The following is a 72,089-nucleotide window of genomic DNA, read 5'->3' on the forward strand; positions in this document are numbered from 1 at the left end:
CCTGTCTGTCTTTGTATAGTTAAATAACACCTGACAGAATCTTTGTACAGTTAAATAACACCTGTCTGTCTTTGTACAGTTAAATAACACCTGTCTGTCTTTGTACAGTTAAATAACACCTGACAGAATCTTTGTACAGATAAATAAATAATCACATAAGTACAACAATAAATAACAGTTTATTTGTATAAGAACACAACATAACAAAATATTGTACAAAATACTTGTGAGTTATTAATCTTAGTATTTGTTACTCTCCCCATCAAAAACTGGGTTTAAATATCCATCACTATTTCTAAATCCATTTGGAAACTTTTTCTGAAAGGCATATAGGACGATAGCACCTATCATGGACCCTACGATCAGACAGGCAAACGCAATACCCACAGCGCCACCTGTACGGAAAAAATAACGAATTAATGTAAAATAATCAGTTCTAAATACCATCTTTATCTAAATATTTTGTATTGTCAACCTCATCAAGGGATAAATTGCAAAATTAGACAAATATATATTCTTAATATATCGTCAAAAAATAATTTTTCTACCTGAAGAAACACCATTGCTCGACTTTTGCGCCTGCGCACCCACATTATTCAGTGCGGTAACCCCTGTGGGACTCATAGGAGTACAAGGTGACGTCACTGGTTTTGATGTCACAGGACAGGTGACTTTTGGACATTTTGGTGGTTTTCGTGGTGTAGGTTTTGGGCACGTGACTTTTGGACAGCTGCACGCTGAGGTAGTGCACGGCTTTGGTGCTGGTGGTTTGGGAGTTGTTACCAATGGACAGATGACGGTCGGGCATGCCTTTGGTGTATGGCATGTTGCACATTTACATGGACCTGTTGAATATGTCTTTCAATCAAATAATCTGATGATGATACATTCGTATATCCTTTATCTTTGATTATAATATCCATTAATTTATTTATTTTGATAAATATTTAACAATTGATCACTGAAAATAAAAGTATTAAAAATGCCCAGATAGGTAAGACAAGTAAACAGTTTTGCAATGAAAATATTTCATATAATTTTTCGACGTTGACCTTTTTTTTCTTTGGACTCTTTATTATAGAAATATTTTTAAAATGCTAAATATATTTTTGCGGCCGATTTGATGCTTTTATTTCTTAGAATTAACCTTATAACTATTTTTCTTTCCGCTTCTCTTGTACTATCACTCGTAATAAATTAAGGTTGTCTGAGTTTTTAATTTTGGTTGACAGAGCCAATACGGATAGCAGCGGTAGAGGGAACTGATTACCTGGGTTTTGTTTGGTTGTTGCTTTAGTAGTTAGTTTTGTTGTCACCGGCGGCTTTGTGGTGACCTTAGTTGTGTGAGTTGACCCCGTTGGTGGGGCTGGGGGTGTGGGTATAGAGGTTGTCCCTGTAGTCTGGACAGGTAAGGTCGGTACAAGGTAAGTTCCTGTTGTTGTCGGCTGTGTGGTGGTTGTCGTGAATTCATCCGGGTAGTACAGCGGAAGGATCCCCATGGCAACCAATTGGAAGCTCTGTTATAATTTTCAAAGATAGAAGTATATCTGCCAGACGTGAAACTTTATTTTCCAAATAATGATAAAAACAACCTGGACATAACAATGTAAGCTTGCTTTAATAAATCAATGTATTTCACATGCTACAAGTAAAACTAACAGGTTTTCCATTAATTTCTTGTTCTACACAGAATTTGCAGAGATCGATAGAGGTATTACAAGATATGATAAATACCGCTAATAGAGTCCATAATTGTACAGTATCTGACTTTTTTGGGGGGGAAGGGGCAGGGTAGGAAAAGAGTTATCATGATTATAACATTTGAATGTCATCAGTGTTCAGTGAGGATTGTCTTAAAAAGTCGATGTAGGTGTCAATTGCTTTAGACACTCTATAATGATCAATTGTACTTTGAATCAAAATTTACTTTAAAAAAAAATATTATAACCTAAGTAATTTTACTATTAGACAAAAGGATCTAGCTTAGCCAAAAATTTTCGTATCAATACAGTGTCTTTGTCGTACGTGTATTCGCCGTACTCCACAGAAGACAGAAAGTTCATTTGACGATCGCCACGAGCCCCTGACAAGATACCTAGGGGTATACAACTTTTTCTACGGTTAAGAGATTAGGCTCTTTGTTGTTTGCCTACACCTCAAAATCCATAATTGTCGGTCAGTATCATGTCTTATTTTTGCAATATACATACAAACAGACTTTTAAGAAAAGAAATGAATATAGTTCAATATACCAATCCTGGCTCGGTCGTGTTGTAGACCCACGGCGTATCCACAAACCCCCTGAGGAAGTCAAAGGCGCTATTTAGTGGTTCCTTCGTCAGAGGAGGCGGGTAGATATTTGGGTTATCAATGGGTGACTTATCAAGCAGCACGCCACTAAAGTACCACTGATTAAATCCCAAATTGTCAAACTGTTGGAGGAAAAACATATTAAGTTAGCCATTGCATTTTGAGGTCATTTTCAATTCCCCTCGAGACAAAAAGGAAACAAGAATCGCCCTAGCCCCTTTAAATCCCGGTTATGTGCATTACCGCTACATTGCTGAATCTAAGATTATCGAGTTGTGCCTGGCTTGTCAGGATTTCTTGTATCTGGTCTGTGATGTAGTTCAGACTGATCTGGGTCAAGTCCAGACCACTCGCTGTAACATTTTAAAAAATAAAATAAAATAACGGGGGATTAGGTATCAAAACTAATTTTTTTGTGGTTGATATTTTCTGTCAGTTTAGAAGAACAAGAGGCCCAGGGGCCACATCGCTCACCTGAGCACTATGGCTAGGTAAAGCAGAAATCAGTTCAGTCTTGAAAGGTTGAAAAGTTTAAATATAAAAGTGGTTGGGTTGGGGGGTGGGGGGGGAGGGGGGTTATGAATTGAACAAATTTGAATCTACATTATCTGAGGATGCTTCCATTTAAATATGACCAATCATGGCTTTGCTGTTCTTGAGAAGAAGAATTTTTAAAGATTTTTCCTATATATTCCTATGTAAAACTTTGATCGCCCATTGTGGCCCCACCTGACCCCCGGGGGTCATGATTTGAACAAACTTGAATCTACACTACCTGAGGATGCTACCATGTAAATATGACCAATCATGGCTTTGCTGTTCTTGAGAAGAAGAATTTTTAAAGATTTTTCCTATATATTCCTATGTAAAACTTTGATCACCCATTGTGGCCCCACCTGACCCTTGGGGGTCATGATTTGAACAAACTTGAATCTACACTACCTGAGGATGCTACCATGTTAATATGACCAATCATGGCTTTGCTGTTCTTGAGAAGTAGATTTTTAAAGATTTTTCCTATATATTCCTATGTAAAACTTTGATCGCCCATTGTGGCCCCACCTGACCCCCGGGAGTCATGAGTTGAACAAATTTGAATGTACACTATCTGAGGATGCTTCCATATAAATATGACCAATCATGGCTTTGTTGTTCTTGAGAAGAAGATTTTTAAAGATTTTTCCTATATATTCCTATCTAAAACTTTGATCACCCATTGTGGCCCCACCCGACCCCCGGGGGTCATGATTTGAACAAACTTGAATCTACACTATCTGAGGATGCTTCCATGTAAATATGACCAATCATGGCTTTGCTGTTCTTGAGAAGAAGAATTTTTAATGATTTTTCCTATATATTCCTATCTAAAACTTTGATCGCCCATTGTGGCCCCAACCGACCCCCGGGGGTCATGATTTGAACAAACTTGAATCTACACTATCTGAGGATGCTTCCATGTAAATATGACCAATCATTGCTTTGCTGTTCTTGAGAAGAAGATTTTTAATGATTTTTCCTATATATTCCTATCTAAAACTTTGATCGCCCATTGTGGCCCCACCCGACCCCCGGGGGTCATGAATTGAACAAACTTGAATCTACATTATCTGAGGATGCTACCATATAAATATGACCAATCATGGCTTTGCTGTTCTTGAGAAGAAGAATTTTTAATGATTTTTCCTATATATTCCTATGTAAAACTTTGATCACCCATTGTGGCCCCACCGACCCCCGGGGGTCATGATTTGAACAAACTTGAATCTACACTATCTGAGGATGCTACCATATAAATATGACCAATCATGGCTTTGCTGTTCTTGAGAAGAAGATTTTCAAAGATTTTTCCTATATATTCCTATATAAAACTTTGATCGCCTGTTGTGGCCCCACCCGACCCCCGGGGGTCATGATTTGAACAAACTTGAATCTACACTATCTGAGGATGCTACCATATAAATATGACCAATCATGGCTTTGCTGTTCTTGAGAAGAAGATTTTTAAAGATTTTTCCTATATATTCCTATGTAAAACTTTGATCGCCTGTTGTGGCCCCACCCGACCCCCGGGGGTCATGATTTGAACAAACTTGAATCTACACTACCTGAGGATGCTTCCACATAAGTTTCATATTTTCAAGCACAGTGGTTCTTGAGAAGAAGATTTTTTAATGATGCCATTAATTTTTCACGAATTCTTAATTATCTCCCCTTGGAAGAAGGCGTGGCCCTTCATTTGAACAAACTTGAATCCCCTTTACCCAAGGATACTTTGTGGCAAGTTTGGTTGAAATTGGCCCAGTGGTTCTTGAGAAGAAGTTGAAAATGTGAAAAGTTTACAGACGGACAGACGGACAGACAGACGGACAGACGGACAGACGGACTACAGACAAAATGTGATCAGAAAAGCTCACTTGAGCCTTCGGCTCAGGTGAGCTAAAAACACAATTTTTTCTTGTAAGATCTCTTTCTCAATTTTGCTTTGTAATGTAAAGTAAGGTCACTCACAAATTTAATAGAACATATAGAACAAGAGACCCATGGGCCGCAGAGTTTTGAATTCATTATTTCCTTAATTTCATAAATATTTTGACTACATGTTGAGGACCTAAATTTAGACCTAAAGTAAATACGATCTATTCAAAGTTAAATCACCACAGCACCTGGATTTTCAATATCAATACGGTCAACATAGACCTTGTTTTGGACACAGGCACTTGGGGTCTGGACCCCCCCCCCCCTTTTCCATTTTTTTTTTCTTTTTAAATATGGGGTCAAGTCACCTTTTTCCTATTTTTGTATTCTAATATGCACTATATGTTATCAATAATGTAACTCTTTTGTTTCTATATGCTGTTTTTAGATATACCGTTTTCGACTATAGAGACAAAAGAGTTACATTATTGATAACATATAGTGCATATTAGAATACAAAAATAGCAAAAAGGTGACATGACCCCATATTTAAAAAGAAAAAAAAATGGAAAGGGGGGGGGGGTCCAGACCCCAAGTGCCTGTGGTTTTGGAGAAGATTTATTTTCCTGTACACATGCTTTTAAATTAAAATTTGAATCTCTGATTTCGGCTCAACTTTAACCCCAGGGCTCATAATTTAAAAAAGAAAATCTCTGCTCTACACATGCATCTTATATTAACTATGTTTTGCTTATCAATAAAATTAAGTATGATCTTGCAAACTCTTTTTAAAGATTTTGTCCTATGTATACTTCCTTGTAAAACTCTGATCCCCAATTCTAGCCTCAACCTATTCCTGGAGACCCTGATCTGAACAAACTTAAATCTACAATTTTGAGGGTGCTTGAATATCAATATACCTTGTCATAGATTTTCTGTTCATTGGTGATCTTTTTCCAAAAAACAAAATTTATTTATATACTTATTCATTGATTGTGACCCCACCCTATAATTCAAGGAATCATGATTTGAACAAACTTGAATTTACATTATATCTGAGGATGCTTCCATATAATTATGACTAATCATGGCAACGCTATAGCCCCGAGGAGTCATGATTTGAACAAACTTGAATCTATACTGTATAATAAAGCTTTTACATAAATTCATCTTTTTCTGGCACGGTGGTTCTTGAGAAGAAGATTTTTAAAAAGATACCATGAAATTTTTACTGGTCCTAAATTATTTCCCTCTGAAAGAGAAAAGGTTCTTTATTTAAATAAAATAGAATACCCTTTACCCAAAGATGCTTGTGGCAAGTTTGGTTGAGATTGGTCCAGTGATTCTTGAGAAGTAGAAAATGTGAAAAGTTTACAGACGACACACGACAGACAACAGTCGACAGACGGGCGCCGGATACCCTTCGATCAGAAAAGCTCATCTAAGCCGAAGGCTCAGGTGACCTAAAAACCTGTTAGTTCACTATTTTTTTAACAGCTATGAACAACATGTAGCCATTTTTTTTAAAACTTCATTTTACAAGTGTAATATTGATTAAAAAACTCCTTATACGAATTTTTCAAAGGACATTGTTTCAGAATTAATGTTGTCAAGGATGTTTTGTAGTCTTGTTGGTTGAAAAAGTACTTTAGAATAGGTCAAAATAGGGAAAAATATGTTTCAATGTTCTATAAAAAAATTCCAATGAATTAGAAGTATTTGACAGAAGAGTTGACTGATTTATTTGTATCTAGAGCATATAAAAGTTTTAACCTAAAACTTAAATAAGTAAAAAAAATCAGTTACCCACAAACTTGATAACAAAGTTTTGTCTTTTATTTCCTGGGAAGCAGGGTCCTATATCGAAGTTGGAAAGATAGGGGGGTGACGGGTTCAGCTTGTGTACATTGTGAATGATGGCAAAATCCGAATTCTCCTGCAAGTGTTAAAATACAACATAGAAAATGATATTCTTGACTGAAAACCCTTTTTTTAATTAATTCAAAGTACAAATTACCATGAAGTAGCTATTGTATTGAATGTTAAAAAAACATCATCGAACGGCTGCCAAAATTTGGAAATTGTTTCCATAAAATGAATACATTACATTAATTCAATTCAATTTATTTAGGGACAACACCATCATCATTAAAGATGTGCATATCATTTCTCAAAGAAAAGATAAAAAAAAAACAAAACAAAGCAAAAAAGAAACCAAAAAAAAAAAAAAAAAAAAAACCCAAAAAACAAAACAAAACAAAGAAACAAATCTAAAACTTGACTCACCGCCCACACGTCAAACCTGACCAAACTTCCGGGGGTGATGGACGTACCGATTCCCTCCTGCCACCCCTCCTGTACAGAAAGAATGAAGCAGATGAATATGTATTTTTCCATAGATGACAAACATGTATGTAAACAATCATATAAACATTAAGTATTTTATTGATCTTTCCATATACTGATTAGGTATACCGAAATTTTGTGTAATATACCCCCTACCCTTTCCCCTGTTTAGTTAATTATAGTACTTACTCCCAGGAAATACCACTCCACGGTTTGGTTCTGACCTATATTTAAATCATAATACAGCCCGATCCACACATCACAGAATATCTTTCTTGTGTATCTCTGAAATATTATTTTATCACTATTATATTATCATTATAGGATACCCTGTTATTTACAAATGTGTGCGTTATATACAAAACATCCTTTCTTTCGAAGGAAACTGCATGTTCAAGTGTCAGAAGACCAAAATTTAAACAAATTAACGAACAAGCAAATTCAAAGAATTGTGGTCCCCCGCTTACGGTGTCTTAGTGGATGGGATGCCATTATTTATGGCATATTTTAACTGTCTCGTTTGTGTGTCCTGTCTTGTCTGTGCATGATACATTATTGAATTAATAACACTTATGGCAAAAATTATATACATGTAGCTTCTCAAAACTACGTCAAATTTCAAGATCAAGCTCATGAGATCAAATATCATAATACAATCCGAAAGGTCTTGTCACAAGTAATGCACATATGAAAAAATGTCAAAAACTAAGTACATATATGTATACAATCGGAAAGGTCTTGAAACAGGTAATACACATGCAAATGTAAACGCCGTTTCTTGTCTCAATCAAACGTTATCAGCAATGTTAAAAATTATGAAAATTAGATCAAAAGGTCACAGGTAATGTACATATGTATCTTTTGTCATTTAAATTTTATGACCAATTTAAAGTAATCTTAAAATTTTTTAAAAGTAGGTCAAACTTCAAGGTCAAGGGATAAAAAATCATAGTGTATTTGGAAGGTCTCGTCACAGGTAATGCACATATTGAATATGAAAGCCCCATCTCTTCTCAATCAAAAGTTATAAGCAAAGATAAAATTTGTGAAAAGTAGGTCAAAATTCAAGGTCAAGGTCACGTGGTCAGATATCATAGTGTATTTGGAAATGTCTTGTCACAGATAATGAGCATGTGAAATATGAAAGCCCTATCTTTTCTCATTCAAAAGTTGTGACCAATTTAATGTAATACCGGTATTAATTTTTTTTTAAAAGTAGGTCAAACTTCTAGGTCAAGGTCACGGGGTAAAAAAATCATAGTATATTTGGAAAGATCTTGTCACAAGTAATGTACGTGTGAAATATGAAATCCCTACCTTTTCTCATTTAAAAGTTATGACCAAGCTAAAAGTTTTTGTGACAGACAGAATGACAGACGGACTTCTAGACAGACAAACAGACTGACAGACGAATGAGATTTAATGTCCCCTCGCTTTCGCAAAAGCGGGGGACAATAAATGAAAGGGTTGATTCCTCCATAACTTAAACGCGACAATCAATGCATGCGTGATTTTGATCTGGGTAAAAATGATTTTTTTTTTAAAAATGAGAAACATTGAGTTCTTGCCTTTCCAACATACTGAATGGTGGCGTTTTGAATCTTAAAGAAATCTAAAGAATTCTGCATCTGTATCCTGGTTCCTGGTACAGCTGTCTGATCGACGAACTTATCTCCCCTTTCAATGACCGTCACAGGGTCACACGAACCAGTATAAGGATCCATAGAGTATCGAACACCTTGGGGGAAGAAAAATTAAGGAGTTAGTATTACAGGTTAGTTTAGGAATATAAACATTAGTTCAGAGGGGGAAAGATACTCAATGGACCACAATTATTCTCTTAACAAATGAAATATAAATATAAGAATTTTTATTAGAATAATTTATTTTTCTACATTTTTGTACATTCTAGGTCCCCGAGTACCAAGTTGCTAAAATGTATGAATACCGTCATGGAAATCGAACACGATCTTCGAGGGATCTGTATCATCGCCGCTGGCTGACTTTGTTTCATATCGAACGAACTTCCTACGGGAGTCAAACCAGACCTGAAACATATCAGAAACTATAGACAACTACAAAAACAACAACAGACAAGCACATATAAGTCTGGGATCAAGTAATGGCATAAGCCTTACCGTTTCGTACGTCACTTGTTTGTCATGCGTGTTGACCCGTTCTATGACTGCTGAGAAGTCGTTTGGAACAGGAAGCATGGGTTTTCCAATATCTTTCCCAGCGCAGAACATGCCAGGCTCTGTCTATTACAGACACAAAAAAAACCCAACTCAAACCAATAAGACAAACTAATGAAAATCAATAGTTTAATAATAAAATAACAAAACAGTGTACCGGTATTCCTTTAAAGCGTCAAGTGAATCTCAGGTGAATTTTTTTTTTTTTTTTTTTTTTTTTTTTTTTGCGGATAGTTCATGTACAAAGACACGAAAACTTAATCTAGTGAATGAAAGTTCGTTTCAGAAGTGAAATAAATTGTGCGCAAACAAAAAAAATCTTGTTCTGTTCACCATGTAACATGTACAAAGTATCGTACTGAAAAATTCTCTTAAGTTCATTAGAAAAAAAGGAACTGGCATAGAGAAATAAAGAAGCCCGTAACCTTATACTTGTGATCTCAAAAGATGGCTCTGATGTGATCAACCATGATTGGCCGCAGCCCACAAAATTCATCTTTAATCGATTTTTATAAATCATGAGTACTTTATTGTGATTCGTATATTATTGGCAGATGAAATAGGACTGAAAGGATGCAAACAATGGTCATTATTATGCAGGTATCCTAAAGCAGGTTAGCTATACTTCTATATACAGACTACAATTAAACCAATTTAAGAGAATTGTGGTTCATGGAGGGGACTACATACCTGGACACTGTCAAGGTCTGAGGGTGGAGACGGGAGGAAGTTGACGTAATCCCCCACGGCATGGAACCTTGTCTCGTTATTGTTGTAAGACCCCCGGAGTTCTAACCGCACTGGAACCATTGCATCAGGGGCCGCAAAGGGCATCGGCCATCCTTCAGCTGGAGGATAAATCAAAAACTTTACATTGTTTTTGTAAAAAATGATACAAATATCAAACATGCCACAAGTATCGAGATGTTTCAAATCATTTGTCTCACATATTGATCATTGTAAACATTTGACACTAGCCTGCAAAATAAAGGGTAGCATCCATTGTGACGTTGTACTGGAATAAATAGACACACGTTGACCAGCTTTGAACCACCGTTGATCTTATGAACTGAGTTCCCCCGTTTACCTACAAATAATGAATTTCGCTATTTAGCTGGTTTTTTTTTTTGGTATTTTTATGCCCCCGTATCGAAGATTCGGAGTCTGTAGTTTTTGCCCGGTCCGTCCATCTGTCTAGCTGTCTGTCTGTCTAGCTGTTTGTCTGTTGTCCGCAAAAACTATAACATTGCCCATAACCTTTGATTCGTTGGAGCTATGGCTTTCATATTTCACATGTGTATTTCTTGCGACAAGACCTTTTTTTGAGTGCCATCATATATTATTTTTTGACCTTGGAGTTTGACCCAGTTTTGCAAAATTTTACCGAACTTTAACCTTGGCCATAATTTTTTTTACCAATTAGTGCTAAGGCTTTCATACTTCACATGTGTAATCCTTGTGACAAGACCTTCCTTTCGATAACAACTTTGACCCTTTAACCTTGACCTAGGAGTTTGACCTACTTTCGTAAATCTTTAACCTTGGAGTTTGACCTACTTTTGAAAAACTTTAACCTTAGCCATAACTTTTGAACGGTTTGAACTAGGGCTTTCATACTTCACATTCTTGTGATTAGACCTATCTTTGAATACCTTGACCTTGATGTTTGACTTACTTTTAAAAAAACTTTAACCTTTTCCAAATCTATTCAATGGATGCTGCTAGGGCTTTCATATTTCACAGGTATATTCCTCAAGACAAGTCCTTACTTTGGGTATCAACATATTTGACTTGCAGTGAGAAAGATTCCTTTGCTATAAGTTGCCATACAGGGGCATCAGTGTTTCACAAACACGTCTTTTTTTTCCGAAGATCTTGGTTTTATTTCTACATCTGGAAATCCAGCTTATACTCACAGTTCACTTTCTAAGGATGAAATTCGTCAAAATTACATTTCAGTCTTTAAAATCTTAAACATTTAATTCAACGAAAGTTGTGTTCGGTCTATCCTACCTATAATGGATTCCTAAACTTCATAAAAAAAAACAATCCTTACAAGCAAAGATACATTCATACATACCAAGCCATTATATCTATATTATTAACTGCTGTAAAGGAGAAACTTAAGACGTAACTAGCAGGTTGGGGGGAAACATAAATTCCGCTATAATAGTGGTATATCACTATTAAAGTGAAATTCCGCTATATTTTCAGCCGAATTTACCCTCGATTTCATCAAATAACATGCTTGCTATTTAAAGCGCAAGTCATGGTGGGTATAAAAATGGACACTAATTGGCACCCTTACATGTTATGAATTTTATTAAGTTTTCTGCCGATGCATTTAATAATGCGAACGCACTTTTTAAAACGGAAGTTACATTTTTAACGTAGCAACCATGCAGTGATTTCGGTAGTATTCAAGAAAGACTGAATCTCAGTTTCTCTCATACGTGTGCACAAATTAATGCTTGTAATAACTTTCAACCAGAATTGAAAGAGGTTTGTCGAATTTACAGAAGAAAGGGTGATTTGTGTCTGCATGGTAACGGGTATGGAGGCCCGTTGTGACTAATGAAAAAAAAAAAAACCCTCATTACATGTATACTTTATTCTGATGGAACCGATTTTGTATAGTTCAGTTGCAATAAATCGTTATATGTAGCATAAAAGTACTTAATGATTAATTTATTCATAATACGTTTTCATTCTACAAAAATTTCACGAAATGTAGCTGCACTTTCCAAAAATAAAAGTACCGTTTAGAATTAGTGATAAAAGACACCACGAAGTATGACATCTCTACTTTATATTTGGATATTGGAGAAAGCGATCGATGGCAAACCAACAACAAACTTTATGATAAACCTGATGACCTCAACTTTTCTATCGTCAACTTCCCTTAGTTATGTAGGAATATACCATTTTTACCTGCATATGGGGTTTATGTCTCACAGTTGATTCAATATATACAGGAGTGTGTTCTCCATACGAACAATTTTAAAACGAAGCAGGCTTCTGACATTGCAAATTATGAATTAAGGGTATTCTAAAATCTCGTTTGAAGTCAACACTTCGCAAATTCCATGGTCAATACTATGACCTTATATGCAAATACAATCTGTCAAGTTGGGTCGAATGTTGACTGACGTCATTCATGCGAAATGTTAACCAATTATTTTCATCTTGAATTGACTATGGATTTTTCCGTTTATACGAACGGGGGGGGGGGGGGTGCTTACTCCTCCATGGCCGCTGATTTCAGAGGTTTATGTTTGCTCTGCTCAAAATTTATATTGTATCAATGACCTTTTGAGCTTGATTACTGTACTTTATCTTCATATTTCATTGAAAATATTTGTTCAAATTTTCAAATTACGAAGTTTTTCTTCTTTTTTTTTCATTTTCTTGTTGCAGAAATAATCTAATTCTTGTATAGTTTTAATTAAGATTTCATAGCTTTTTTTCAGTACAGAATGTAGTACAATATAAAATTTCAAGCAATTTAGACAATTAATAAATCGTGCAATTTATACTTCTACAAGTTATTCCATGCAAGAAAAAAAATGTCTTTTCCGAATTAGACTAATCATTTGAACTTCTGATTTCATCATCAAAAAAGGAATCATTATACTTGGAATTACCTGTAGATATGACATCTTATAGATTGTTTACGATTTATATCAATCGGTTCCACCAGAATAAAGTATACATGTAATGAGGGGTTTTTTTTTTCATTAGTCACAACGGGCCTCCATACCCGATACCATGCAGACACAAATCATCCTTTCTTCTGTAAATTCGACAAACCTCTTTCAATTCTGGTTTAAAGTTATTACAAGCATTAATTTGTGCACACGTATGAGAGAAATTGAGATTCAGTCTTTCTTGAATACTACCGAAATCACTGGTTGCTATGTTAAAAATGTAACTTCCGTTTTAAAAAGTGCGTTCGCATTATTAAAGGCATCGGCAGAAATTTAATAAAATTCATAACATGTAAGGGTGCCAATTAGTGTCCATTTTTATACCCACCATGACTTGCGCTTTAAACAGCAAGCATGTTATTTGATGAAATCGAGGGTAAATACGGCTGAAAATATAGCGGAGTATCACTATAATAGTGATATACCACTATTATAGCGGAATTTACGTTTCCCCCCAACCTAACTAGTACTGTGCTACAGTATACTCGAGAAGTAGTGTAAATCAAATGTAGATTCTCAAAAACTCCAAAGAACTTTTAGAAAATTTAAAATCTTGAAATTTTTCAAAATCAGTAACATCAAAACGTATGACTTTTCTACACTTTATACAACCATTCCTCACGATAAATTAGAAACTAGGCTTTTTGATAACATGGACAACTGCTTCTTCAATAAAATGACACTAGGAAACTTTCATTTCTTTTTATTGGTCATCTACAAATTACTTTTAAAAAATCACTCTCATTCTACGCACAAGTACTCTAAAATTGATTTTAAAAGGATGCTAGAGTTCCTCATTGACAATATCTATTTAGTCTTTGGAGATCAGGTCTTCCGATAATCTGTTGGAATTTCAATGGGGACTAACTGTGCTGAGCTCCTTTATTAGCCGACCTGTTTTTATATTCCTCTGAAGCAGAATTTATACAAAAACTTCTGTATTAGAAGAAGAAAACACTTGCTATGGCCTTCAACTTGACATTCAGATATATCGACGACGTTTTATCTGTTAACAATGGTTACCTCCATTCATATATCAACTCAATATATCCCAATGAACTCGAAATAAAAGAGACACCACAGAGTCAAATCTGTCAATCACATCTGTTTCGTACATGTATTCAGATGTTTTATCGACTATAGACGATAAGGGCCAACTATTTACTAAAGTGTATGACAAACGAGATGACTTTGTGTTGTCCATCGTCTACTTTCCTTATTTATATAGTTCTATTCCGCTATCACCTGCATATGGTGTTTATGTTTCCAAACTTATTGATACTCAAGAGTATGATCTGAGTACGATCAATTTTTAAACTGAGTCAAGCTACTGACAAATAAGTATATGTTATGAGGATTTCAATAACTTTTGTTTAAAGTAATAATTTCATAAATTTAAGGGTGGATTTAATGACCTTAGCAAGTACAATCTATCACTGGGTCGTATATTTAATAACATACATGTATTACACATCAATTGTTAAGCCTTTGTTTTAATACTAAATGTGACTACAGATTATTCCGTCTACCTGATCAATACATAGGGCTCACGGCGGGTGTGACCGGTCAACAGGGGATGCTTACTCCTCCTAGGCACCTGATCCCTCAGCAATTTCCATGGGTTCGTGTTTTATGTCCTTTTCACAGACTTGCGTCGTTTGTGGGTTTTTGGAGATAGATCACTGTTCGTTATCTTTACCTATTTCATTTACTTACTTTTGTAAAAAAAAAAAAAATGACGAATGCCTTCGATTTCAATTGCAGGTACTAGCATTTTAGAATTAGCGTACAAATTTCCATAAAATTCTACAGTTTAAAAAAAAATTGCAGTAATAACTTTGTACTTACAGTAATTGATTGTTTAAAGATATTGTACAACTGTTTTGTTGTTGATTTCCAAATTTCTTTTCCAAATAAAACATCATCAAGAATATATTTATGTGTTTTACATTTACCTGAAAAAAAAAATTAAAATTACTTAAAAAACATCTCTTATTTCAAAGAATAAAAAGAATGATTTATGCATTTATTTTTATATTCGCAACCTTTATTCCTTCCAAACAACTTACTCACTATTTACAATATCAATTTCTGTATACTCTTGTGCGTTTTCGTCATAAATAATCCTTGACGTATGACCTTCTTGTGTAATACGTATACTGCTTAACTTCTCCATTCCTATGACGTATTCCTCAATACTGACAGTGCTGTTATTGTGTAATAACTTCCATTCCACTGTCGTAGAATAGGAAGGGGATAATGCTGGTAGTGGAGAGGCATCTACAGATGTAAAACTACACTTTTCATGTTTTTTTTTGATATTTATGGGGCCCTCTATTCATTGCACACTAAAGAGTACTAATCATATGGAAATTTCTGCAGTTAGAATTATTTGCCCACAATTCTAATATAATTAAGGTGAATCGAAATCTACAAAGCATTATTTAATTTATAATCAATTCAAGAATTCTTCCCATTTCATCAGGCTGATATGAATATTGAACATTTCATATGCATGTTTCTTTTTTCCCAAGAAACTGAGTTTTCTGTTCATCGAAACTTCGTTGGTAATGTTCGAATATTATTCCTGGGTGTAATTGGCTGGTACTCTATGTTAAAACGAATTACATAAACCAATATTTATACCTTTATACGATTGAATTTTATCTATGACTAAAAATACTTTTGATCTATGTACACAAGATCCTTATTTAAGAAAAAACGATACGTGGTCTGATTTGCACCCTCTCTCCTTTCCAACTCTAAACAGATTTGAATTTTCTCCCCCATTTTTAAAAAGAATCACATATCAAAAAACACAATGGATGTATGTACACATTATTGTGCAAAACAAAGAATTTCTCTAATGGATTTATTGATTCAGACATTTTTATTATAAATATAGTATTCTTATATATAATTAAATGCACTAAATTCGTTCGATGGTGAACATAGATATACACATTTATAGAGCCATTAAGATTTGTCTGGTTCCTTACCCGAAATATTGGTGACAGGAATACAGATACTCGTGTCAATCTGACCTCGAACAACCGGAAAACTAATTAAACACACACTGTACAAAAAGAAGGGTCCCGCGGGACGCATTGTTAAGCTTCTGAAAAAGAAGTAATAATCTGTGATTTAAAAAATACAGATGTGCTCAAAAGTCTCAGTTTTTAATTATCAAACTGGAATACGCTCATTTTGTAAAATGTTACTCGAAATATATATTTGTCCAAGTTGGAAATCAAATTTATATACATGTATTGCGCATTGCATATGATGTATAATACGATTTTCTCTCTCATAATCCATTTTACCTGCCATCAATACAATAGTTTACATATATCTAGATAATATTTTGTAAATAAATGATCAGACTAATCTTTCTCATGTGACCTTAGATTTTTTTTTCTCTGTCCCTCCTCTCACGTCTGTTACCGGAGGTTGTACACAGTTTTTACAATATAATGTATTGATTATATGTACAATATACTTACAAGGAAACACACAAATTCCTGATATTAGTTTGTTGTTTTATAGAGACACGTATCCCGTTCACAACTATCAGCCATCATACCCAGTTTGTTATCTGAACAACCCCGTCATTGTTATCTTATCTACATGTATCATAAGGACACAGAGATTCAGTTGACAAAATATAAAATCATGTCTAATTTAGGATGCTTGTTTATATGTAAGGTTTTCTCTAACGTTATGTTAAGTTTCGCTTTCTTACTTCCGGTGAATTCCAATTCTGTAGGGGAAACTCGCGAACCCGCAGACTGGGCCAACATCATCCTTTTGTTCAATCAAATAAAAATACTGCTTTAATGATAATAATTTTCAAAAAGAAATTCAATTTTTCATTGAATTGCGAACAACTTCTGTATACCTTGAATTGTAGTGTAAAATTAACTAAAATCGCCTTTTGTCATTTTTAAGGAAATAATATCTAGTCATTCATCTCAGTATAAGTTACCTCTCTTATCAGAGGGGTGATGAGCCTTAATACATTGAATTTAGCTTTTTAAGTCTTCTTAATAGGCAACTCGCTTTTGAGAAAATATTTTTATAAAATATCTTTTTAACGTTTATAAAGATTATTTTTGTAAAATGTTTTGAGTGAAAATAATTTTGAAAGAAAGGGTGCATTTTTGCCGATAGCTTGAACTTTGCGTTGCTGATAAATTACGTTGTAACGATAGAGATTACCTAAGCCCAACTCCTTTTAAAATATTTGACTTAATTTTTTTTGTATTCATATGAAGCAGAATTTGTCCAAAATCTTGTACGTGAAAAGAAGAAAACACTTGCTTTGGCCTTCAACTCGACATTTAGATATATCGACGATGTATTGTCAATTAACAATGGTTATTTTCATTCTTATGTCGATACGATATATCCTGGTGAGCTTGAGATAAAAGATACCACAGAGTCTGACACATCTGTTTCATATTTGGATATTTTACTTGAAAAAGACGTTAATGGTAATCTAACAACCAAGCTTTATGATAAACGTGATGACTTTAACTTTTCACTCGTCAACTTCCCTTACTTATGCAGCAATATACTTTCATCACCGGCATACGGGGTATATCTCTCTCAGTTGATTCGATACGCAAGAGCATGCTCTACGTATGAACAATTTCTAAAACGAGGTAAATTATTGACAAACAAGTTGATGAAACAAGAATATCAGCTGTCTCGTTTAAAGTCATCATTTCGTAAGTTCTATGGTCGATACAATGACCTTGTCAGCAAATACAATTCATCATTGAGTCAAATGCTGACTGACGTTTTTCATACTAATTGTTAGGCCATTATTTACACACTGAATTGTCGACGGATTTTTCCGTTATTTCCCGATCATGACAAGGAGCACACGGCGGGTGTGACCAGTCGGCAGGGGATGCTCACTCCTCCATGGCACCTGATCCCACCTCTGATGTTTAGAGGTCCGTGTTTGCTCTGCTCCTATTTTGTATTGTTTAATGGACTTTTGAGCTTGAATACTGTTCGTTATCTCCATATGTTTCATTAAACCTATACTTGTAATTGCTCTACGCGAAATTTAATTTTGGACAGTTCGGAGTGACTGGAGTCCATTATCATCTGACCGTCCACTCCAGGTGAAAACTCTTTTTGAATTTGCCTTAATCGCTATATGACAATGTTGTTTTTGTAGAATTCTTTTATATCTGTTTTTGTATCGAGAAATTGCGTACATAAAAATATAGTTGGAAGATCGCCATAAGATGAATCACAGGGATGATTTCGGACAGGTCCTCAGATATCAAAAACTAATACAATGCCATTCCCCTGCATTTATTGCCATAGACACACAATAAGCAAAGATATGTACAACAATTTCTCTTCTCCATTACATAAAACACTTACCATCTAATTTCATATACAGTGTATGTGAAAATGAGAAAACACCTAACGAAACAAACAGAAGTGAATTAAGTGTGGTAATCTTAATCACACAGTTTAAATGACCAAGGCGTCAGTGGCGGCCTCTGGAATACTATTGATGTCACTTCCGGTGAGTAGCTGAAAAGTGACGCTGACAAGGTCTGGGTTGTATATTCCAAACAGAGGCCACAGCGGTTCAGACAACTCGGAAACCACAAGGTTCTTGAAATGGAATATTACCTTATTGGATTTAGCATCCACAACGATCCAGTGACGTTTGACTGTATCCAACAGAAATCCATAGCGCAGGCGCACACTGGTCCCTGGAGGACTTGGTGTGCGTGGAGACAAAGCATTGTGCGCAAGGAGTTGGCCGTTGTGCCAGGTTTGCAGACATACTTTTCCGCACAAGTGACACCCTCTGGCACTCACTGCCCAAGCGTATGGATAGCAGTCAACAGAGTAGTGCTTGTCAACGACATCTAGTCTGGCCAGTGCGATCTCAAACAGCATGGTTTGTCTGATAAGGCGGAGCACCTTATACTGGACCGCCACCTCAAAGTAAAACAGGCCTGTCTTATATAACGGCAGGTTCGCCATCGTTCCACGGTAGTTGATCAGCCGACCAGACTCTTTCGATTGATGGCTTCCAAAATGGGGACGCTTGATTGGTTTCGCTTTCATGTGTTTGGCATTTTCTGAAATCTCGATGCTGGCATGAGAAATGGATAAGTCAAAAACGAACTCAGGACCTAGCAAATAAGCAACATGTCAGTTAAAAATGGACAGCTGTATTCCGTGGATTATTTTCTTGAATTCTCAAAAATACAAATTACTTTTTCTGTAATGTTCAAATTTATTAATGATAAAATTATGAAATTACGTACAGATGACGTCACCCAAAACAAGATCCACTCCAGGCGTGTATGTTCGGTCCCCTCCATCTGATAAGAATGTGATAAAACAAATCAATTGTCTTTTATATATTCAGTTAATCTTTTTTTTTTTTATAAAAAAACTGATAAGTAAAATTATTGCATTACCTGTTGTGGACGTTGATGCACTCTTGATCCTGTCTTTGTCTACAAATCCACGAAAGTGAAAGAGTAAGAAGCTGCGTTACAGTAAAACATGTTTATAACGAATCTCCTGTGATATTTTAAACTGATTTGTTATATCCCCAAGTCGTTTACAGGTACTATTTTGTGTAACGGATAAAAAAAGAAACATTGATTTGCTATAAACGTAAATTACAATATAAAATTTTGATTGAGATTAAAACTTTATCTTGATCCATAAGACTTCAAAATCTGTTCATATTTAAATACATAAAAAAATCCATGCAGCTTACTAAATGTGGCCCCGGAGTCCCCTCTCCCAGTCAGGACATAGAAGGAGTAACCCTCTGTGTTGACTTCCTCTCCCATAACGTAGATATGACAAATATGTTTTCCTGTCTTGGTTCCCACGAACGGGACGCTGTAACATCCCTCCGACTGAGCGCAGTCCTCCACTAGGGGCTGAGTCATGTTCCCTTCAGGGTCCATAACCTCCACTCTTACTTCAACCTCCCCTGAAAAATGAAATTTAAAACTAAGTATTTATTTGTATTGGCGTGTACAAATTAAAAATCTAAGAATTAATCTCGAACATGCATTCTTTTTTCAACCTCCCCTAAAAAAGTGAAAGGGGTTTAAAAAAGGCAATGTACAAAAGTCTAAATGGTTTCAGTGTCATTTACATAAAATAACTTTGAGGATGGATGCCCACTCTAGTTTGTCTTACCCTCATTTTGCTGGTTGCCATCCACATCAAAAAGTCGGACTACTATAGCGACGTCCTCTTCGTCAATGATAACGTCATTTATTACAACCTGACTGTTGGAGACATACGCGGATGTTGACCAGACGAGCCCACAGCCGTTCAGGAATTCCTGAAACTCGTCTCCTAGGCAACTCTTTTGGAACTAAAAGTAAAATTAGAAAATAATAGTGTTGCAATTTTTTAATGTTAAAGACAAATATAGTACTCTGGCACAATAAACATGTTTAAAACAGGGAAGGAACATATCTGTATCTGATCATCTAAAGTCCAGACAAAATGAAAGCAATAAGATGAAACACATGAATGATAAATTAAAGAGTCTTGACCCTTTTTGTTCTCATTCTTCTGTAAGTACGTCAAAGACCTTTACCTTGATATCAGCGTTGTCATGAGGAGTGATGTCGAATGGTTTTTCTTTAAGTTCTTTCAATCGTCGCTTAATGGCGTCTTTCATGTTCAAACACTCTGATGGCGTGCTGTAGGTAGATACACTTCCGGCCACCTCGTTGGCGTCGTCCATGTTGCTTCTATGGTTGCTCAGTTCCTCCGTCTGCCGCTGCAGTCGAATTTTTTTGGCTTGGTTTGAGAAAAAATATTTATTAAGCGAACAGAATTGTTTGAAATAATACTGGGTGTTCCAAAATAAATAAATGAATAAATAAATAAAGATTTCAAGCCCTTCTAAAATGTCATTATGTACCTTTAATAATGGTGTGAAGTTTATTTTTCAGCTCATTCCGTCGTCTGTCAACAATTTTCTGACATCTGTCAAATACTGTATCTATCTCCTCCGTTACGGATGCCTGAAGAGTGTCCATTTTCTTGACGATTTCTTCGATGGATGTTAGAGTGTCGTCTGCTGAAAGTTGGCGGTGTTTAACCTCAGACACTAGGACCTCAATAGCTCGCTTGTTCTCTAAATAAACATCTTCTATATTCCGAATCTCATGACCCTTGGATTCCTGATGTTCTTTAACAGCACAGAGAGCACAGACCGGTTTGTCACAGGACTTTGAATAGCAGTAAAACGCAAACAGTTGGTCTTCATGACCATGGACCTTGCATGTGTGCGCGTGCTGGTATTCCTCTAATGTGGCCTCCTTAAGATCCTCAATACTGGCCACATTGTGCGTTTTGGTGATTTTTGTCCGTTTGTGGGCGTCAGTGCACTCCCCACATAGGAACTGTGAGCACTCCTTACAACGATTAGTAGCCTTCCTCTTCATGGCACATTCCTCGCACAAAATATGCGAGGTCTTTGTCTGCACCTTCAAGTAGTTAATGAGGTACTCACGACTCTCGTCTACCCGAAAGTTGTTCATATCGCCCCCTGGTATATCGTACGATTCGTTACATTCGGAACATTTGATGGCGTCACGTGTCCTCATGATTTTGATGCATTGGTCACAGAAGGAGTGCAGACAAGGCAGAACACGTGGTCTCCGGTCTGTGTCGTTGTATTCGTTCATGCAGATGCCGCACTCTAGGAATTTCTGTCGCACATGTTCGATTTGAGGACGCAGTGACACCTTGCTGGAGACGCGTGGGGACTGCGTCATTACCGGAAGGTACATCTTAGAGGATGGCTGGTCCCTGTATAAAAATATAATGTGTCAAATGATGAAAAATTTCTTATCCTAAAATTACTAACTTAAAGGTTCTATTTTCTGCATTGGTAAGCATAATGAGAAAACATAGGTCATTGAGTAAGTCACACACGCAGTCAGTTTTAACAACTCAGAATATTCAAAGCACGTTAATATAGTTTTATAATAAGATTTTTGTACATTTCACTCAGTTTATATCAACTGTTATGATAAAATTCCTTACACAGTGTAATACATTATAATGTTAAACCATATAGCCCTAGAACAAAGTTAATTTGTTAACATTTTTTTTTTCTTTTTCAGATTTTCAATAATTTTATAAAGGGTATTGATTACTGATGAAGAAGTCGAACAAATATTGACATGGAATTGACTGAATAATGAGTAAAAATACTTACATATTTTAAAATGGCGGATTTCGACAAGTTAAAAAACAGAGAGTGTATAGTAATTTCGGTTTGTGTTTTTCAGTTGAATGCACTGTCTATTGTTTTAACTTGATAAATTTAAAAACAGACAATAGCTTTTGACTTTCTAACTTATGCGTGACATGGCATGTTCTTTAAAGTATCCGGGATTTAAGTTTCCTTTTCTATGTTCTTTATTTAGATTTTACAATATGGCTGCGCCCATTGGTTGCAAGCATTCGGCAAACCTCGGCTGATTCCGTCACCTTCATCAAACGTTTGATGAGGTACGAATCGGCCGAGGTGTGCCGAGTGTGGTTGCAAGGTCAAAACTTGTCAGAGTTGTTAGTTGTCTTATTAGTCGGGATGTATACGTATTTGTACATTGAAGCCTTGTTTTAGAAATGAAATATGTTACGTTGTTTACAACATGCTGTGCATTGGAACTTTCATTTGACTAGAACGTCTCTGTCATCCCGTTTCTTCTCGCAGTTAACAGGCAGACGAAATTGGCTGGGATGTACTTGTTTCTGTCCGCATTTATTGCACCATAACCGACAGGTCCAGAGATCGCACACCAAGGAAAGTGTAGGAGCAGCTATTGAAGCTCCACCTGGAAATTCTTCGTCCTTAAAATCTTTGTATCAGAGTGTGACACAATCATTAACTACAGACCAGAATGAAACAATCAGTCAGACATCCGATATATCTCTACGATACATTACTGTGCACTCCCTGTATGACTTCTATGAGGAGTGTCCTTATGGAATTTTGTTTGATGTTTGCTATGTAGATTCACACCCTGATGGGGTAGTGGGAAAGGACATTAAAACGGTGGTTTTCTTACCAGGATCCCCAGGGTCACATTTGGATGTGTTACCCCTAATGAAACCGTTAGAAAGAGCTGGGTATAGAGTCATTGCAGTAAATTTTCCAGGTTAGAAAGATCAAAATATGTTCTCTATATGTGAAGGGATGTGTTTGTATTCTATTTTTACAGTGCTCTCAGCACATTGCAGTATTCTCTGCATATAGTCATAACCATCTCTTTTATAAAAAATATAATTATGTACTGTTAATAATTGAATTTAAAAAACAAAACAAAATCGAACAATTTTATTGTGTATTGATGTTGTAATCATAAAGCTTTTGTATCATTGCAGGTTATGGAAATACTAACCCTTTTGTCAGGGCCCATGAGTTCATATTTAGGGGAGCCACTGATGAACGATCAGACTTTGTGCTTCGATTTCTCCAGGAGCTGAATATTGACAAGTAATATTGGAAGTTGATACAGAGCTAGAGTTATCTATAATGACAAATATTATATAAGAAGATTATTTTCATAATTTTCATTGGCTGAAAGGATGTCAAGTGATATTCGTCCTTCTGTGATAAAGACACGATAGAGCGTCTTTGGAACATGATATCACACGACCTACCTTTCAGCTGCACAAAAGTTATGTAGAACGTGATATCATGGTATAAGAAACATGTTTTTACCATTGTGACGTAATGACAACCAAGTCTGTTCAGTTAGGACTGTGTCAGATTATTCACTTTGAGTGAGCATATAATATAACTATGGTGTTGTCAATAAATAAATTGAATTGAATTAGGACTTCAATAAACGATCAATATGTGGTTATAATTACCCATGTCAAGTGAATTGACCTCAGACACAGAAAATGATAGAGACCTTGCAAGCTCGGTTGCTGTCACTTTCTGTCTTCAGTCAATATAACTTGACATGGGTCCTTAATTATAACCAAATCGATCTACACTGAAGTCCATAATTGTATAATATTATGTTTTATTAAATGCATGTTGTTTTATAGGGTAGATATGTTGGTAGGTCAGGGGTCTGGATGTTACCCTGCCCTGGATCTGGCAGCCTCCCACACCTGGATCAAATCTCTTGGTCTTGTGTGCCCTGGGGGACACAGAGTTTTCAGGTAAACCAGAATCATCAATAAAACTAGCACTGTAGCATGCCAGCATTGATAACTTTAAATAAAAAGGCTATTTTGAGCAAATTTTCAAGAATTGAAAAAATTCTTTTTCTTGGAAAAAGAAAAGAGCTACATTCTCTGAAATTCACATATCAAATGGGAATTTTCTAATTCATAAAAGCATTTTAAGATTCTATTTTTTGAAAATTAAAGATCTGTGCCATATAGAACCATTAAACACAATGGACTATAAAAATAACAATTATTCTGCTGACAAAAATACTATACATTTGTCAACATGAAAAACAATGTGGAGTATAACTTGTCTTTTAGAGGGATCTCTCCATATAAACGTGTTCAGAGAATGGCCAGTATGTATGATAATAAGTTGTTACGGTTTTTCCTGTTATTACGAGTGATGATAGATAAGTACATACTTCGGAGACTTGGTACAAAGAATGTCCCATTGCTTCACATCATCAAATCCACAGTTGAGGCAGCCAATTACCAATTTGAAAATGTAAGTTAATATGGACACAGTTGATCAACAAAAATGTACAAGTTATTAATATTACTAAATGCACATGTATATATATATCTGTACAAAATTGTTATTAAACTTTTTTTATGTTTATAGCACACATGGTCATGCTTAAAAGCTTAGACTTCTATACTTATCAATTATCTTCACTAAATTCAATAGTTATTTTGGGAGATGCTGCTTCAATCTCTCCATCCTTCATCTACAATATTAAAGAGAGAATCTTGGATAACTGACCTGAGTTACCCCCCTTCAATACATCATCAGAAGCTGTTCTTTTTTGCGTTCATATTAAAACCAGTGTTATACCTCTATTCACCAAATTGATGAGTTATTGTCCTTGATAGATGGAGACCAATGTATTTGCCCTGACCAGTAGACAGGTACCTGTAACGTTTGTGTACTCGGGGCAGGACTCACTAGTGGAGGCTGACATATCAGAGGAACTCGCTCAGAAAATGAACCTCCACCCCAAGGAATTTGCCAAAGTAGACAGCAATGATAACTTTATCTTCCCAGGTATGTACAGAGAGATAAGTAAAATTTATTGATCTTTTGTAGTACATGTAATATTTTATTTTGAAATTTAAGAATTTTAAAGGTCAATTGATGTTAATAGAGACAGGCAACGACCCTTGAAAAAGTGAAAAAGCTGAATGTTTTTGTATATCTAAAATATTTGGGGTTTTGTTTGATTTGATTTCATTTATGATGATTGTATTAGTGATAATGTGATGCATACCTAACTTGAATGTTATACTCTATACCTCACTTGAGAGACAGTTGTGTTTTATTGTGTATTTTTATGTAATTAGTTGAACCACTGCTGACATCTCCTCCATTACTAACTAAACATACAAGCTAAAATTTTGTTTGGATGTTTCCTTTCTGTCTAAATGTATAATATATCTGATTACTTTTATTTCTTAATTTTTCAGACAAAAAGAAAACTGTGAAAGGTCTTTATATAGAATTGGGAAACCACAACCCAATAAAAACTCAGAGACATTGTGATATGATTGCATTGATGTTACTAGATGAACTGAAAAGGTCAACAAGGAGTCAGTCCTGATACTAGGAAAATTAATTAAAAATTTTTAAATTTTTTTTGTATGGCTGAATGAATTAAGAATATTTTCATTATTTATGCAAACTACAAAAATAAATATTAAAAACAAAATTCTGAAATTTAAATGCTTTAAATTTCCATGTCTGTGCTACAAAACATCTAACCATCACTAAGTATAGAGTTGGTTCTGGATGTCTGTTCTACAAAAGATTTACCCATCAGTTAGTAAAGGGCTAATTCTCCATGTCTACTCTACAAAACATTTAACATCACTAAGTATAGAGATGGTTCTGTACCTGATCTACAAAAGGTCTAACCATCACTAAAGTTGGTACTCCATGTCTGGTCTACATAAGATCTTACCATCACTAAAGTTGGTACTCCATGTCTGGTCTACATAAGATCTTACCATCACTAAAGTTGGTACTCCATGTCTGGTCTACATAAGATCTTACCATCACTAAAGTTGGTACTCCATGTCTGGTCTACATAAGATCTTACCATCACTAAAGTTGGTACTCCATGTCTGGTCTACATAAGATCTTACCATCACTAAAGCTGGTACTCCATGTCTGGTCTACATAAGATCTTACCATCACTAAAGTTGGTACTCCATGTCTGGTCTACAAAAGGTCTAACCATCACTAAGTATAGAGATGGTACTCCAGTTCATGTCTATATCCTACATGTATATATGATCTTACCATCACTAGGTATAGTTGGTGGTATATATTCTACAAAAGTTCTAAACATCACTAAGTATAGAGTTAGTTCTTTAAAAGAATGCCAGCTTAGAAACAAGGAATATTACCTTTTGAAATTAAAAACAATTGGAAAAAGAAGATGGGTGAACAAGGCGGGCGAAGTGCCTATAGTGCGACAAACATGAAGTGAAAAATAAAATCTCAATTATATAAAAATTTTCTTTGATATTTCATCTAACATTAAAGTATATTTTATGCTAAATCTCAACAATTTACAAAAATCTCACAAAGACTGAAATTATTTGCCTACGAAATGGCATACACACACTAAAGAGGACAAAAAGGATCATTTTCTCACACTTAAACAAAATTTTTCGATATGAGTGGGTCTTCGCTCCATTTTTTTGAAAGTTGATCCTAAAAGTTTGCATAAAAATATACATTTTTTGGTTTACAAAAACATGGAGCAAAGACCCACTATACCTTAAAAGTACACTTTTATGACAAAGCATTCGTATCTTTCCGAGAAATACTTGAAGTCCATTAAGTCAAGGGTCATATCACAAACATGATTTAAATGCCACTATTCGTCAGGAGCTGCGTGGTGTAGTGGTTAGCGTGTTAGTCTCAAAACGATATGATTCTACGGATTTTTATTGATAGGGGTTCGAATCCCACGAATACCATTTTATTTTTTTAATAAAAGAATAATTTTTCCGAGATCTTTTTTCTCAGAAAAGTTTTGTTAATCATAATTTCATAAATTTCAATAATAACTTTATTTTAAATACTTAATTCACAAATTGAATATGATTTTATTAATATCTGAAGCCATAGGCATTCTGCACGCCTTGTTCACCCATCTTCTTTCTTAAATACCTATTAAATTGCTAAAACAGGCACTTAAACATTATTTGTTATCTTCACGTTTTTCATTATATGACATTTTACTCCTGTTTGCAATTTTTAATATACCTTAGTATTTACCCAACTAATTTAAGCAGATATATATTGCAGGCTATAGTGTTTATTCTGGTATAAATACAAATTCAATATACTAATATTAGCATTGGTATAGAAAAACAGTGTTCTAGTGCTTTACAAAGATTTTCTTTGGAAATTGACTATTTAGATTTATAGTCAAAGAAGAATTATATACTATAGTGGATTTATGGATGGAATGATCCAAAGGATAATAAATGAAGTGAAGGAAAAACATTCATGAAAAACCATAGATTTGCGAAATGCTGAGATAACTGACTTTTAACGAGATGGTTGAAAACCTTGTAACATCAGTTTATTTTTCAGTAGCCTGCCTCATTTAAAAAAATTAATCGTACAAAGTGCATGCTCTTGCGTATGCACTGTGCGTTACTGTTGCGTAATCGGAACCTAGAAGACATAACATATATGCGACTGAGAGTGGAATATTACTAAATAAATAGGGAAAGTTGACGATGGAAGAGTTGAAATCAAAAGAAACGAGAAGGTACCACATGTAAGGAGCGAACACATCCTCCAACTCGATAAGTTAGGCTATGTTTTTGGTAGGGAAAGAGAATTCAAGAACCTTGTTTAGAGTTACAAGTTAGCTATATATACAATGTATATCGTCCTTGTGTTATTTTGATGGAAATATCAAGTAAAATATTCACCATTTTTATCTACTTGTATAACCTTCCTTGACCCTAGACATATTTTCTGGGAAATATAAACTGGAGACAGATAAATACAGAAAATAAACCTCTTTCAGATTTATTTGGTGTAAATCATGCGATTTTGTATCCTTTAAAATAATTTAATAATTTTATAAATCTATCTGGAAAGTTATTTATATTTTGTTCTCTGAAGAGGAAAAGTTATGAATTGAAGTGAAACGCAGGTTTTGTTCTCGAGGGCTTATAGAGCACATCAGTAGTCACTGGACTACACATACATGTATACTTTATCTACATGTAATTGAATGAACTGTCATCCTAGAAAATGAGTCATCAATGTGTATATCGTTACAAAATTACATGTGTTTAAAACCGTATCTAAACAAGCTTCATTTGATGTTTTATATATATATATATATATATATATATATATATATATATATATATATATATATATATATATATATATATATATATATATATATATATATATATATAAATCAATTGGCTTCATATATACCCCCCCCCCCCCCCAACTCATAGCTAGATCTGTTGCTGCTGCTTAATTCCGTTCTGTTAATTGAATGGTACGTCACTTTCCGTTTGCTAACGTTGGATTCAAGGGATCGAAGTTTCAAATACATCGAGTGGTGTTTATTTAACAATGAACGACGGAACTTCTCAACAATCAAACATGTCATCCATAATTATTACTTGGGATCGTGTGATGTAATTATTCGTTATTGAACAGGGGTTGGAAAACATGTGCGCAGTGGCACAGAGAGGAAAACCTATCCTTGCAGTAGAGGTCACCGTTATACCATAAGAACGTATAAAATGCATCTTAATGAAATGTTATTAAAATGATTTATTTAGATTGAATGTACTCTATTTTAAAATCGTTAATTTGAGAAACTCGGTATGTTTGACAGAGAGCTTTAATAGGGGATACAGTGAAAAGCCTATTTCTTCCAAGGTACTCTTTAAATGAATTCCCCGTCGCTCTTTTTAGGTGTCAAGCTATGGACGCCCTATAATAGGATTGGAATTTTAAACATCATTAATTTTATCTCATAACAGGTGAATATAAGTATACATTGAGACGTGCATTTATAGACTAGTACAACAACAAAGTGCAACCTAGAGCTCGATTTGAATTAATACACACGTTTTTAATTATTTGAAGTGAAAAATATTTTTATACCGTTTTTTGACTGACAGAGACCCGTATGAACCGTTAGGATTGGGAGAGGGGTATCTTTTAAGATTTTCCGAAAATATTTACTATGGAATATATGAAGTTATTCATCCTCTTTCTTGGTGTTTCTTCAGAGCTCACAACAGTACAGCAATACGCAAACATCATTATGCTGCACTGTACTGATGAACACTTTTGGTTCAGGGATGAAAATGCATTTCCAGCTAACCCTAACCCTCTCCCTATGTCAGCTTCTGTTACCCCACAGGATAAAATTGCACCATTCAGTCAACTGAATGTTTACTGAAAGGTCTGGAGAAGGTGACCTAGTCTCATACCTTTCAGTCACCTAATAAGCTTTCAGGCATCTCTCAGCAAGCGTTCAGACATCTTTCAGCAAGCTTTCATTCACTTTTCAGTAAGCTTTCATTCACTTTTCAGTAAGATTTCAGGCACCTTTCAGTCACCTAGTAAGCTTTCAGGCATCTTTCAGCAAGCGTTCATTCACTTTACAGTGAGCTTTCAGTCACTTTTCAGTGAGCTTTCAGGCACTTTTCAGTCACCTAGTAAGCTTTCAGCCATCTTTCAGCAAGCGTTCATTCACTTTTCAGTGAGCTTTCAGTAACCTTTGAATGAGCTTTCAGTCATCTTTCAGTTAAATGAAAGGTATAGTTTTATCCTGTGGGACCAATCTTGTCTATATTATGGCACCTTGGAATATAGAATATTACAAAAAGAATATCAAGAGTAAATTCAGTCGGAATTCAACATATTTTGACATGTTGAAACGCCATATACATGTACATGTATATGCTTGAAAAATCTATAGTTACACAGTCCATTTTTTCAGAGTCTGTTGAACAATAATCGCAAGTTCACGAATGTAAATAAGCGGTTTCATGCACTTTTAAAAAAATAAATGTATTGTGCGTTTTGGATTCAATTGTCATTGATGGAGATGCATATATCTTAGCGTCCAAAATATTTTTTTATCAGATGATAAAAATGTTGATTGAAAAAAAATTAACCCTTAATTAAAATGGGGAAAAAGGAGGATTTTTTGTTGATAAAAGTGGTGAAAACATGATCAGATTTCTAATAACTGTACAAAACCTTGCACTTTTGCAGTACTCTTTGTAATTACCACAAAACGTGTATGATTTTATTTTGCATTGTTAAATAAATCTGATTGTGATGTACCGTGCGCTAACTGAAGGTTCTATTCTCGTTGATTCCATTTTGTTGTGCTCTATACGACATCGCTTTGTGATTTTATCTCATTCATTACAAAGAAATGTATATCATTTTCGGATCGATAGAAATTGAATTCAATATATCATAATTTCAATGAAATGCTATACTTCCCAATGACTGCTTTTTTCACCGTTAAGATTATTTTGATCACGTAAACAGTGTGCTCGTGAACCCTTTAAAAACTGCTTTAATACCAAGGAGCTTTTCATCTTCATTGTGAGGTCTGCAAAGAGAACTGTAGAAATCTGTAGTTTACTTTTGCACCTTAAATATTAAAACCTTATCAGCGATATTTAATTTATAGGGGATGTAAAAAAAAAAAATAAGGGAGGGTCAACGGATGTGCTCACGAGGTAAGTTGATTTTATTTAGCTATTTGCAAAACATTTTCAGAAATGGAATAGAAAGATATATGTCATCTGATGACCCCCCCCCCCCATTCGACCATGCCTTAAAACGCTTTCTGTAGGTTATGCGCAATAGCAGTGATATTGCAGGGTAGAAATTGTGAAAAAGGAGATGTACAAAATACTGAGCACTTTTCCCTCTTGAAATAAAATTGTGATGCCGTAAGATCATTCTGAATATTCTAGTATTAATATCTCAGGCGTGGAAGTACACACTAATACAGACTTCCGTACTCTCTCAGTTCAAAGAGATTTAGAATTAATTCTTATAAACGAAATAATTTATTCTACCGATTGTTCTTGAAGTGTTATATAAAGTGTGGTTTATGTATTTATTTTTTTATTTATTTATTTACTTGTTTATTCAGAAAACAATTATAGTGCAGTGAACAACTAAAGACAGCAAAGAACAACCTTGTGCAATCATTCTTTTAATTACCAAATACTCCATGTATCTTCATATTTGATGAGAGAGAGAGAGAGAGAGAGAGAGAGAGAGAGCTTTTTATTATACATTTGGAAAAAAAGTCATATCAAGTTGCATTAAAAATGATAACAAAAATTGTTTGGATTTATACGTAACAACAAATTATAACTGCCATTAGTCTTAAATTGATTTGACTAAAACCCCACAATAGTGTAAGTAGGTTTCATAATCAAGTATAAGCAATATTTATCACATTCACTGTCATATGTAACAATTAAATCACCATTAAGTCGATCTTCAATTCGTTTAATTTTAGCCTAAAGTATTCAAAGTCCGCGATTACATTATTTAGAATATTAATTTGAGTTTATAAACGAACAAATCAAAAACAAGAATCCGATAAAATAATGACCACACAACATTTCGAGGATCGTTGACTTAAAAATACCCGGTTAAGGAACCAGCAAACAGTTAAGTCGATTAGGGAACTCTTTCGGTCTCACCCCATCGTAATCAGGTTTTAAATTAAAAAAAATATACTCTTTATCAATTGCACGTATTCTTGTCGCATTAGCATATAATCTTGTAAATGAATTGTAAAGAATTTTCTTTGAAGTTCACTGATTTGTTTTCATTAGTCGAATTTTTAATCAGATTTTATCGTATTGATAGATCACTTTAACGAATTCCTACTCCTAACAAAAACAGTGGAAATAGTGATCGATAAAACTAAAGTTGAAAATATTCATTTTTATAAGTACATTTTATCGTTCCCCACAATGGTCAAGACATGAAATTTCGTTTCCTCGCCAATATGTTTATTTTTTTTTAATGAGATAACAAGTAAGGATAATATTTAAAAGATGTGCGGAATATTATTTACACTAACATATAATTGTGGAATTTGGAATATGACGTAATGAAGTCATTTCGGTGAGTGAGCGAGAATCTTCTCAACACTCAGTACATATATACTAAACCTACTACCACCCCGACCCTACCCCCTCCCCACCTCAGCACATACTAGTATACTAAACCTACTAAAACCCCGACCCTACCCCCTCCTCTCCTCAGTGGTCATAAACACACTTTTAAATCTTTGATCCACCGTTATCTTTCATATAATGACGATTATGGACTGATGACGAAGACATAAAGACTTAAAAATATAAGAAGTTTTACATAAAAGATATCTATGTAATAGTTCGATAACTGGGTCAATAGCTTTTCTCGTTCAATTGTTCGAAGACTTTAATTACTGCATGTGTTCTATGGCAATGCGATATAAATATGGTCGTGCACGTAAAATAGAAAATGTAGAGACGAAAATAGTTCACCAAGGAGGATTAGAAAGGCTTTTACAAGGTTAATACTCTTGAACACAAATACTTAAATATATTGCACTTCGGCTCTTGAAAACGAGTAAAAATTAGTTACAAAATATCCCCCTCCACCACCATCTCCACCATTCTAGGTGACCTGACTTTGAAAGATATGTTGAGTTTCACTTTTACAAAATGCTTTGATTTGAATTTAAATTAAAAAAAAACGTTTTGTCTAAGTCAAAGAAAACGTGTTAGTTCACAATGAAATATGGAAATAACGAACAGCAGTCAAGCTCAAACAAAACAAATCGGGAGCAGAGCAAACACAGACCTCTACAAGAATCAGAGGAGGGATCAGGTGCCATGGAGGAGTAAGCATTCCCTGCCGACAGGTCACACCCACCGTGAGCTCCTTGTCATGATAGGACACTCGGAAAAATCCGTAGATAATTCAATTGGTAAAAAATGGCCTAAAAAATAGTATTAAAAACGTCCGTCAGCATTCGAATTAATGATAGATTGTATTTGCTGACAAGGTCATTGTGTCGACCATAGAACTTGCGAAATGTTGACTTCAAACGAGACTGTTGCTATCCTTGTTTCATCAACTTGTTTGTCAATAGCTTGCTTAGTTTTAGAAATTCTTCGTACGTAGAGCATGCTCTTGTTCGAATCAAATGGGAGATATAAAATCCATATGCAGGTGATAAGGGTACATTTCTACATAAATAAGGGAAGTTGACGATAGAAAAGTTGAGGTCATCACGTTTATCATAAAGTTTGTTTGTTAGGTTACCATTAACGTCTTTTTTGTTGTAAAATATCCAAATATGAAACAGATGTATCAGACTGTGGTACAGATTTTCTAGGGTCTGCTGTATTAATTTAAGTGCATATTATGCCGACCTTTTTGGTTACAGTACATGTTATGTGTTGCTTAGTTATATGATACATAAAAACAATTTCTCAAATCATTTCTGATATTTCTGTAGATGACGGCTAAACTCAGGCCGCTGTTAGTGTAACTGAACCAATAAGGTGGGGATTATCGGAGAGATCGAATTTCACCTTGAAATATTTGATCTTGTTGTTTTTGTCGAGATTATTGATTATAACAGATTAATGCTAGATTAATTAATCGGCATGAACGCAATGAACGTTCAGTTCGTGTCAATACTCTCGAGGAACTCTATGACTAGGTTGACTTCGGTATAACTTCACATCGTGTGCACCATTCACACAGTGTCTTCGTTTTTCCACTACGGATTCCTTACATTATAAACCCTAGTGAAGGACTTTAAAATATTTTCCATATATTTGTAAGTCCAAACTTCGTGTATTTTCTTTTTTTTTTTTTTTTTTTTTTTTTTGATTGACTAAATTGAGCAATTTGAATATTTTTTTAATTTGAATGAGAATTTATGTGTATATGTATTTAATCAAAAGTGTATTTTTTGAGTTATATCACATATTTAAGATTTTCCCTTTAGGGAGAGTGCATTTTTATGATCTTCTACACTCTGCAAACTGAAGAGTTCCAATTCCTAGGTACTTTTGTCTTTGTTAAAGTGATCTGCTCTTTTATTCAAAATTAAATAAACTAAAATCTACAGCGCAGTACGCAGTCTGAAATCAATTCACGTATTCTTAACAGGCATTATTTTAGACAAAGATGAAGAAATTTGCATGCGTTTCTCCCATTTAAGTAGGCTACAGTGATTTCTGTTTACCATTACTCATTTTTCCTGGGGGAGAATGACAAGCATCGTATGTTGAAAATTAGCTCAATATTTATTCCTTTATACCATTTAATTTTCTCAAAGTCCAAAAAAAAAATTTCATTAGTGTAAAGAGGGGTCTTAAATCTTTGAGCTTGCAGCTGTACACCATTAATCATCTTCCAGTTACATCATGAATCATTAGTACGATTTTGGATGTGCCTCTGCAGAAGGAGTAACATACTACATTGAAACAAAGAATTCCACTGGTTTATTGTTTTGTTTTCTTCGATTTACTTTTAAGTGATGTTTTCGGTTTCTTATGGCACCAACTCAAGAACTTATTTTTTCTGTCTTCCCTATAAAAATTAGTTCTCACATGAATTGATAAGGTGCCCTTGTTTTAAATGTTATGTTTGTGATTAATTTTGAGTGATATGAAAAAGCTTTTTGTTGTCTGGTGTTTAAATGTTATACAGTTTGCCTCCATTGCGAAAATGTTAATAGAACTCCGAGTTTTTATGGTAGTTAAGTTCAATCGGGTAAAAATCAAACTGTGAAGTTATATGTGTTTATTAATTTACTGAAAGTCTCTGTTTGTGGCCACTTCAATTTAGCCTTTATTAATTTATCTCGATTATGGTGGTTCCTTATTTCTTCCATTTGAGTTTTTGTGAAAAGGGCAGTAAAGAGAACAGTGACTTAGGAGAAGGAGGAACTGGTCGCTATTCTGAAACGTAATCAAACTAAGTGTGATTATTCTGTACTTCTGTCATAGAGAAGGTTAACAAGTCGGGATCGATCTCCTATTAAGATGCTTTGACGGACCAGGCTCTGGCATCCTGTCGTGAACAAGAACCACTTCTCTCGAGACTATTTTGAAATCAGAAAATAACACGTAATTACTGGGTATGCCAATAGCAGAGAATTGTCACACACAAATCTGCCCGTCAATTGGTTCATTTCACGAACAGAGCTTCCCTGCATTATCCCAATGCCTTCGGCTCTTCAGATTTATTGATGCGGATGTATATATATAGATGACACTTTAATGATTTTCCATTAAACTTTTTTCCTTCTTTTTTTTCTGACATTGGTAAGAACTTGGATGTTGCACCGGATGGTCTTAACCACGTGATTTCAAACTTTCAGAATTCAGAGTTTCGTGCCACGATGATGGAGAAGAATCTTTGACAGGGAAGTGAAACAAAAGAAAGAATGGGATCTAATGACATTTCGGCCCACGTGTACGAACGTGTAATCAGCATTATAAGTAAGCCGCCCCACAGACGCACGGAACTAGAGATCAGTCAAATCCTGTCTTGGTTCAAGAAAAAGTCGGAATTATTCAAACAACTCAAAGATGGTAGGTATTTATTTATCTAAGAATAAAAAAAAAGTAGCAGCTAAGCCAAGTAGAATTTTATAAATGTTCTAATTGACTCTGTCCTTCGTATTTTTAATATAATAATTCTAGTGAACGCTCTCCATTTTGAATGGAACTTTCAACTTTCAGGGGTAAAGTGTCATTTCTAAACAAACGTGTACCTCTTTATTAGTAAAACTTGGTGGTGTTGTCTAAATTTACAACTGCTGAAAAATTTATGGTGAAAAATGAAATTATCAGAAAGTTACTTCTTGCACATTTTAGTTATCGTTAAAGGTTTATAAGCTGATCCTGTGTGTCAGCCATGCTATTGAAGACACCGTTATGATTGGCCATTATCTGTTTGAGAACGTGTATCTGTGTGGATAATTTGTCTAATTAAATCTGACATGTCGTTGTACGGCCATGTTTGGTCCAATCTTAGTTCTATCTTATCAAAAGTTTAAATATTAAGATGGTCAATTTCTTGACTCACTAAGATAAAAGGCACACCAAAATTGGTTCAAACTGCACAGCATACATTTCAAACACTTCTGTTCATAAATGAAAAAAAAAATTCCATAGTATAACTATATATTATGATGCCATCAAGTTTGAATTGCGTTTCCATGAAAAAATAGCGACAAAACAACTGGGAAAGAAATTAATAAATAATTCATGAAAAAAAAAATTATTCGCTATCTTCTTTAAACATTTGAGTAGCGATATTCCCCCCAGGTGTGTTTAATATTCAAGTCGAAAACTTAATGCTTCTCAAGGACAGGGTAGCGCAGTTTGGAGAAAAATACAAATAAAGTCGACGCATGTTTTTGAACAACATATTAATTGAATTAGTGTATTCAAACAAATAATTGAAATTAAAAACGTATACCACCAGAACAGTCATTATGATTTAGAAGCGGAGATTATGGGGTTTTCACGTCGCCTAGATTAACAGTTATTGTCGTTTAATGATGGAAAGGCCTTAACCATTATTGATTTTCCCTCAGGTTAATTATCTAGTGACAACACGTTAATATCATTTTAAACCCCCTTTTCGTAATTCTTTTACTTCTGATATGACTAAATATGAGAAAATAGGTGGACATCATATTTCAGTGATATTTGCACACAATCCCATAAACTACCGACCATTATCGACCAGTTTGGATTGACAAGAAGAGAAGGTGACAAGGGCAATATTAAACACGCATAAAAACGAATGTTCCGACAGGATAAAATATTCACAACAGAATATATTGGCCCCTTCTCCTAGCAAGATTAGCAAATTGTTTCAGATCGTTCTCTGCGTTCCATTTAATCGACTCCTTTCCTTAAATTATTCTATAATGGGCATTAGGCGTGTAAAATCCTTGCTAGGTTCCACAGTTTTTAATTCAATTGAGTAAGTCACATTAAAAGCACCGACTCTGTAAGATGTGTCTCTGTTCTTTTCGGAATATCTTTTGATGCGTAGGAATTTTACTTGCTACAATACGAGATATCGACAGAAAGATATTTATGAAAATAACGCGTTAGCCTTCAGTTTTTTAATTTCTCAAACCTCCATCCATTCATAAAATCCATAGAATAGCTCCTTACAGAATGGTACGTTAAATGGCCCACGGTTACCTTACGGAATGTAAATAAAGTGTACTTTCTTTTTTACATGACAGAAACAAGTTAAAAAAAGGACATAATGTATTCTCCCAAATAATTTCATTTTAAATATTCAAATGACGTCTTTAAAGCCACGTTTTCCCCAATTCTGCAATGTAACTTTATAACATTGCTAGCTATTGATAGTTTTTTTTTCCAAACAAATTTTCTTTTCTCCTCGGCATGGTCGACACATTGTTTTGTTGTTAATCTGTAAGTCAAATATATATAACATCCATCGGAATTACAAGTAAAACTTATATCTATGGTGCAATGTTGCATAAAAACTGGAGAAGAAGTGGTAAAATTAAAAACGTCAAGGTTCGTAATTTTAGAACCTTCCACTGAAATTGAGATAAGCTTTCAGTATATTGTTACCACCAGAACCATCGATGTATACTGTCTATCACTATCTTGTCTCAAGGTCATGTCTCTAAGGTCAAGGCCACGGAGCCAAAAATACCACCACCGGGGTAGCATATTTATAATAAAACTGGAATGAATTTGAACCCAAATATTGTTGCTTATGACATTTAGGTTTATTAAAAGAATTTTGAATCAATACGATATCTCAAAGGTCAAATGTAGCTTAATTTTTATTTTTCGTTTTTAGAATTTTAGGAAAATACTTGAACCTTGATATATGTCGAAGGATATCTATTTTTATAAAATCGGATAAAAGGGACTACGATGTTTTTTCATTTAGAGATTATTGCTGACATAGTGAAGAACTGTGAATTTGAGACAGACGAAAAAGATGACGTCATCATTAAGCAAGGGGATAAAGGCGAATGGTATGAGCACAATAAAACATTTTATGTTCAGGGTAAAGATTTTAAATTTTCCTAGTCTCAGTGTTTCTACTTAGCTCTTTCGCGAACGATAACGATATTGCTGTTGTCTAAAATATTTTTTTCTTTTCAGAAGTATAAAAAATTCTGAATTTCTCATTTCATTGAAACAACAATTTATAAGAAATTCTTATAGAAAATAGGGATATTTCCCATCGTATGATTTTTTTCCTCAGATTGTCAGTTAAAGTTTTGCTATTGATATGACGCAAAGAAGAAAACAGAGTATTCACGGTCCTCCCGATATCATTTTTGAATATTTTGACTGAACATGTTTTTTTTTAAAAGAAGAATGGAATGCTCACCTCTTGAACAACTGATGGTTTCACATCTTTAACATTGGACAATTGTTCCACATAGCATCGCGATGAATTACTAAACCTACATAAAACACATTAAAATATAATAAAGAATGCAAAATATAACCTTTTTTAACCGTTGCTATACATACACTTACAAATGCTTTTTCGTAAAGTTCGGCGCTTTCCTCACAAATTATAAGAATGCTGCAAAAATGATCAAAGTTGACCAAATACGGTAATTTGTGTACCACCATATTTTTTTTCTTTCAGTTTCTTTATTATCTTAAGTGGGACCGTGTCTATTTATATCAACACAAACTTTGGTGCTGATGATGATGCAGGAAATAATAGCACGTCACCGGAAGTGGAAGTGGTGAGAACCAAAAGCGGAATACGAAACAAACCACTTGACAGGTCTATTTACGGGAATTATGTTGGCAAAATTGGTAAGTTCTCAAAAATTCATTTTTTTAAGGGTTAATCGTGTTGCTCTTTTGCAAAAATAAATTAAAACTCCATTGTACATTGAAAATTAAAAACAAATCCATAACTTAATATAAACCTACTCTTCTAAAATTCCTAAAAGCTAAAAGCAAAACAATCAATATAAATATAGATGGGAAAAGTTAAGTTTTTATCATCTTGTTTTAATTAAATTGATGAATTTTCCCACAGAATACAATTGATTAAAAAAATACAATGTTTTTATCTCAGTGGAACAATTACAACAAATCTATTGAGTCGCGTGATGGATCTGTCCTCTGAAAAATCGAACACAATTTCATCTCTGCGATGAAAGAATTTTTTTCTCCCTCTCGATACTTTAGTCTAATAATTGCCATCTTTAATTTAACCATCATCAAACAGACCCCCTCTTTGTATGAGACACCAAAGTATACATGTAATAAGGTCACAGACATGTAATAAGGTCACAGACATGTAATAAGGTCACAGACCTCGGATTATGTGGAACATTAACACAGTATTTATCTGGTCCATGGAATTCATCAGCAGTGTCAAACAACATTTGTTAATCGGCAAAGTGGCCGACACTTACTTCCTTGACTTACAAACATTTCTATTGCTCAGAAAATCAGTGAGTAACGTAGACAACTTTACAAAAAAAAAAAAAAAAACAATTAAAAAAAATACAACAACAACAACAACAAACTTAAGAGTTCATTGTAAAACCCACTTTAATAAACACACTGACTGCAAAGAATAATAACTTCTTCTTGGTCACAGATGCAGGACGGAGTTTCGGAGAACTCGCTCTGATAAATGCTGATTGTATACGGAATGCTACAATCATTGCCGACGAGAAAACCGATCTAGTTATTGTCAACAGGGATTTGTACAAGAGATCACTCCATGACTTTCAGGCCAAGGATTTTGAAGACCGGAAGCGGTTTGTAGACAGTCATGCTATGTTCGATAACTGGCTGCCCAAGTACAAAAAGCAGATGGCTATGAGTCTGAGGCGGGAGAAAGTCCTGTTTGACTCCACTATTGTCCGCCAGGGGGCACCTGTTGATGGCATTATGTTTTTGTTAAGGTGAGGTACCAAAATATGGATTCTGTCATCCACCTACTAAACTAGGTGTGAGAAAAGTTGTATCTCCATGCTGATTTCTTTTTTCTCTTTAATTCAGAATGGTTAAGATTCTTACACATGTAGCAGTGACAAAGACGTCTTTAGTCTGTTTTATTGGATAAAATTCACTGTGACTTTTTGGAAGAATGTATATTGAAACTTAATAAACAAGAGTTCAGGTTTGAATTTCTCATCTAGTCTGAACCTGATATATCAATAACACACATTTTTTTGGAAATGAAACTGCAAGTCATTTCTTTAATCTTAATTACATTTGTAAGGGCAAAATGTTAGATGGTTTTCAGGTCTCGTTCTAACTGTAATGGAAAACGGTGTTGCTAATCTTACTGTCGCCAACATGATTATATGGTGGTGGGAGGCTATTGAGAAAATTCAATGTGAATGATCGGGAGCGGTAAAAAGGAAAGCCGGCTTAATGCACCAATGAAATAATCCCATTTCTTACAGATCATTTAACCAAAGAAATAATCCAATTCCCGGCCGATCATTAAGATGTTATTGGATTGGTGCTCGGTGCGATAAAAGCATATGTCTGGCCGACTTTTTAATTTGTTCAATTTTTAAATTTCTTAATGACTTATTTAAATCTGGTGCATTTAAACAAGTGTAAAATCATAAAATTAATTCGAGACCATCAAGAATTTTGCTGAACAGAATAAATTCATTACATTTATGTAAACTTTTAATCCAATTCGCGACCTACCAAATGCTCTTGTATACATTGGAATTTCAAGTTTTTTAGGTCTTGTAGGGCTAAATGTAAAAGATGCAAAACGAATTTATAATTGTATAAAACATATTTTTTAACAATTTCGTCTTTGTTTATTTTTAAATTCGTACACAGTGGTCAGGTAAAACTGCTGATGGATCCTGTGTATCACACCATGCAATATCCGAACTATTTCCCAATAGCGGATCCCGAGGACTTGGAGCGAACTCAGGCGAGAGAATTACTACGCAGGTAGGCACGACAAAAGTGTAGCCTCAGGACAAAAAATAGGTGTTGCACAGATATGAAAATGTCATGCATGGATGTTGATGAAATCAATTTCACCATCTTCGCTAGCCAAGGGTTTCTGATACGCTACTCTCCTCATAAGCCCTTGGCATACGGTGTTAAAAAAAGTTGGGATTTTTTTTCTCAAGATGTGTTGGAGTTGATCGACATCGTTCGACCAATCAGCAATTGTTTTTTTTTTTTTTTTTTTTGTAAATGACGATATTTGCGTTCGGGATATATCTTGACTCTTTAATATCGGGAATGAAAAAAGCAAGTAAACAATGATCCGTAAGGTAACATGCCATTCTATTAATAGCTATATGGTGTCATTCAATATCTTAAGCTACGTACAAAATATGTGATTAAGAATCAATACTGAAGATGTAGATTTGCATTTTAATATGTTTGAATAACAGATTAACATAACTCAATACCTTCTTGTTAATTATTCTTTAAAAAACATTATTTTTTTTAAATACGCTTTTTTATTTCTGTCGATGACGCAATCTGTGCGTACCTGATAAGAATCGTGATCACGTGACGAAAACAATCCCGTTCTTTTGTCAGCACCGTATGCCAAGGGTTTATGAGGAGAGTAGCGAATCAGAAACCCTTGGCTAGCGAAGATGCAATTTCACCGAATTGATGAAACGTTGAACGAAACAAAGAAATAAGTGATATGGGGAAAAAATGTTTAACGAAGTAAATAAACGAATGTACAACAGTGATTGATACAAGTAATACAGATCATTTCATCAAAACTGAAGTTTCGCATACATGTATTCTATTTTTGGACACTATGCAGATTTTTTCTGTTACAGAGAGCTGAGCATATCTCCATCCAAACAGGAGGACAACAAAAAGTACTCACCCTCATCCATGTCCTCAATGTCCACCTCTGAGAGCAGGTGTAAAACTAGGACCTCACAGGTCCCCAGACACACCATTGAGGTCTGTAATCTGGGGGCCTTCGAAATCATAGGTGCGTCTACGTAATATGAACTGTGTTTGTTTGTTTTTGTTTTTGTTTTTTTTTTTTTCAAAATCAAAATTGCATAATATACTTTTTAATATGATATTTTTGTGTGTTTTTTCATGATTTCATTAATCACAGAAAAAAGAATGTTTGTATTATAACTGATTGTACCACATCTCATGACTGTTAATTATGTGTTATGATTTAATAATTTTGATCTTATCAAATGAAAACTGTGCAGGTGTGATGTTTTCTAAATGAAATAAATCTTGGTCTTTCCATTTCATTCGAAAGTCATTTAACACAGGAGCAAGGTTCAGAATTTCAGTTTATTACAATGTAACTTCAAAGTGAGATTTAAATAACTGAATACCCTAAAGAGCAACTTACAGGAAATATGAAAATTTTGAATTTACTTCAATCATAAAAGTTCATGGACTTTTGAGCTCTCAGTTCGCAATTTACAGAGTACAACTAACGTTCAATTAAAAAAAAACAGATCAATTTTTTTGAAATTTTGTATCTATCCAAAATATAAAAGGATAATGTTACGGATAGTGATACTAATAGAAATACTGATGTTACTGACGATAATATTGATGATACTAATGTATTAAATAATGTTACTGACGATAATACTGATGTTACTAATGTATCAAATGATGTTACTGACGATATTACTGATGTTACTAATATATTAATTAAATGATGTTACTGACGATAATACTGATATTACTAATGAATTAAATGATGTTACTGACGATAATTCTGATGATACTAGTAATGTATTAAGTAATGTTACTGACGATAATACTGATGTATTAAATGATGATGTTACAGATGATAATGATACTAATGTATCAATGATGTTACTGATAAAATAACTGATGTTACTGATAATATAAAAGATACCGATTTCCTTGTGACAGGTGATCTAGAGGCGGTGATCGATCTGCCCACATACTGCTACACAGTGAAATGTTCCCAGGAGGCAGAAATGTTCATCCTCGACCAGAAAAACTACGACAGACTGATTGAAAAACGCAATCCTAAAGTAATTGACATTCTCAAAGAGTCAGTTAGAGAAAAATACAAACTGAGGTTATCATGGCTTCCAAACAAGGAACTTCCGCTTATACGATACTTCCTGTACATGCTTCGGGAGGAGGAGCGGTCAAAAAGGAGTCGTCCACAGAAAACAATCAACAAAGAACCGACACAAGACTGGAGTGTATCCAACCTAAAAAAGGGACCATTAATTGACATGTTTGGACCCGGAAGTGTGTTTTTCCTGATTCGAATGAAGGAAAAGCAACGCCAATTGGAAAAAGAGCGCTACCAGGGCGCGAAAAAAAGAATGCAACAAACACGTCCAAGAAACCCGCCACAAATTGCTCCCACGGTAGAAACAATTACGTATCAGACGTCAAATGAAGGTACTTTTGTGTCACAGTTAGGACGAGCTTCTACATTGGATAGTGGGGTCGGCTCAAGTAGAACACCTGATAGAGGTCAGAGTGAGGAGGAGGCTTCCTGTGATGACAGCGGTAGAGAGTCCTCCCACAGTCGACTTGTCTGTGAAAGTTCACAAAGTCGCCATGGCGATATGTCGCCTAGTCATGACTTTACGTTCATTGACCCAGAAATCAACGACGATAACCTTCTACGACTTGAGCAAAGACTCGAAGCTTGGAATAATAAAATGTCTTCCGTAACTCAGAGGAAAAAGAACACGAAACCTGTAAAACTACCTCGATATATACATGAGGTAGGGTGATAATGATTTCTGCAAGATATATATTGATGATACCTACCGAAAGTGAAACAAAAATCTAGAAGTAGATTTTGTGTCTATAAATTTGAAAAAAAAATCATCACCAAACTCTCTCTCTCTCTCTCTCAGCAAAATCTCTATAACTGATTCCTAATTTATACTCTTTATTCCTAAAGGGTCCCTTAGCTCCAATTCCTGGCAAAAAGGTGTTCATAAAACCGATACGGAGGAAAGACATTGATATCATCGAGACTATAAAGAAGAATTTGGAGGACAATAACCCTAGCTCACTGAGGTATGGAAAATAGCAAATTGAAAGCCTCTGTTTTCTTACGTCCACAATTTGTTTGTGGCACATTTTTCAAATTCTTAAAGTTAAAAGAGATTCCTTACTATTTCGATAACAGCAGTTACAGAGATGGAGAGTCCCTAGATCGCAGCGCCCCTCAGACAGGTTCGATAACTCTCGCTAGTTTTTAGTTCTGCTTTTTAGTCATTGATATTGCGAAATGGTTCATTTTTAGAAAGAGAAGACGGTTATATTACACAGATAAAGATATCGTTTTTCATTAAAAGTTATCCCTCCTGTAGACACCGCTTCTTCCCTCACACCGCAATATCATCACGCCTTTTTGCTATGTAGATTTTTTTTGATGACATTTTACTTGTATTTAATTTATATGTATATTGAAAATGTCATCAACTAATAGGATCTATTTATTTTAAAAAATAAATTCGATGTATTCATGTATATTTTTTATATTCTCATAAAATTAGGTTAAAATACAAACCAATACGATTTTTTATTACTCAGATATAGAATTCATGTATCCCAGAAATTAATTTAGTAAGTATTTTTTGTTTAGGCTAAAAAAATATGTTTCCGGTAACCCGACCGACCCTACTACTTTTTATTCCAAATCCGGATCTTGAAACGTACTTTTTTTCTTCACTGAAACAGTTTTCTCATAGTGCACTTAATGAAATGCATTTCTCAGACACTGTTAAAATGTGTCTATCCAGGTGTTTTTAAAAAGTGCACTTGTTTTGCTGTGTATGTTTATTCAAATATGTATAAGTAAATATCACAAAAAATCAACAACAAAAAAACCAGTTTTGAATAATTAACTGACGCTTTCAAAATAAAAAGTAAAGAAAAAAGTTTTCACCTACCTACATGTACATGTACCACCCTAACTTTTTTTGGCATGTTACCGGAAACACGCTTTTTTTTATTTGGCCTTATAATAGTCATGGCATTGTTTATTAAAATCAACAAATGTGAGTAATATTACTTGATTCTTTGACAGCGTCGTCGGTCAGAATCCAAACAAACGGAAAGAAAAGTCGACATCGGCCGTGTAACGTCTCCTTCGGTCAGCATCCCATTGTACGCCGGAAGAGGGTAAAACAATTTTGTCATTTGCTATCGAGAAAAGCTAGACCAGATATTAGGAGAAGTTGATTAAAGTGATCATAAATATAAGAAACATGTAGAATGTCTGAAAGATAATTTATGTTTGCTTTAACAATGAGACAACTCGACATATTTATTTAAAAAATAAAAATAAAATGTTTTTCAGGCTGCTACAGCGAGACAGTACACCGCGGAGGAATATGATGCGCTGAAAGAAGAGCTTCGCCGGAAACAACAAACATTCAAGTCGATTTTTTCCCGACCCCAGTCGGCGTTTGCCTGAAAATCTTCCAACCCTAAACACAACGTCAAGGAACATGAAGAATACTCATTTCATAAAAGTTATCTTTTCCTGAGAATACGATGTTTTAAGTTAAACAATAAATTTTCTTATGGAAATAAATTGTCATACAGAAAAAAAACTTAATTAAAAAATACATCAACACATAAAGTACTTTCTTGAGTCATCAAAGATCTAGATAAGTTTTCATTTTATTAATTTTTTTATCTGTGATTTAATTGTCTTGTTTGCAAACTTCCCTTTTTCTCTCGACAATGATTGGGCTACATAAATTACTGTATAGGGGGAAAATAACTCTCGGTGTTAATATTCGCTATATTCACGGTGTTAATAAATCCGTGAATTCAAGAAACAGTGAATAAGTTTTGAATAACCTCAATGTTATAGTTGGAAATTTGAGAATAGACTACGATAGGTATATATACGTGCAGTACATTGTCATTTCAGTAATTACGAGTCGTACTTATCATTCAATTATTTTAATTATCACGCTTTTCTTTAATTTAAATCAGCAGATAATAACCCGTATTTGTTAAAAAGCTGTTCTAGTACCCAATGTACATGTTTCATCAATCAAAACATGTGGGGCATGGGTTTTGATTACCCGTGCAAAACTATGTTACCACGTGTATTTGTTAACTGCACGACCATGCGTTTTAGATTTTATCGACATTTTGGTTTTTAAAAATCATTCAAATAACTATCGAACTTGCTGAAGATGTGGAAGGATATTATTTCGTCTACCTACATTAACACATTTCTTGCCGTCCAGTGATTTTCGCCGCGATTTATTATCACTTCGGAAAGAAGATCTTGGGGTGCACATGCACTCATCGTAATAGCATAGAAAGTCATTCGACGTTTATAGTCAATTTTAAGGACTTTAGATAACTGCACTTGTTTTAACTAATCGTCAATTAATTATTTAATCTAGCTATTTTATATAGTCCTAACCTGTTGTTCGTCAAGTGAATACATAACGCTGACTAATGTTGTCCCAGCTATGCTATGGATTAAACGGATATGGACAAGCGAGGTAACTTTTATTATATACATGTACCAATTCCGCGAATTCAACAAACCGCGATCATGCCTGAGTAGAGAAAAACGTGAAAATTACAACCCGTGAAATTAATCCCCTGTACTGTACTGTAAATGTATTATATTTAGCGTGTACGATATTTAGCGGAAATTGATTTTTGAACAAGTTAGCGTGGATTTGATTTAGCGATTTCTTAATGTTCTTACTTATGTATATATGTACAAGACACTTTGCATTGTACTTGAATTAGCGGATGTTTCTTTCCGCCCAAAGCGCTAAAAATACAGCCAAATGTAATACGTTTACAGAAATTCAATTTAATTCATGTAAGGAGACTAAGAACACATAAAACCGTTCAAAATATGAATTGCAATTTGTTTAGCGTTTCCATTGAAACTAACATTTATATGTTTGTCTATGCCATGTAAAGGTTCCAATGTAGTTTTAACTACCGGAAGATTTCTTCACTCTGTGAAGAATTTTCAGAATGGCATATCTCAATAATATAATTTGTTACATTATCATATCCTTTGGAGCATGTGTCAAATTTCTTTGAATATTGCTAGCGTAATTTTGTTTTGATCCAACAAGCATTGAGTCAGTAGGATGCATATAAAATAGTTTTGTTTCTAGTGATCAAACTAGATGCTGACATATTAAGACAGTAATACGCGAACATAGGTATTTGCTTCTTAATATATTCTTCATATTTTGGTAACAGGGAAGAAGCCACAGAAGCTCTTTAATTTACACAAAATATATGCGTACCAAATTGATCATAAATCGCTAAAGTGAGCATGTGACCATGGGCCTCTTATGTAAGTATTTTATATAATAAATCCATTACCAATCTCTCTGGGGATGTTCATATACCCTAAATTTTGTGAATTTTACCCCACTCCCAATATGCCAGCAATACTTATTCCTAAATATGAATGAGCTACCATGTAAATAAAAGAGGAATTCTGGGAACCAAGTTTTTTGTAAAAAAAATCCTTTTTTACCCACATTTGGCCCCCAGGCTAAATGAAAATTCAGAAACCTCATTGCACATCTACATAACTGCACCAGTTATATTTCAAAATATGAATGGGCTACTGCGAAAAATATTCACTAAGAGGAGGTCAGAAAATCAGGTTTTTGTAGAAAAATATTTTTGATTCCTTATAGCCCCCAGGGTGAAAATGGAAATTCCAAAACTTTATTGCACATCTAAAGGACACTCTTGGTTATATTTCAAAATATGAATGGACTACTGCGAAAAATGTAAGAGGAGTTCAGAGAACCAGAAAAATGTTTTGACTCCTAATCGCCCCAGGGTGAAAATTGAAATTCTGAAACATTATTGCTAAGGACACTCCGAATCGTATTCCAAAATATGAATGGGCTACTGCAAAAAATGTAAGAGGAGTTCAGGTAATCAGGCTGTGGTAGAAAAACATTGATTTTTGACCTCTATTTGGCCCCCAGTATGAAATGAAAATTTCAAAGTCTTTTTGTACATATACAGGGCACCAACAGGGTAGAGAAACGTAATTTTTAACCCCAATTTAGTTAGGGTTAAATTGAAAATTTCAAAATCTGTTTGCACATGTTCAAAGCACCACTAATCATATTCCAAAGAATGAGTTGGCTCCTGCCTAAAATGTAAGAGTAGTTCGAGGAAGACGATAGTGTGACAGACGGACGGACGGACAAGGATAACAACAATGTTCCCAAACTTTCTTTAGGAAGTGCAGGTATGATAATCATTTAAAAATATATAGGTAAGATTTCTTGAAATTTTGTATTCTTAATTGAAGTAATTTTTTAAAACCAATATCGTCATCATCTGTTTTTTTTTTAACCAACTAACCAACCAACCCTTTATCAGCCGTTCTGCTTTTATCCATGCATTCCCATGAAGCAGAATTTATTTTTAAAAAACCTTTAACACGAGAAGAAAGCTCTTGTTGTAGCCTTCAATTCAACATTAAAATATATCGACGTCGCTTTTCAATTACCAATATATACTGAGTAGATACTTTCATTTTTATGCCGAGCCGATAAATCCCAGTAAACTCGAAAGAAAAGTCACTACAGAGTCTGTCAAATTAGTTTAACATTTATATGTTTTACTGACAATAATCGACAATAGCCAAATAAAGACAAATAGGATGACCAGTTTTTTCATCGTCAGCTTTCAATATTCCGCAGCTATGTTAAGGCTTCCCGAAGCTTTAAAATGCGCTCAAAACATAATGTGTCATTGCGAGGTCGGTTTTGGTTTTAATTTATAAGTATTGTACTTTAGTACTTCCAATTTATATAAAGGGTTTCCTCGGCTATATATTAACATATTTGTTATGATATCACATGACTTTGTTGATCACGTGACGGTCATTTATAATTTTTTGAAGTGTTCCACATACATCGCTTCGGCGCAGCTGATTAACACGATAATTGTTAACATTTTGTTATATAAATAAACTCATCGTATCCTTGTGTATCCGAAATGTGCTTGGGAAAAGTCATGGTATTACTTGGGTACAAAATATTTCCTGAGAAACTCAACTTACCTACAAATTTGAGGGTATTTTCCACACAATATCATAATCTGTATTAAAACAAAGCCAACACACATTTTTCCCAAGCAAGATCCAGTTAGAGAACAAACTCTACTTACAGATTTCCACAAAAATTCTCAGATTAATCCTCATTAATCACCTGCGCCAGACTCTTTTATACACATAAAATAAATTCTACCTCCAACCACGGGTATAAAACAGAGTACATTTCAAAAGTATATTTTTCATAAGCATTTTGAACATGCTGAATTTCAATCAAGGGTAGGTAAGTGGTGTATTTTTAGAATATTCGGACATATAAGACTTAAAAAAAACTTTAACGACCCGTGAATTTTGCAATAGCTATCTAGCATTTTACATGCAGTTTGAAATAAAATGTAAAGTTCATGACACTCTCCCCGTCATAACACCTCAAGTTTGCAGTGACTTGACGTCATTTTCCATTATGACGTCATATTTTGGTAGTTCAGAGATGTGAAGGCACAGAGTGCAGTGTAATATTCTACGGGAAGCCTTAAAAACTACCTGCGTCCCTAACAAAAATTGATATATTTAACTATAGTTTACTATAGTATATAATTTGTTACTTTGATTAACTATGAATCTTTACTCTGGAACTTTTTAAAATTTAGGCATCACTCTTTCTTCCTTTTTTTTTTAAATTAACAATATAAAATTTTGGAATAATATGTGAATATATATATGTACATGTAATTATATAACATGTATTTAAGAAATAAGGTATCATTTTTAAACATCTATCGGGATATAAATACGGGTTGGTCACGAGATCAAATTCCATAAAGCCCGAAGGGCTTTATGGTAAATTTGATCTCGTACCAACCCGTATTTATAGCCCGATAGATGTTTAAAAATGATACCTTATTACTTATATTTACATTTGTGACTTATTCATATTTTATATTTGCCTGATTATAATCTTTAACGCGTGAAACGTTTTATTTTTCAAACCCAACGGCACGTGTTTGATCCTCTGATTGCGCGTCGACCCTTTATGACGTCACTGAAAAATTACGTCGAACGTTTATGACGCGAGGAACCCGTGTTTATACGGATATAGATACGCATTGCTTTCAATAGTGTTATATAAAAGAAAACATTTGCAAATGTAAATATATCTGTTTAAATAAAAACTTTGCATGAAATATGAAGATAACGAACAGTAATCAAGCCCAAAAAGTCCATTAAAACAATACAATTTGTGAGCAGAACAAACACGGACCTGTAAAAACATCAGAAATGGGATCAGGTGCCATGGAGGAATAAGCATTCCTGTCAACTGGTCACACCTGCTCTGTGCTCCTTGTCATAATCGGTTAAACGGATCGACCAAAGAATTTGCAAAATGCCGACTTTAAACGGAAATGCTGATATTTTTGTAATGTCAAACTTATTTGTCAATAGTTTGCCTCGTTTTAAAAATTGTTGGTTTTTAGAACGTGTTCTTGCGTATCGAATCAACTGGAAGATAAACTCCATATTCATGTGATAATGGTATATTGCTATATAAATAATGGAAATTAACGATAAAAGTTGAAATCATCATATTTATCATAAAGTTTAGATGTTAGTTTCCCATCAATGTCTTTCTCTCCTAAAATATCCAAATATGAATCTGTGGTGTCCTTTGCCGAGTTTAAATGTAAGAATTGGAGAGAATGAAAAACAGTTAATGTATATAACAGTTTGAAAGTCATATTGAAAATACATGTATTTTGATTAACATTCTTAGAAACTTTGATTATCTAATGTAAGAACTCTGATACTAAGCAAACCAATTTATACGATAGGTTTTTTATTTAGGTCTATGAAGTAATATTCCGATATCACCTGCATATGGTGTTTATGTTACCCAACTGATGTAGTATGTAGGAGCATGTTCAGAGAACGATCAATTTATAAAACAGAGGCAGGCTGCTGACATACAAATTGATTTCACAGCGCTTTTTACAATCTTGTTTGCCGTCAACATTTCGCAAATTTTATGGTCATTATAATAACCTTATTTGAAAATATAACCTATCCGAATAAGTCGAATTTTGACTGACATGTTTCACTCCAATTGTTAGGCCATCACTAATATAGACCACGGTTTACTCCGTTTACCTGATCAGTCGATGGGATCAAAGCGGATTAGATAGAATAATATAACTGTGTCTCAGGACAAGCCATCACCACAATTACAATACGTCCCATATACTTGCAATGTAGCAAATCGGAGTGGATCCACCCCGAAATGATTCTGAAGAATACAAAAGTAGTCGCACTGAAGATAACTACCAAATTAATCATAACAAACCTTTATGAGATTGTATATGCCTTTTAACCTAGAAAAATAATCCATGTAAATACGAAAATTCAACTCATTTTCTTAACGTTTTTTAGAATAATCTAACTGTGTCTCAGGACAAGCCATCACCACAATTACAATACGTCCCATATACTTGCAATGTAGCAAATCGGAGTGGATCCACCCCGAAATGATTTTGAAGAATACAAAAGTAGTTGCACTGAAGATAACTACCAAATTAATCATAACAAACCTTTATGAGATTGTATATGCCTTTTAACCTAGAAAAATAATCCATGTAAATACGAAAATTCAACTCATTTTCTTAACGTTTTTTCCTCGTATCAAATTTAACGCAATGTTGACATTCGGAATTCTCTGGATTGTTCATAGAAAATGCACAGAGTTCGAGTTATTGCCCGTGTTTATTATGGTACATTGCGAATACACGGAACGAATTCTATCGTTAAACCGGGTCCGTAGGCCAATATCATTTTAACGTTAGTGCATGTTTCACACCTCGAACAAAGGGTTTTTGCTGCTACCAAATCACTTGGTACACTCCAAGCCCAAGCTTCATGGTTGGATGACTATGCCATTGTGTGCATAATTATTGAACTAATCATTATCAATGATAGGTTATAATCATGGACACAGGGCAAGGTCACTAAACAATGAATGTTGGACCTGATGTGCTAAATAGTCAATAAAACCTACAGATATAATAAAGGGGGAAAAAAAATCTTTTTTCTTCCCTTGTCTTTCTTTCTGAATTAACCAACTTTAGCCATAATTAAAACATTAAATATTCAAATTAAAAAAAAAAATCAAAATCAAAATTAAAATAGAATTTTAAGAAAGATTTAGTAATTGTTTGAATAAAAAGGATATACCCAGAATTATATCTCATCAAAAAGTGCAAAAAAAAAGTGTACTCACCATCTTGCCTTCGATTATAATTAACAGATTAAGAGGACACAACAAGAAGTCAAAATTTAATTTTTTACAATGTTTAACTACACAGGGACAGTCATTGCTCAAGTAGTGTGTAAACTTTCCCTGTAATGTTGTAAGCCAAGACAATCCAACATATACAGATTTTTTTTTCTGTTTTCGTTTTCTATGGGAATTTGTGCTTTTCAAGAACAATTTATCCATTTTACCTCTAAAAACAAATCTTTACTAATGTCCACAAGACTCCATTTAAAATGACATTGATATCTTCATATAGAGATTCTGAATCTTTAGAAATGAACCTTATTGTGTTTGAAAACTACTCACTGTAGACGTCACCTGACCTATTGCAGACAGGTAGATATACCCCCTGAGAGTATAATTATCACATCTGGGCCTGTTCAAAATGGCAACAGTCAGGATCAAATCATTATTATCTTGATTAAATAACAAGAAACATACAAAGATTTGTAATGAAATAGATAGAGACACAAAGGGGTTAATTTCTAATGTAAAACATGTACTAAGTATGTTGTTAAACTTTTCCCTCGCCATTCGATTTGGTCCCTCGCTTCACTCGGCACCAAATCTCATGGTGCTCGGGAAAAGTTTACCAACATAAACATAGAACGTTCTATCTAAAAGCGGATGTGATCGGGTGACAGGGATGCTTTCTTCTCCTAAGCACTTGATCCCATCTCTGGTGTTTCAGAGATCATTGTTTTTGACCTATTTTAGTTTCTTAATATATACTGGATTTATGTTACTGATTACAATTTCTTATCTTCATCTTTTTTCACTGAGAGCTTAAGCTTTTTTGTGTCTAAAAGTTTAAAAAGTCAATAGTTTATCAAAGTGAAATGTGCTATAAAGTTCAATAATATATCTTTGAGTTACATACATATCCATGAACACACTACCAATCACATAAATATGATAGGTTACAATAAAAGTATGCATTGTAAGTTTTTAAGAGGCCATAAACTGCTTTAAATTATAGGTAAAGTGCAAATATGTTGAGAGTTGTTGAAAATTTTGCTTGAAGTTGACAATACATTAATGAAATATGGAGATAACGAACAGCAATCAAGCTCAAAAGTCCATTTAAACAAAAAAAAAAAAAATAAGGAGTAGAGCAAACACGGACCTCTTTAAACATCAAAGGTGGAATCAGTAAGCATCCCCTGTCGACCAGTCACACCCTCCGTATGCTCATTGTCATGATCGGGCAAACGAAAAAAAACCGTAGATATTTCAGTGTTTAAATAATGGTCTAACAATTTGTATGAAAAAAGCCAGTCAGCATACGACATAATGATAGATTGTATTTGCTGACAAGGCCATTGTATCGACCATAGAACTTACGAAATGATAACTTTACACGAGACTGTTCATATCCTTGTTTCATCAACTTGTTTGTCAATAGCTTGTCTCGTTTTAGAAATTGTTCGTACGTGGAGCATGCTCAACTGGGAGATATAAATTCCATATGCAGGTGATAATAGGGTATATTGAAAGTTTTTAAGGGTAAAGCCTCTGTTTACGATATATCTATACTTACCTGCATTAACTTTTTTTTGCATTTTCCCCAGACTGCCTACGATCTTGCCTGTTACTTTGAGACCACCCCCGTGGTATCATACACTATGTATATACCCATAATGCGCAAGCACTTCTGCTTCAGTTTTGTGAGGACCTATAGAACTAGGACCCAAAGAAATAACTTATAAAGGGGTGGGTGATGCAGGTAAGTGTATATATATCGTAAACAGAGGTTTTACCCTTAAGAACCTCCAGTTTACATCAATAACCATACTTACCTGGATCAATGTTTTGCAGAATTTGTAGCAGAATTAGGGTGGTATAATTATAAGTTGATTCACTATCTACATAATAGTAAAAGTAAAGATTGCACTCACCATTACGGGTGTACTTTATTTCTGTTTTTTTTCCCTTGTCCATCTTGAAGTGTCAATGACTGAATTCTTGGCAAACTGAGCTTCACCATGAGGAATGAAGTAAAAGTGGTTTCTGTTGCCCAATGAGCTGTCTGTAAAATGTCTTCTTCTTTTGCTCAATTGAAAAGGGCCCAGGCAGTTGCCAGTCGTCTAATGTCATGTGCGCATACACTATATAAGGTTTCACTATTCGGTTCATTTGACAAGAGATACACTCCATCTCGAAATGGAATTTTTGGATACTGGTTTTTGTAGATCTGATTTGTAAGTTAAAAACAAACACTTTTCATTACCACGAGAAGACTTTGTTCTTTCCAGATATATTCTTAATGCTCTGCAAGGGCACAAAAGCAAGTCTTTGCTGTCTGTTGCAAAGGTATTAAACTCTGGTATGAACATAGGTTTCCATGGCTTTCCCTAATCTTTGAGCTTTGGCCAAAAACTGTATGTTTGGTAAAAGTCGAATTCCGTTTCTACCTAATGCAAATGCGTCTCTCCGATAGAGAGAGCATGAATTTTACTCACTCTAGAAGCTGTTGACAATGCTACTAGAAACAATGTTTTCAAAGTAAGAAACTTCATACATGTAACACAGGTATTCATTGGTTCAATAGGGTAATCACACAATTTACATACAACTGATGGTATATCCCAATTTGGAAGCAATGGTCGTACATTTGGTTTAGAATTATAGATTCCTTTAATTAATTTCGATATATCAGTATTGTTACTGACGGAACTGTTACTCCAACCCTTGTGAATAGCTGATAGCTGATCTATAACCTGTAATAGTGTTTGGCTTACAACTGGGTTCTTCATGCAAATAGATGAATAAGTCTGCCCAATCAGTAGTAGTCGGAAAATAACTCTTCAGAGCTAATGTTTTCTGTTTGATTTACCCGACTTTAAATAAATCTTATCTATCTTATCTTATCAGCTACAGGGGCCTCAAAAGGATCTTTCTGGTTTGTATTACATATTTTCTCTGTAGATTCTAGTCTAGCATCATACATTTTCTTGTTGATTGTCTCCGAGAGTTGAAGATGAACGACTTAGCTTTTTCAGAAAATCGATTTGCAAGACTTTGTCTTTTGAAAATTTCCAAAGCGCCAAAGGTAGACTTTCTGGATTTGGATGAATGAAATGTTCCCTCTTTTGTGTTAACAAGTTTCTTATCATGGGTAATTCCCTTGGAAAATCTATTAGTAGATTTAGTAGGTCTGGAAACCACGACTGTCTTGTTGAGAACGGAGCTACGAGAAGCTCACAAGGTTCCTACTTTTTGAATGCATACGCAAACATTCCTATCCAGTCTACAGCTAGAGCATCGCATCCCCATGCTAGAGGATCTGGGAAGGGAGAACAAAAAACTGTTAGTTTCCGGATTTTCCCTTGTCGCAAACAGAACTATGTTTGGAGTGGAGAAAATGTGAAAAATCTGTTGAACTACATCTTGATTGAGACTCCATTCTGTCATTTTCGGAATTTGTCGTCCTCTGGACAAATGGTCTGCTATCACATTCCTTTTTCCAGGAATGTGTGCTGCACGAAGTTGTACACCCAAAAGGCGACACCAATGCAGAGTCCTCCATGTCAGCATACACAGGACTGGAGATTTTGTTCCCCCTTGGCGATTGATGTAGGGTACACTGTTGAGTTGGCTGTCCTAAATAGGCTCTGTTTGTGGTTGACACTGTTTTTGAAGTGATGAAGGGCACTGAGATTTATGTGTGATAGTTGTTCCTCCACTGACATTTGCCTGACGCATTGCGATCTTCTAAGTGGGCTCCCCAACCGTAAGATGAGGCATCTGTCCACAATATTAGATCTGCCCTAAAAGTCAGGATAGACGTCCCCGCAATGACGTTCTCTTGCTCTGTCCACCAAAGTAGATGTGGATGAGGAAGTCGTTGACTTTAATCATGTGATCCAGGTTGTCCAAATGTGGACGCCACTAGGGCAATAGGCAGAACTGAATTGGGCGCATTTGTATTCTGGCAATAGGTACCAAGTCTATGCAGGCTGCCATTTTAGCCCGAGGACTCTGAGAAATGTATGTGCTGGGATAAATGAAGCTGTAACCAAGGTTGAAATTACTCCACAAAGACTGTGGAAACGATCCATGCTTGGGTAGACCATATCACGTTGGAGGAGAAAAAGAACCCCCAGATAATAATCTGTTGAGTTGGTTGTGGTATTGATTTTGATTGATTTATCACCAGACCCAAATCCAACAGCAGCAACAGAGTTCTCTGTAGTTGGTGCAATAATGTCATACGATCTAAGGAGGAAATTCTTCAAAATCATATGTCCGTTTTAAATACGAAGGTTGTTCGGAAAGTTCTTGGACTTTGCCATTCTTCGTTATACTATATTCAAGAAATTTAAAAAGAACACATTATGTCAAGAAATTTAAAAAGAACACATTATCATATGTAAAAATATTTATTTTTTTAAGTGTGGAGTTTCTTTCCAAGTGATTTAATAGAATTCATGTTATTTAATTTTAAAATCAACACGTTTTGTAACCACGGAGCAAACTCAACAACACCATAACGTCAAAACATACCGACATGATGTTCTCAAAAATACTATCCCTATACATTTCACACAGTATTGCCCAATACCAGTGCACTCATTAAAAACGTTTCTCTATCACTTGAAATCTATTTTGCTAACAATTGTTCCAGTAGCATCAATTTGTTTGTCAATTTTTTTTTCATTGCATAAGTGTGCTTTCTCAAGATCGGCATCTGTGAAGCAACTAACTCTTAGCATGACGTTACTAACTTTTCAATGTTTTTGATAAGATTTTTTTTTTTTTACAGATAATCCGTTTTCTCACAGATAACCATAGTCTATCATTCAAATACCGCTTGTACCATGTACACACACATGCATGGCTCGCTTTTGACATATCTTCTACTTCCTCCGGTATTTTCAGAGTTTTCTTCTGGAGTTTTCCAGAGTACAACACAAAATTGTATGGTTAACTGCTGCTCCATGACGTTCTACGACGTTATCTTTTTTGCCCTTTTCAATGAGGATTACTTATGTTCTGAAACTGATTTCCTTTCAACGAAACAAAATATTAAGTCATAATTTTAAATCAAAAACGATGAAACAATTCTTAATTTGAACGTGTTACTGTAATGTAGGAGAAACCTCAAGAGTACTGTTCAACAGTATATTCGAGAAGTGGTGTAAATCAGATGTGGATACTTAAAAACTCCAAAGAACTTTTGAAAATTTGAAATCACAAAATTTTACTAAAATCAATAGCATCAAAATGTACGATTTTTCAACACTTTATACAACCATTTCCTACGATAAATTGAATTCCAGGCTTTTTAACATCATAGACAGCTGCTTTATCAATAAACATGGAGCTCGTAAATATACTTACCTTGTCATTGGTCATTTACAAAATTATTTTGTTAAAAAGTACTCTGGTTGTATACACACGTACACTGAAGTTGATATTAAAAAGATGCTTGAGTTTCTGATTGACAATATCTATGTAGTTTTTGGAGATCAGGTCTTCCAACAATCTGTTGGAATTCCCATGGGTACAAATTGCGCCCCCTTATTAGCAGACCTATTTTTGTATTCAAATGTAGCAGAATTTATTCAAAAACTTCTACATGAGAAGAAGAAAACACTTGCTGTGGCCTTCAACTCCACATTTCGATATATCGACGACGTATTATCAATTAAAAATAGTTACTTTCATTCATATATCGACTCGATATATCCCAGTGAGCTTGAAATAAAAGATAACACAGAGTCTGACACATCTGTTTCATATTTAAATATTTTATTAGAAAAAGACGTTAATGGTAACCTAACAACAAAACTTTATGATAACCGTGATGACTTCAACTTCCAATCGTCAACTTCCCTTAGTTATGTAGCAATATACCCTTATCACCTGCATATAGCCTTGGTGTCTCTCAGTTGATTGAGCATCAACGTGCTCTACATATGAACAATTTCTAAAACGAGGCAAGCTATTGACAAACAAGTTGACAAAACAAGGATAACAACATTCTGGCTTGAAGTCATCTTTTCGCAAGTTTTTCGGTCGATACAATGACCTTGTCAGCACATACAACCTGTCATTGAGTCAAATGCTGACTGACGTTTTTCATACTGATTGTTAGGCCATTATTTATACACTGAACTATCTACGGATAATTCCGGTTGTTGTTTCCCGATCATGACAAGGAGCACACGGCGGGTGTGACCGGTCGGCAGGGGATACTCACTCCTCTATGGCACCTGATCCCACCTCTAAATTTTGAGTTCCGTGTTTGCTCTGCTCCAAATTCGTATCGTTTCATTGGACTTTCGAGATTGAATACTGTTCTTTATCTTCATATTTCATCTACATTTCTCAGCAGTCAATTGTCCAAGTACATGTAAATGAAAATCTGTTGAGTTCTCAGATGCGCTCTTACAGCTCCCATAAGTTTTGTGGACACTCTTGGAGCTGTTGCTAGACCGAAAAGCATTTACCTGAATTGATAATTGTTGTTGTCTATGCAAAATCTGAGGTATTTTTTGTCCTCTGGATAAATTGGAACATGTAGATATGCACCCTTTAGGTCTATTGATGCAACACAATCTCCTATATTCAAAGCCTGTATTATTGACTTTAGAGATTCCATTTTGAAATGCTGATTCTGGAGAAAAACATTTAACGGTTTCAAATTGAGAGCTGGACGGTACCCCCGCCTCGTTTTGGAACTACAAAAAGGGGGCTGTAAAACTCATGACCTTCTAGGGCCTCGGAAACAGTCTCTAAGGCATGCTTTTCAAATAAAGTTTCTATTTCTTCTAAAATATATTGTTTTTGAGCAAAATTTTGTACATTTGTGATTCTTTCTCCTGTCTCTGGAGGATGTTTTGAGAATACAAGCTTGAGTCCTTCCTGGACTGTTTTTAAAACCCATTCGTCGGATCTAATTTTCATCCACTCCCTGTGGTAAGAAAGGATCCCACAGCCTACTTTGGCTGATTTCTGCAACTCTGGGCGAGTCTCTAGTTGAACTTTTAAGCTTACTTCTGAGGACGATCGAAACCCAAACGATCTTTGACCGAGCTCCGAGTTTGCCCTTTGAAAGAAACCTGAGAATTCAACTTTCTCCCTCTGCACAGGTGAATCTTTGCATTTTTATCAGAGGAAAACTTCCCCTTCTTTGCAATGACTGATTGCTGTTCTTTCTGCTGCTTGGGGATTGAACCATCTCTCTGCTTTGAACTTCGCAAGTGTTGTGTTTCTTTAGCATCCCGTAAACTTTCTGCACTTGAGTGAAGAATGTCAAAATACTTCCCACAAAAAGTTTAGGATTAAGAGTAGACTGTATAAGGTGCTTATTTTCAGTTGCCTTGTTTTTAAAAGCCAGATATTCGATGTGAATGGCTCTTCGTGCCGCAGCTGCACCCACTAAGATACGTGAAGTAACATCAGCCATTGACATAAAAACTTGCATTAGTGCCTGAAGGGCCTCCATCTTGTCCTCATCAGATACTATATTATCCATATATGAGGTAATAAGAGAAGCATATGTCAACTCGCTCAGGAGAAGACGCGACTCATGAACTGTCTTCCACAACTCATTGCTACGAGAATGCAATGTTGGATTACGGAAATGGTAAGGATTTTTATTACCTTTCCTTGTGAAGCTACTGTCCTCAATGTTGATATCAAGTCGTGGCGTTGTGCAATACTTATCAAAATCTTCAGATGATACTCTGTATTTATCATCTGAAGCTTTATAAGTGCGTATTTCACCTTTACACTGGAACTCCTCATCTACATCAGTTAAGGTATTTGAAATGCACCCATCCAGGGGCAAAGATTGCTGTGGGGTAGATGTTTTCGTCCCTATTAAGAGTTCTGACAATCTCAATTCTGATTTTCAGAAACATTCACAGCATCTATTTTTAATTCTGAAATTACCCCATTCACAAAATTCTTCCAGTCTACTATGCATTAATCATTAGTTTCTGTATGCACAGAACCTGCAACAGAGTTTTCAAACTCAGATTGGTTGTCCTCATCATGACTTCAACAATATCGTCATTTAGTGAATTGTTCACAACTGGATCATTGTCATCTCAAGATCCTCATCATCCAACTCTCTCGAATGTTGATCATCTGAAGGTCGAAATCTATCGAACCTCGAAGACCTTCTCTCTTTGAACTTGTAGCAGACGATTTTTCAGACTGTTTACTTGCGCGATGTACTAATTCTTTAACTCTGGCGTCTATTAAATTTCGCATGAAATTTTCTTGATACTGTTGCCACTGAGTTTCACAATTCTCCAGCATAAAAGGGGGGTAAATTAGCCATTTGTGGTGGAAAAAAACCTGTGCCAAATTGCCGCCATTTTGTCTCCCATTCGAGAGAGGTAGCGATTCTTATACAACTACGTTTCCCACAGAGGAAACTTGTAATTCAGAACAAGTGTTATTCCCCACGAAGAATTTCTGTTGAGGGATTCGACACTGTGGCCGAGTTCATACCAAAATTAGATTTCTTGCGTTTAATCATTTTATTCATTGATATTTGTTTTTCATCTGTCCAAGTTTAAAAACTTCACAAGGGAACGGTTCATTACACACACGATGTCTATAACATTCCACCTGATCGTCTAATACTGTCATCTCTCTATTACATTTCTGACATATTTTGTACGATTAAGACATGGTTAATCGCAGGCTACCAAAATAATTTAGTCACAGAAGAAAACACGCGGTTTTTCTTCCAAGATGCCCGAACAAAACTGAAGCGGAGGTGCTTGCGCATTATGGGTATGTGTATGATACCACAGGGGTGGTCTCAAAAGTTCAGGCGAGATCGTAGGTAGCCCGGAGAAAATGAAAAAAAAAAAGTTGAAGAGGTAAGTACAGATATTGATGTTAACTGCTACACAGGTAAGGGAAATTGACGATAGAAAAGTTGAAGTCATCACGATTATTATAAAGTTTTGTTGTTATTTACGTCCTTTTCTAGTAAAATATCCAAATATGAAACATATGTGTCAGACTCTGTGGTATCTTTCATTTCAAGTTTACTGGGAAGATTGAGTCGGCATATGAATGGAAGTAAGTAATGTTAATTGATAATACACCGTCAATATCTCTAAATGACTAGTTGAAGGCCACAGCAAGTGTCTTCTTCTTATCATGTATAAAATTTTGAATAATTAATCTGATGCAAATGCTCAAGAGTCAATTCCAATATTTGAAATTAATTTGAAATTAAGCTGCAAAATAGCATGTATTTATTGAGCTAAAGGGGGATCTTAAATGCTTTGGCAAGGTCACCGTAATGTAATTTAAAAAGAGTTTTAAAAAACAATGAAACAGAAAACAAACGAAACAAAATAAAACATAAAAAAACATAAACAAAACGAACAAACACAAAACAAGACAACAAACAAGTTTCGAAAGTTGTTATACATTCATTAGTCATTTATTTTTAAAATTTGCATTTAAGGTATGTTTACATTCATACCTATACATCTTACACAAAGCTAATGTTAATAATCATGATCAGTTTTCAAGATTTGCATTTTCAAATTTTATTAAGTTTGAGATGTCGAGTCAGTGTGTTGTTATAGAGACATGTTCCGCGAGAAAATAGTTAAGTTAATTCGCTATATATTCAATTATAAACATCTCCAGTACACCATTCTTAAAATATGTCTGGTTAGATCAATTCCAACCAAATTATCGTTATAATAGAAGAGTTAACAGACACATAGCAAGTCAACATACGAAGTTTGCAGTTCTGAGCCGTTCAACAAAAGAACATTTTCGAATACTCATACATCGGTCGTGCCACATAGTTAAAAATATCTTATCATCTGTTGAAATACTTACAATTTACATTATTGCATGTCTAGATGTTTGGACTTTTATGCTCCCATTTCACATCAACCTGCCTAGGATAAAGTTTCAGCATTGTTTGTATTTGAATACATGTATGTAATTCTGTCCCGATCGAGTCTCTTGTGATATATTACATTTCTAAATGGCGAAAACACGCGATAAATAAAGCATATCATTGCAATCATCAAAGAAAACTTCTTCAAAACCTGGTCAATTTTTTAAACCAAGCTTTTTACATATTTTTTGTCATTTTTAAAATGTGTAGATTTCTCAACTGTCAAAAATTATTTATTATCCATTTTTTAAAGAAACAAATTGTCGTCTTTAACAATATGTAACAAAGATAGATAATATATCAGCAAGACAAGAAAGATCAGATTTACATGAAATAATTATACACGTACTAATTCATTTTCATTCAATGGTTTCAAGATAAAAGTGGTAGATGAAAAAATCAGGTTTTGTTTACCTTTCTTAGTTATAAGTTCTAGAGTTAATCCCCGTGGCAAATCCTCGTCATTTAATTCACTATATAATATCCACGTTTAAGAACCGCTAAAGGTGAGCTAAAACTTCATTTATTTCGAAACAAATTCTTACATTTATGTTATGGTATTTTTTCGATAGGAACTTATTTAAGTTATCCTGAAAGTGAATTTACAGTGAATTTAAAAGTCGAAGTCAATGAACAATCGATATTCATCATGGTGGCTTAAGCACCCGTTTTAAAAGTTGGTATATGAAGTATTGTATACATGTAGTATCACTGCATGTGATGGGGTAGAAATGTATGATCAATGCTCTTAGTTCTCCAATTATACTCCTACTAATATAATTGACCATGTAAGTAGTGCCAGCACAAATGTCTGTTGGATTTAAAACGGTCATGATCAAGTGATTTAAGAGCATAGATGATAACAAAGGAAACTGAAAATAATATCAGATATGTATCGTCAGGAAATTTCTGATCAAACGGCAATTATGAAGGGAAAATGTCATGTGTCCTCCTACTTTTCAAAGAAAAGATAGAGTTGTAAGGCTAAGTGATCTGAGATGCTAAAAGCAAACTACTTGAAATTTCATACACTAGTTTATTCATGCTTTATTTCTATGGCATGTATGTACCAAAAAAATCGATACTAGGTATTTGATTTTGCTGTTGGGTTAAATATTTCCTCTTCCCTATCAGTATAACAGCTGTGAGTCTCGAATTTCATATTCGTCACTAAACACAATCTTTTAAAAAAAAATAGAATGAAATATGGAAATAACATAAAATATTCAGGCTCAAAGTCCATTAAAACAATACAAATCGGGAGCAGAGCAAACACGGACCTCCAAAAACATCAGAGGTGGGATCATGTGCCATGGAGGAATGAGCATCCCCTGCCGACCGGTCACACCCTCCGTGTGCTCCTTGTCATGGTCGGGAAATAACGGAAAAATCCGTCATCAATTCAGTGTGTAAATGATGGCCTAACAATTAGTATGACAAACGTCAATCAGCATATGACTTAATGGTAGATTATATTTGCTGACCAGGTCGTTGTATCGACGATAGAACTTACGAAATGATAACTTTTAAGGAGACTTTTGATATTCTTGTTTCATCAACTTGTTTGTCAATTACTCACCTCGTTTTAGAAATTGTTCTATCGAATCAACTGAGATATATACACCCCATATGCAGGTGATAATGGTATTTGCTGCATAACTAATTGAAGTTGACGCTTGAAAATTTAAAGTCATCACCTTTATCATAAAGCTTTGTTGTTAGATTACCATTAACGTCTTTTTCGTACTAGATGTGTCAGACTCTGTGGTATCTTTTATTTCAAGCTCACTGGGATATATCATACTGCGCTATACTTCGATAGAAACAGGAAATTACATCATAGATGATAAATTTCTTCAACCTGTAGTGTGAATATATATACATACATTCATATATATATATATATATATATATATATATATATATATATATATATATATATATATATATATATATATATATATATATATATATATATATATATATATATATATATATATATTAAAAGGAAAATAATCAAGGATACTATTGTAAATCTAAAGAGATACACACTTTCCGTCTTTTAATTACATATTTATTATTCAGATCATTATGACAGGACGTTATTACATCATTAACAATGATTAAAATTCACACATCAGATAAAAATATTAGTTGTAGACTTACATGTATGTAATAGAACACAATTTATAAGTCTTGTGTCTTTTTCTCTGGTAAAGTCACACCAACTGTTATTACAAGTCTACATATAGTTTTATTTTAAAACATGTCTTATGTGAGTATTTGTATTCACTTCTTACAATGTATATAAATTTATCATAATTAACAATAAAGTAATTATGTCAAAACCTTTTATATTTAGATGCTGCGATCAATGGTGTTTAAAAACTTTGTTCACTTTCGGGATATTCAGGAAGTTCATTTTGAAAGAGGGCCGAATTTTCTGTTCGGTGGAAATTCAACAGGAAAATCTGCTATATTAGAACTGATTCGACGGTCGTTGACAACTGACTGCAATGCAACGATTTCAAAACCTTTCGAAACAACAAAACTCGCCTTTGTCTTCTGCAAATTTGATCTGTTGACAGCAGATTCACACGTGTGGTCAGGTGTACTTATGCTACAAGAAACATATTTTAAGCTTGTCATAGAACTACGATCAAGTAGAACAATGTGTCAGGTATCAAAGTATTCAGTACACAGCCAAAAACTTAAATATGACAATGTTGAGATCTGCAATTTTGAAGTTTCTGAAAATAATTTTTCTTTGTTTAAGCAAGGATTGAACGACATTAACTTGGAAAAGGTATGTAAAGAAGTAGAATTTCTGTACAAAAAGATACTAGATTCAACATTTAGAAAACTAAAAGTGGACGATGTCAGTCCTACAGACGATTTTCTAAAAGAAATTGAGAAATCATTTGTGGCTACATTCTCTGTGAGGTCACTAAGTCCACTGCAGTGGACCAGAAGTATTAAAAAGAGTCGTGGATATGACAACTACAAAGAAGCCAACAACAGAGCCGAGATAATGAAGGAATTGCTTCCAAGATTTCAAAAGGATGAAACCTTCTTGGAAACACTCAATTACCTTTGCTATCCAATCGAGTACAATGTGGAAATACTGGATAATCACATCACGGTTAACAAGCAACCTTTACTGAAGACACCTGTTGGCGTGATCGAAGCGATCCATTTTTGTTTGATAATGGCCTGTAAAGAATTCAGAACTATTTGCTTGGAAGAACCAGACACTGGCATGCATCCTGAAATGATAGAGCGCATGCGTGATATCCTTCTTCGGAAGAGCGAAGAACGTGTGTTTATCGTCGTGTCTCATAGCCACGCCTTCATTAACAGTTGGACTGTGCCTACAGTTAACGTGTGCGCACGAAAAAGGGTTAAAGATAACAAAGGAGATACCACGATCATCCACCAAGTTCGCTCGATCAAAGGATTCGGTGACCAAATTCTAGATTTAGATGATATGAAGAAGCTTATTTTTTCTTTTAAGGTAATTGGCGTAGAAGGCAAGAGAGACAAAATATTTCTTGAAGCCTTCTTCAGCTACATTTGGGAAAGTATCAATAGCCTAAATGCTGAAGAAAGAGAAGCATCTATATTTCAAAAAGCTGATGTGGTCTTAGGAAATCACATAATTTGTATACAATCCAAGACTGCAGCGAAGAATACGATAGATTTTTGTAAATTAATCGATATTCAGTGTTCCCTCCTGCTCGATCGAGATGCTCACGTCAAACTTAAAGATCAAAAGACTATAAAAACCATTCGATTGGAATCAGAATTTCAATCTCCATTTTCCAAGAAGTATATAAACTTCGAAGAGTTCCATGGTAAGCCAGTTTGTAAATTCATGGATGAGGGTTTCGAAAGGCTTTCTCATGTCTTAAAATCAAGAAATGTCTATGTATGGCGTGAAGGGAAGCTTGAGGACATGATTGTAGAATCGCTAAATCCAACACAACTAGAAGAATTTAAGCCAAAAGAAGAAAGTGCCAATAAAAAGAGTAAAAAGAAAGGAGTGGAGATCTTAGACTTGACGAGAGAACAGCTCAGAGAACTTGTGATAGCTGTTTACTCAGCTGGCCCCCTAAAGGAGCTGTATGATTTCCTTTCTTCTTTCGAAAATGGTATGAAATAACCCATTTTTATTTTTGTTGTTGCTTTTTTTTTTTTTTTTTTTTTTTTTGTTGTTGTTGTTGTTGTTGTTGTGACATAATTTATGTCGCAAATGTCCAAATGTTTTTGTGAGGGTTAATTTTGAAGATGGAATAATAGTAAATAAATGCATCACAATTTTATTAAATAAAATAATATAATTTATCACAATTTTATATAATAAAATTAGAGGTACTGTGATCACTGAGCTTACAAAATGATACCCCCGCCTCCCTTATGATTGTAATGGATGAGAAAGCCCAAATATCTGTCCATTCAAAACGTAAAGTAGGAGGTGCACAATGACACTTTGTAATAAAGATTCTGTGAAAGTATCTCTGAAGTTTATTAAGGGGTATAGGGGGTGTTGCGGATAAGAGATGGCTACCCTCAATATTATAGAAAGAATGGCAGTGTCCATGATTTGCTATGGGAAACCTTAATATGTGTCCGATCAAAAAGTAAAATAGGGGGTGCACAATGGCACCATGTACTAAAGAGTCTGTGGAAGTATCATTAAATTTTATTCAGTGGTATAGGAAGAGTTGCGGGTAAGATATGGGTACCCTCAATATTATAGAAAGAATAGCAGTGTCTATGTTTATTATGGATAACCCGAAATATGTATCCGATCTGAGAGTAAAATAAGAGGTACACAATGAGACTATGTAATAAAGGTTCTGTGAAAGTCTCATTATAGGATTGACTACATAAATTATTTTATTCATCCAAAAGTGAATCTAAAAAACGAATCGCACACTTTATGAAAGCCGAAGGCTCTCTTAAAAAGGTGTGTGATTCGTTTTTAAGATTCTATAGTGGCATATTTCTGACCCCTACATGCAAGATAAATTATGTTGACATGCAACATAATCATGTAGACATGCGACTTATTTATGTCAGCATGTCAAATAATTATGTTGACATGTAAGTTACCAATCTCTTTAGAGAATTTAAATTTAATATTGTTGAACTTACTTACTGACATCATATAAGCAAGATACAACTGGATTATGTTGACATGCGACTAATTTATGTCAACATGCTAGATAATTATATAGACAAACAACTTACTTATGTCAACATGCAAGATAATTATGCAGACATGCGACTAATTTATGTCAACATGCAAGATAATTATGTAGACTTCCAAATTATTTATATCAATATGCAAGATAATTATGTAGACAAGCAAATTATTTATGTCAACATGTAACTTATTATCTTGCATGTTGACATAAATACCTTGCATGTTAAAATGTAACTCGTATGATGACATAAATAAGTTACATGTTAACATAAATAAGTTGCATGTTGACATAAACAAGTCGCATGTGGACATAAATAAGTTGCATTCTTGCATGTTGACATAAATAAGTCGCATGTCTACATAATTATTGACATAATTATCTTGCATGTTGACATACATTTCTTGCATGTTAACATAATTTATCTTGCATGTAGGGGGCATAAATATGCCACCATAAGATACACTTCTCGATGAATAAAATAATTTATATAGTTAATGCTTATAATTCAATTTTAGTGAAAAACATGTTAATTTTCATGTACACACTCAATATTTAGCTACCTTAAAAAATTGTGCACGAAATTTACATGCTGACAGCTGCATAGTAATATATCGACTGGAAAATTACACGATTCTCGGGAGCGGATCTAAAAGCCTGTAGTACACAAGGCGATTATAAGAAGATGGGTGAACAAGGCGTGCAGAATGCCTATAACTTCAGATATTAATAAAATCATATTCAATTTGTGAATTAAGTATTTAAAATAAAGTTCTCATTATTGAAATTTATGAAATTATGATCAACAAAACTTTTCTGATAAAAAAGATCACGGAAAAAATTATTCTTTTATAAAAAAAAAATAAAATGGTATTCGTGGGATTCGAACCCCTATCAATAGAAATCCGGAGTATCATATTGTTTTGAGACTAACACGCTAACCACTACGCCACGCAGCTCCTGACGATTAGTGGCATTTAAATCATGTTTGTGATATGACCCTTGACTTAATGGACTTCAAGTATTTCTCGGAAAGATGCGAATGCTTTGTCATAAAAGTGTACCTTTAAGGTATAGTGGGTCTTCGCTCCATGTTTTTGTAAACCAAAAAATGTATATTTTTATGCAAACTTTTAAGATCAACTTTCAAAAAAATGGAGCGAAGACCCACTCATATCGAAAAATTTTGTTAAAGTATGAGAAAATGATCCTTTTTGTCCTCTTTAGTGTGTGTATGCTATTTCATAGGCAAACAATTTCAGTCTTTGTGAGATTTTTGTAAATTGTAGAGATTTAGCATAAAATATATTTTAATGTTAGATGAAATATCAAAGAAAATTTTTATATAATTGAGATTTTATTTTTCACTTCATGTTTGTCGCACTATAGGCACTTCACCCGCCTTGTTCACCCATCTTCTTTTCTTTTAAAGTTATAAAAATAAAGAATTCCCCGTTATTATATTGCCTATATAATTATTTACTAGATTATCAATTACGTAAGTTATAAAAATCTGCACGTGCAATTTTAAAAACGATTACAACATAAAGCTGGCAGAAACTTGCTTTGTTGTCAGTAAGCAATCGGTCAACGGTCACGCGTCAAGGGGAGTGCAATGGATTATTAAAAAGAGATATCTTCAGGTTTAAAAAAAATTTGCTTGTCGATACACCTTAATACACGTACTACTTGATTGACTGTTAATACCCTGTTTAAAGTTGATGTGCAGACGAGAGACGAAATACGCGAGAATAACACTCACGTCAAGAAAAATTTAGTTTAATGTCCTGTTTATTATTTTAATTTTTATTACCTACATAAACAGTTTTTATTTTTTCTATTTTTGTTTTCAATTTGTACTAATTCAATGTAATTTGTTAATTACTTGTAAATAAAATACGCAAAACACATGCTTCTTTACAGGGTTATAAGACCGCGGAACATTATCTGGCAAAATTGGAAATATGTAGCTTACGTCATCTCCATCTGTTACAGTAAAAACATACAATTGATATACAATACAATTTTGCACAAACGTCCGAGAACACATTGGATTGAAATTTTAGTTTGAAATTCATTTTCAATCCACCTCAGCTACGCTAGAATACGGTGTTACTGATTAACCCAAAAAACAAATAATTTCAATTTCGGATTAGGTTTGAAATTTATATAAATCAGAATTTCTGTCCAGTGTTTTAAAAGAAATTTGAAAGTACAAATATTTGATTTCTGTAAGGTATGTGCATGCGTGTGTTTGGGGAGGGGGAGGGGGCTGAACGATCTTGGAAATAAAAAAGAAAGTTTTTTTTTTTAAGTTTGGACAACCCCTCCCTGTTTTTATTGTCAAACATTTTTCAGTGAAGACAGAACTAAAGAAAATAGCTCTTGTCATCCTAGAAAAAAAATATATATTTTGTCATGTGAAGGCATGATCTGACTGGACAATTTTTGACCTCCCCCCCCCCCTTTCTAGAATCAAATAGCCGTCCCCTGAAAAAAATAATCTCTGTCTTCTATGACTTTTACGTGTCCTTAAAATTATAGGCTAAAAAACTCATATAAATATGAATTTCAAACAACTTGTATTTGGGAATTGAAATTATTTGTCTTTTGAATCATACATTCACACTTTGCGTTTGAAAACAGCTCAGGTGGATTGAAAATGAATTTCAAACTAGAATTTCAATGTAATGTTTTCTCGGACGTCCGTGTCGAATTGTACCCCCCCCCCCCATTTCATTGTCTATCACTAAATGTTTTGACTGTAACAGATGGAAATGACGTAAGCTGCATATTTCCAATTTTGCCAGTTAATGTTCCGCAGTCTTATCCCTTGCCAACAGCAATAACCTCGCTTAATAATTTATTTGAATATTTTTCTTTTCTCTACTCAACAAGAATTTTTATTGTATAATTTAAAAATAAAAACACATGATTAAAATATTTCCTTTAAAACACACCGGGAGAAATAAAAGTTTTACAGAAGCTGAATTTAAACCATGAAAAGAACATAAACATTCTTTTGAGAGAATATTTGTTTATAACACAGTCGCACACCTACACATCTAGTACACACTCGATACACTGATAAAGTAGTTCGGTTATTACTTAAGTTGACATTATATTCATCGGAAAATGAACAGCAAAATCTCTCCGTAGAAATACATTAGTTCAAAGTTAAGAAAGTAAGACAAATTGAATTATTAAACTTTATTCAGTGGTATAAGAGGAGTTGCGGATAAGAGATGGGTATTCCAAAGCGTAAAGAACGGACATACAGACAGACGGACGGACACCCTATCACTACACACCCCGCTTTTCAATGGGGGGGGGTATAATAATGTAATATAATGGATCACAATTTTAAATAATAAAATAATGTAATACAATACACAGTTTTATGGTTATTACATGTATATGGACTGAACAAAGTAATCTCAAGGAGACTTTGAGAGATGTTTTTTTTCTTAGAGAGATGGATGCTATTCCGACCTACATGTATATCTGGAAGAGAAATAAGGAGAAACAAGTTAATGAACATATCATCAAAATTTTGTATATGAGTTTTTTATTTTGACCCTGTGAGAATTAAACTCTTACAGAGAATCTCTCCTGGTGAGTCGCTGGATATGATTTTGATATTGTTATGTGTTTTCTTTTCCCGAGCCTTGGCGAGGGGGCGGAAAAACACTCAACGAGATTGATAAAAATAATTTTCAACCATAAACCGTGGGGTATTATTTTTATCACACGTTTTTAACTATCCTGTTCCTGTTTGGAGGTTCTGAGTAACAATGATAAAACAAACACAGTTTCCTGGCTATTCATTCTCCAAATATGCGTCGTTTCACAGTTAATGTCCTCTCTCTCTCTCTCTCTCTCTCTCTCTCTCTCTCTCTGCGAGTGTGTGTCATCATTTAATGTTACCTTATTATCTATATGACTTCATAGCTGTTCATTCAATTTTGGCAATCAATATATTCATTAGAAAGTATTTGTCTATTCATGCTGTTCTTATCACAGTATATCCGATGAAATAAATCGAATTTTATGAGAAATCATAGCACCCCCCCCCCCCCCCACACACACACAAAATTAGAAAGAAAAAGAAGCTTTGGTCTACTAGGAAAACCTCTTTCGTATTAATATGCGATTGCTTTGTTAGATACTCCACTGAATACAGTAGATTTACATCGTCGTAGCTATGTAGATCTGTATATCCAAGGAATAATAGCAAAAACAGCTTGAAAACAATCATTTAGTTATGAGAGAGAAAGGGAAAGAAAGATAACACGTATTCACGGAACGAAAGTTGAAAACAAAAAAATCCTTGTCAAGGTCAGTTA

At 34.5% G+C, this 72,089-nt stretch overlaps 4 protein-coding genes and 1 pseudogene across 6 annotated transcripts; 2 read left to right on the forward strand and 3 right to left on the reverse strand.

Moving 5' to 3' along the window:
• Positions 1-232: 232 nt before the first annotated feature.
• Positions 233-16,564, reverse strand: LOC133187284 (uncharacterized). The gene is made up of 17 exons (XM_061322645.1): positions 16,477-16,564; positions 15,973-16,091; positions 15,047-15,253; positions 14,822-14,928; positions 10,245-10,353; positions 9,957-10,114; positions 9,210-9,332; positions 9,020-9,119; positions 8,640-8,809; positions 7,261-7,356; positions 7,012-7,080; positions 6,532-6,661; positions 2,554-2,663; positions 2,253-2,432; positions 1,271-1,517; positions 549-845; positions 233-395 (listed from the first exon to the last, which is right to left on the reverse strand). The coding sequence occupies exons 2-17, from the start codon at positions 16,079-16,081 to the stop codon at positions 241-243; spliced, it is 2,367 nt and encodes a 788-aa protein (XP_061178629.1). The 5' UTR covers positions 16,082-16,091; positions 16,477-16,564; the 3' UTR covers positions 233-240.
• A 1,724-nt stretch (positions 16,565-18,288) lies between these two features.
• LOC133186836 (E3 ubiquitin-protein ligase TRIM71-like) lies at positions 18,289-21,813 on the reverse strand. The gene is made up of 7 exons (XM_061322185.1): positions 20,919-21,813; positions 20,589-20,794; positions 20,180-20,360; positions 19,746-19,967; positions 19,438-19,476; positions 19,282-19,338; positions 18,289-19,146 (listed from the first exon to the last, which is right to left on the reverse strand). Exons 1-7 carry the CDS (start codon positions 21,790-21,792, stop codon positions 18,470-18,472), a joined length of 2,256 nt encoding a protein of 751 aa, XP_061178169.1. The 5' UTR covers positions 21,793-21,813; the 3' UTR covers positions 18,289-18,469.
• A 747-nt stretch (positions 21,814-22,560) lies between these two features.
• LOC133187285 (uncharacterized) lies at positions 22,561-25,905 on the forward strand. The gene is made up of 6 exons (XM_061322646.1): positions 22,561-23,169; positions 23,396-23,507; positions 24,071-24,187; positions 24,518-24,704; positions 25,073-25,244; positions 25,664-25,905. Exons 1-6 carry the CDS (start codon positions 22,644-22,646, stop codon positions 25,795-25,797), a joined length of 1,248 nt encoding a protein of 415 aa, XP_061178630.1. The 5' UTR covers positions 22,561-22,643; the 3' UTR covers positions 25,798-25,905.
• A 4,998-nt stretch (positions 25,906-30,903) lies between these two features.
• LOC133187286 (uncharacterized) lies at positions 30,904-45,886 on the forward strand. Of its 3 annotated transcripts, XM_061322648.1 has the most exons (12): positions 30,904-30,961; positions 35,638-35,851; positions 38,217-38,304; positions 38,934-39,109; positions 39,909-40,218; positions 41,123-41,239; positions 42,100-42,260; positions 43,184-44,022; positions 44,205-44,323; positions 44,436-44,482; positions 45,339-45,433; positions 45,612-45,886. In XM_061322648.1, exons 2-12 carry the CDS (start codon positions 35,704-35,706, stop codon positions 45,726-45,728), a joined length of 2,217 nt encoding a protein of 738 aa, XP_061178632.1. In that variant the 5' UTR covers positions 30,904-30,961; positions 35,638-35,703; the 3' UTR covers positions 45,729-45,886. The 3 variants fall into 3 exon arrangements, with proteins under 3 accessions (XP_061178632.1, XP_061178631.1, XP_061178633.1); XM_061322647.1 differs by lacking the exon at positions 30,904-30,961 and having other exon boundaries at positions 35,546-35,851; XM_061322649.1 differs by lacking the exons at positions 30,904-30,961; positions 44,436-44,482 and having other exon boundaries at positions 35,547-35,851; positions 45,612-45,735.
• A 13,753-nt stretch (positions 45,887-59,639) lies between these two features.
• LOC133186543 (uncharacterized) lies at positions 59,640-61,251 on the reverse strand (annotated as a pseudogene).
• Positions 61,252-72,089: the final 10,838 nt, after the last annotated feature.

The sequence above is a fragment of the Saccostrea echinata genome, unplaced genomic scaffold (genome assembly GCF_033153115.1).
Source record: "Saccostrea echinata isolate AGI-Se365-2 ecotype Australia unplaced genomic scaffold, CSIRO_AGI_Sech_v1 ptg000014l, whole genome shotgun sequence".
Classification (NCBI taxonomy): domain Eukaryota; kingdom Metazoa; phylum Mollusca; class Bivalvia; order Ostreida; family Ostreidae; genus Saccostrea; species Saccostrea echinata.

Bases quoted from the DNA above. Each gene is read 5' to 3' on its own strand.
- LOC133187284 (XM_061322645.1), bottom strand. From the start codon at position 16,081: ATGCGTCCCGCGGGACCCTTCTTTTTGTACAGTGTGTGTTTAATTAGT. The intron at 10,115-10,244 runs GCTAGTGTCAAA...TTTATCCTCCAG, and splicing joins TGCTACCCTTTATTTTGCAG to CTGAAGGATGGCCGATGCCC. The intron at 9,120-9,209 runs GTAAGGCTTATG...GATATGTTTCAG, and splicing joins AACAAGTGACGTACGAAACG to GTCTGGTTTGACTCCCGTAG.
- LOC133187286 (XM_061322648.1), top strand. From the start codon at position 35,704: ATGGGATCTAATGACATTTCGGCCCACGTGTACGAACGTGTAATCAGC. The intron at 35,852-38,216 runs GTAGGTATTTAT...TTTTTCATTTAG, and splicing joins ATTCAAACAACTCAAAGATG to AGATTATTGCTGACATAGTG. The intron at 41,240-42,099 runs GTAGGCACGACA...TTTCTGTTACAG, and splicing joins GCGAGAGAATTACTACGCAG to AGAGCTGAGCATATCTCCAT.
- LOC133186836 (XM_061322185.1), bottom strand. From the start codon at position 21,792: ATGTACCTTCCGGTAATGACGCAGTCCCCACGCGTCTCCAGCAAGGTG. The intron at 20,361-20,588 runs GTAAAGGTCTTT...TTTTACTTTTAG, and splicing joins ATGACAACGCTGATATCAAG to TTCCAAAAGAGTTGCCTAGG. The intron at 19,968-20,179 runs GTAAGACAAACT...TTCATTTTTCAG, and splicing joins TGGCAACCAGCAAAATGAGG to GGGAGGTTGAAGTAAGAGTG.
- LOC133187285 (XM_061322646.1), top strand. From the start codon at position 22,644: ATGTTACGTTGTTTACAACATGCTGTGCATTGGAACTTTCATTTGACT. The intron at 23,170-23,395 runs GTTAGAAAGATC...GTATCATTGCAG, and splicing joins CATTGCAGTAAATTTTCCAG to GTTATGGAAATACTAACCCT. The intron at 24,188-24,517 runs GTAAACCAGAAT...CTTGTCTTTTAG, and splicing joins GGGGGACACAGAGTTTTCAG to AGGGATCTCTCCATATAAAC.